The following is a 70,040-nucleotide window of genomic DNA, read 5'->3' on the forward strand; positions in this document are numbered from 1 at the left end:
CGCCAGCATCCCTTTCAACAGGCAGGAGCTGGCATGGGGACACCTTGGCACAGCCTCGGCGGCAGGAGGACCACAATGCTTTAGCAGCTGACGGGGACAGGGGAATAGGATTAATCCGGCCTCCCCAGGAGGGGACCAGGTGGACCGAGAACAGACGCAGAGACGGAGGGAGGGAAGCGACCTTCCCAAGCTGTTCATGATACATACGCTGGGTCTCCACTCGGGGCTCGCGCGAGCTCTGGCCGAAGGGGAGGCCGCTGGGAAACGTGAAAACGCGGCAGCCACTGTGGCTCTGGACTCATTTCCCTACCCCCCCCCCCCCCCCCCCGACTTCAAGAGAGGTTTCTTGAGGAAAGAAGAGATCTGGAGTTCTTAAAGAAAGATTTGCCCAGCAGAGCTTGAACAGAGGAAGTGATTTTCATAATCTCTGGCTCTAACAGCCAGCCCCCCCGTCCTGGCGTGTTTGGACCGTCACCTGTGGGAGCAGAGACCACAATCACAACTGCAAACCTATTAAAGTTCCTCCCGGCAAGGCTTGGGCGCTTGGGGGAATTAGCCACCCAACCAGGGCACCTACAGCCGGCAGGAAGCCTGGGCAAAGAGCGTCAGCTCTCGTCTCTGCCCTGGGCTGTGCTCCCGGTCAGCCGGAACAGAAACTGCCAACTCTGTCCTGTTAAAATCCAAGGGCTTCTTTCAGAATATGTGATTTTTGCTTCCTTTTCTTAAAAAAAAAAACAACAAAAAAACAAGACAAAACCAAAAAACCCCAAACAGACCGGAACCCAGTCCCAGTCTTTTTGCCCTATTGTGTCCATTTGCCCAAGAGATGTCCGTATTTGAGATAATAACTTAAATATGCCTGAAGTGAAGGTAGTCTCTCTGTTCCTAGTGGGACGTCTTCTTGGCTCCTTTCCCAAACTTGGCATCGAGACCGAGACCTAAGGAAAGGGAAAAGATGGGCTTAGCTTTCTGAGGAGAAATGCAACCTACCAATGATTTCGAGAGTAGGGGGAGGGGAGGGGACGGTCAGCTTTAGTCTCCCCAACACTGGGAGCTTTAAATCAAACTAACGTGCAAACACCGGTTTTAGTGGACTCCCTCGGAGGAAAAAAAAAAAAAAAATCACCAAGATACAGGTAATTACATATATAGAATAAAATACGGTACAACGAAAAGAAAAACACGTCAAGACTTCTTAGCTAGTTCTCTCAGCGCATCCATGGCAGCACCAATCAGTAGGGAGTAAGTATAATGATTTTATCCTGTTCGGTGCGTGGGGAAACTTAAGTCGCCGGAGGAACATCACTAAAATGAAACGTACGTTAGGAAGGGTGGATTAGGCGCGATGCTTCCTTTCTTCTTTTAAAAACGTCTTCTCTAGGGGCGCCTGGGTGGCTCAGTCGGTTGGGCGGCCGACTTCGGCTCAGGTCATGATCTCACGGTCCGTGAGTTTGAGCCCCGCGTCGGGCTCTGTGCTGACAGCTCAGAGCCTGGAGCCTGTTTCGGATTCTGTGTCTCCCTCTCTCTGACCCTCCCCCATTCATGCCCTGTCTCTCTATCTCAAAAATAAATAAATGTTAAAAAATAAATAAATAAAAATAAATAAAAAATAAAAACGTCTTCTCTAAAATAACGACATAAATTTCATGAGTATACGTTTCAGGGGGGAAGAAAGTATCCCAAGCGCTGCCACTCTCTGTGTGCCCAGAGAGGGCAGCTCTGCCGGCAACTTACCCAAGAACACGAGCACGGTGCCCACCCACTGCAGGGGGCTGATGGGGTTGGCAAAGAGGATCACAGAGGCCAAAATGGTGAAGAACTTGCGAGTTGTCGTGATGATGGAACAGGTCAGGGGGCCAAAATACACCACCGTCATGAAGATGAAACTCTAGAGAGACGGAGAGTGTGGGGGTCGGCCTGGCTCTCGGGGATCCGCCACCAGGTCTAAGGTCTGCGAGGGGCCATCGGGGCTCTCTCGGCCCACCCTCTTCCCCCCAGCCGGGTCAGTCTCTCTCAGGGAAGCCACGCCACCCCGTCGTCATGCGCTCACCTGCCCCAGGGCGCTGGTCAGACCAAAGAGCAGGATGTTGTAGATGATGGTAGGGTATCTTTCGGCAAAGCTCAAGAACTCCCAGAGCTCGCCAGTGAACAGGATGCCTAGGGAAAGATGTCTGGGGGTGAGTGGCGCACGTCCCATGCCTATAACGGTGCGTGTGCCTGCGGACGACCCACTGGAGTACCCCACAGGAGAAAGCGCGGAAGGAGTCTGTACTGTCCCGTCAGGCAGCCTCCTAGTCTTCCGATTAGAGAAACTAACTAAAGACTCTTCCGAGAGAGGCTTGGGAATCGATTCGTCACTTCTGCCAAAGCCACTGGAATCAGGGATCCTCACGTGCTGGGGAGATACTGCCCCACGCATCGCCGGCTCAGTGGAGCCCCGAGCGCTGGTCACCTCCAGCCATCGGCAGCCTCCTCCGTGAAGCCCACCGGGCTGTACAAAAAATACTCCCCGTGTGCGCCCGGATTTGAAAATCAGGTTAGGAAGCGCTGATTTAAAGGCAAATGCGTCCACATTCGAACTATACTCGGTACACGCCAAATACTATCTCATCTCTCTCCCTGGGTTCCCAAGGCACCCCCGTGACCCAGCCTTGCCTGTGCAATGAGTAGCAAGCACAGCCTGCTGGGAAGCTTTCTCCAGGAAGGTTTCTCGGGGGGCTGGACAGAAGGGCCCCTTTGAGCCAAGAAAGGCCCTTGGCCTGGGCAAAGTTAGCAACTGGCCTCTGCGCTGGGGGTCAACTGGCGGAGGGTGGTCTGGCCTCTGGTGACACAACAGAAAGAAGAGCAAAACTGCTCCTTACCAGCTCCCAGCAGCAATGTCGACCAAAGGTTGATGTTCAACATCATGTGGTTGGAGCCCGTTTGGTAGTGAGCCCGCATGTGGTCCTGGGAAACGCCTGTCAGTCCGTCCAGGGTCAGAGACAGCAACTGGAAAAGAGAGGGAGGGTGCAGCCGGCAGTGAGGCCACCAGGCCGCACCGCCACCCCCTGTCCCAGGACACGGTACTCTCAGTTTTCTGAGACCTCCTCACAAAGCCGCTGCCTTAGGACAGAGTCCCTCAGAACAAAATGCTGCCGAGCGGTCACGGGTGGGCGGTCAGGAGAGCTCACGCTAGCTCACTCCCCCCCCCCCCCCCCCCCCAGGCACTAGAACGGCAGCCTATCTGAGCCCCAACGGTCATAATGTAATCAGAGTAGGACGGGACGCCTCCCACTTCCCAACACAACGCCATGAAACTTCGTGTGCAGGGGCCAGAGGAACACATTGTGAGGACGCGTGTATTTTGTTATAGCAAGGACAGGGAATCTAGTCCTGGCGTGTTGGCCTCCCGGCTTGGAGCAGTGCTCTGGACTGGCTTCTGCAGTCACACCGCCCAGATTGGAACCCCGGGCAAAGTCAGCCACGAACTCTGGCCACTTAATAGCTGTGTGACCACGGCAAGTGACTTAACCTCTCTGTGTCTCACTTCCTTCGTATGGAAAACGAAGAGAACACCACGTACGTTGTAAGGTCATCGTCGTAAAAAGTAACCAACGAATAGGTAAGCCACTGGGGGCAATGCCTAATACACAGCAAGCAACGGTTACTGTGTTTTTCTTTTAAACTCTGGCTTCCAGGTTTCTCAGAAAAGCTACAGCGAGAGACACACTATTCCTTCCCTGTTCGCTCTGGCCTCACACCAGTGTTTAAATGCAGGCCTCGGAGTCGTCCCCTCCCCGGGAGGGCTGAGCTGTAGTTAAATATTTCAGGCCTCCCACTACGGCCTTCGCAGAGCCAGGGGCCACACAGCAAGAGGCAAAGACCAGAAGTGGGGGGCATATGGAGCACCACGATCTCTCTCAAGACACATAACCCCAGGTGGGGATGCTCCTTGGTTGTGATTACTGGAAAAGGCTGCCTTTCCACGAGGATCACGTACCAGAAGCAGCTCTCCGTAGCCAACTGTGTGGTCTTCTATCCCAACTACTTTCTTGGGCTTGTACATGAAAAGGGCCACTCCAGCCACAATTAGCAACACACACAGGTACTTGGCCATTGGGTACTTCTTCTTCAAGAGGGTAACTCCAAGGAGCATGACTACAGGGAAGAAACAGTGGAAAATTCCGGTACCCACAGGCACTGATGAGCCCGCCCCTCTTCTCTGGAGGGCCAAGAAAAGACTCATGGGAGAAAACAACGTCTGAGAAGGAAGGCCTATAGACGGTAAGAGGAAGGTGTGCAAGGCTGGCTCCCAGATAGAGATGATTGGGCAACAGGGTGAACAAAGGGTATAAGGCAGGGAAAAGGGAGAGAACAAAGGTGAAAGGTCCAAGAAGGAACAAGGCAAGGGTGGGGATAAGGGAAAAGAGTGAGAGATTCAGAGAAAGAAATTGACGATCGAAATGGGATTGAGCGGGGGGCGCGTGGGTGGCTCAGTCGGTTGAGCATCCAACTCTTGCTTTTGGCTTGGGTCATGACCAGGGTTGTGGGATCGAGCCCCGAGTCAGGCTCCACCCTGAGCGTGAAGCCTGCTTAAGATTCTCTCCCTCTCTCTCCCCCTCTGCCCCTCCCCCCGCTCATGCTTTCTCTCTCTCAAAAAAATAAACAAAAAAACCCCACAACAAAATAGGATTAAAATTTTTTTTTAACTTTTTTTATTTTTTTAAATTTTGAGACAGAGAGAGACAGAGCATGAATGGGGGAGGGGCAGAGAGAGAGGGAGACGCAGAATCGGAAACAGGCTCCAGGCTCTGAGCTGTCAGCACAGAGCCCGACGCGGGGCTCGAACTCACGGACCGCGAGATCATGACCCGAGCTGAAGTCGGACGTTTAACCGACTGAGCCACCCAGGCGCCCCCAAAATAGGATTTAGAGTGTCTAATGACCACGTAAACACACGGGACGCCAAAATGACCGGCACGAGAAGCAGACTAGGTCAGCCTCTAGCTCATGCACCCCCAACGCCACAGGAAGTGATACGGATGACAGGATGGCAACAGGAAGGGACGGAGGGGCGACTCTCAAGATAGCTGAGATGGGATGACGAATCCAAAGGAATACACAGCTCTAGCAGAGGAGTAGAGGGCTTCCTACAGGAAGAGTGAGGACGGTAGATGGGGACCATCTTCTTCTGCTTACCTGGGATTGGCTTGCAGGATTTACCAAGGACCTGAAATTAAATTCAGCAAATAATATCTGAGCCATCGGTGACGTGCCAGGCCCGTGCTATGTCAGGATGAGTAACTGTGGGGCCTACGGCAGAAACCGCAGCCTGTCATGGCCAAACCTCCGCTAAACCTCAGCTCTCTAGTTCTTTGCCCTCTGAATTTCTCCAACCCATTCTCCTTTTATTTAAGCGAAGGAACCTTCGTTCTTTTCCAACTACTGCTGAGCCGACCCTCCTCCCACCCTGAGGTTTCACCTGAGTCGGATAGTTGACAAACTGTAGTGCTGAGTTGCTGGAGACCATGGCACCCAGATAGGAGACAGAGCAGGCAGCATAGAGCCAGCTCCGAGTGCGATCCACCCTCGCAGTGTCAAAAAACTGGATCACTGGGAGAAGACAAAAAAACATGTTAAGAGAAACCTGGTGGGCCCAGGATGGACTACTGAGCAAAAGTTGGAAGCCACATGAAAGGAACTTGTCCAATAAGACGAGCAGCACAAGGTATTTCTGTCCTCTTAGACTGGGAAATCTCTGAAGATTACGCTCCCCAGTCTCACCTACGCCTAACACAAGACCACATGCAGAGCAGGGATGGGGGCTCATTCAGTTCAAGGGACTAGTTAGCCCTGATGCAGCCCCCAGGGAACAAAGAGAGAAGCTCAAAACATGTTTGAAGCTGACGCATAAAGGAAAATCAAAGGGAAAAAGAAAAGAAAAAAAAGTAAAGGATTCTCCGTGGGGATCTGGAACACAGAAGACCCATTCTCTGCACATTTCTGACTCAGAAGTTGGTCTGATTTGAGGAAACAGGGTTGTACCCCGTTCCAAAGCCATTCCTTTTGTACACTGAACAGAGAGGCTGCGAAAGTGCTAAAGAGGGTGGAGGTCTTGGGAGCCGGGTGGGTAGGGAGAGAGCACGCAACGCATTACTATACAGGTACTCACAGATCTTGGCAAACACAGCATTGATCACACATTGGATGAAGACCAGAGTTAAGGCAAAAGTGAATGTCTCCGGTTTGGCTCCCTCCCCATACTTTCCTCTTGTTCTAAGAACGAAAAGGGGGGGGGGGGCGGGGAGGAGAGGAATTAGTGTGTTTCCCTCAGGGTCATCTAGTATGTCCGGAACCACGGAAAGCTTTAAAACGATCTTGCTTCTCTGAACGAAGGGGCAGTTTGGTAAGGATCACAGGCCTCATTCGCAAGAGGGTTTGATGTTATTGGATCTAGAAACCAGACATCCCGGCCTGCGAATCCCGTAGACTAGGGGATGGAGCTAGAGGAAACGTGGCACATCAGACGGTGAAACGAGGTACCCCACGCAGCAGATGAAGGGGTACGGGCTACAGCAGCAGAGCCCAGGGCAAAAGAACCCGCGGTCTGCAAACATCTGTAAGGACCAAAGAGGAGCCGGCGGCACAGGCACGCAAACCTGTGTGGGGGTAGAATTCTCAGCCTGTAAAACGCAGGCCTTTCAGATCCAAAAGGAAGAAAAACAAGGGAAGAAAACGAACCAGGTCCCGAAAATTCGGAGACCAACTTTCGCGTTTTGGAAACCTGAGCAGGTACAGAGGCGGCCGCCAAGGGGTCGGGGTGCTGGGAGGGCGGGAGGGAGGGCACGAGGGGACACTCCGATCAGGGGCGGGAGGCCCCGCGAACGCGGCCACAGGGGCGAGACAGGGGGTCAAGCGTGCGCTCCGGTCCCGGGGATCTGATGCTCACATCTTCTCCTGCAGGATCCCATAGTAGAAATAGCAGACAAAGACGCCGAGGAAGCAGAGCGGCAGGCGCAGCCGGTCGGGCACCAGGGAGCTGCTAGCGGCCATGAGACGCCCGGACGACCCGACCGGAGACCCGCTCACAGCCGGCAGCGGCGGCGACGGGGACAGCTCCAGCCGGACATCGCCGACCGGCGGCAGGGGCCTCATAGGAGCTGCATGCGACCGCTGCTCAGCAGGCCCCAGCAGCCACCGCCAGAGCTGCCAGTTCAGGGCCTCCGAGGGGGAAACGCCTCGGGACCCGGAAACCGCTCCCAAGGAAAGGAGATCTACCCTGAAACCTTGGCTGCGACCCTGGTGGCCAAGAGAGCCAGCCGCCCCGAAGTTAATTCCTCGCCCTCGAGCTCTTCCGATCAGGCAACTCCGAGGACAGCTGCGACCCGGAGCTCCACGGGATGGCCTACGAGCTAGGCGGGCGGGGAGTGATGACGTATAAGGATGTGGAGGTCAGCAATTGGCTGCGCTGTGCGAAGACAGACAGGTGAGTGGGAAGGAGGTTGCGGCCAGCTGGGCAAATCCCCCCGTCTCTTTCCCAGTCAGCGGTCAGGCTTCCGCTGGGTCCTAACGCCAGGAAAGTCTCAGTGGAACCTCAGCGCCCCCTAGCTGCTGCCCCGCGTCAGCGCCTCGCCCTCTGCCCGAAGACCAGGCGTTTGAGAGCGGTCCTCCTTCCAGAGCACATCCGTAGCCTTCCAAGGGTTAGGCTAACCTAACGCGTGCTGTCTCCGTGCCAAGCGGCAGTTTTCCCGGCCTCAATTAGTATTAGCCACCTTGTCGCCTCTTGGCTGTTCTGAGGATCAAATGGGCTGAGGTTTGTGAAAAGCGTCTCGTAAACCGTGAAGTGCGCTGTGCGAGTTTAAGGCATTATTCGTCCTGACACTTTTCTCGACTCTGATCGGATTTCCTCACCTCCTGGAGGTGGAAATGGAAGCTCACCGAAGTGACTTTTCTCCAGGGTCTTATGCATCCCCAGCAATGGGCCTGCCACCCTCCAGATTCTTTCCCATTAAAGGACCGCCTTTTTGGACCCCTCCCTCACCCAAGTGTTGGGCCTGCATCAAGACCCCAGGGCTTTCCACTACAACCCCCAAGTGCCACTTAATCAATGGACTCTGGGCTGCTATCTGGGTAGAGCCTCCTTCTCTGCTTCTAACAGCTCACTCCTTTGGCACAGCCTCAGGCAAAGGAAGGAAACTCAGGGCAGCACCACACCCATCACTCCGGGCCTGACTCACTAAGGCTTTGGGGGTAGGCCAAACATCTTTTGGGGGGGGGGGGGAGGAGTAAGAGAAAGAAGACAGGGTCTGTCTTCAAACCCCTGTCTCCTTTCTATTAATGAGCCCCCCCACACACACACACACACAATTTGCTCTCTCGCCCTGTGGCTTATTCCACTGAATCAGCCTGTGATTCCAGGGCACCAAACAGTAGCTGGGGTGAGAGACCTAGGTTCCAGTCCCCGCCCTGCCTCTTCACCAGCTGGGACTTCAAACAATTCTCTTGACCTCTGAGTCAAGTTTCCTCATCTGAAATTAATGGGAAAATACTAACAAGCAGGAGAGCGCTGTGGTCAGAAGCATGGGCACCGGATTCAAATGATCTGCTTCCCAATCTTAGCTCCCCCACTTTGTGTCTTTGGGGTGAGGCTATACAATTTTTCTTTCTCTCATTAGTACAGTGGGATTTATCCAGTTCTCTCACTCTTTGTGTTGTTGCGATATTTCGGTAAGATTTCAGGTCAAGCACTTAACAGGGTTTCTGATGCTCACCGAGCCAATGCCTACAGGGATAGCCTTTAGGAGCTTGTCTTGCGGTCTTACAAGATAGGTGCGATTGTAGTTATTACAACTGCTCTTGGGGTAGTCAACTTTCCGCCCCTCCAGTAGGGATCGGATGCCAGGTGATAATGTTTGTAAATCGCAAAGCGCCATCGGAATGTTGGGGTGGCTGTTTCCGTTTCCCCTCAAAGCTGCTGAGCTCTTACAGGTGCAGCGCGATAGAGCTGAGAGGCTGCAAACCCCTCTGTGTTGTGGGTACTCAGGAGGTGGAAAGAATGCTCCAGAAAAGCCAAAGCTTCCCTAAAACCGCGCCCGGAGTTTCAGCCTGCTTGCCATTCTCTCGTCTTGTTCCCCTGGCTGGTGCAAGGAGCACCCACGACGTCAAACTTGGTCCCCCTCGCGTCCTCTCTGAAACCCACTCTCTCTAGGGAGCTTTTCCGGACTCATCCCCACTGACTTCTGGCTTCCCCACTGACTCCTTCACCCCACCTCCACCACACCCTTCATCTGGACAGCCTTTCTACGGACCTGCTGCTTAGACGTCCGTGTAAAGAATCCAAGCCTAGTGACCTGAGGACAGGAACACTGTCCATCCACACAACGCCCACATCCATGTAACATCCCCATTCTTACATGTTCAGTAAAGACCCCTCTTGAAGATAAGCAGGAAATGATCAATATAATACCTCATATCTCATTCCCTCCCCCCCCCCCCCCCCCCCAAATCATGTCTAACAGAACCTCAGGCTGCTGGGAATACTTATTTATTTGGTCTATTAACACCAAGATCTGCAAAAAAACAACTTCTAAACACAGGATAAGAAAACTTGAACATTAACATTCTTCGATTTCGCGTAAGCTCTGCAGTACGGAAAATATACAAACTTCAAACAGCTGCAAAAATAGTGTCTTTGGGAGAAAATAGAGTTTCTACATCGATACAAGAAAAATAGGCATTTTTCTAATCCAACCCAGTCCTGGGGCAGGTGGAGGGTCGCCACTTGCCACCTGGAGGAATGCCAGCTGTCCCTCTCCCCACTGCCCACCTGGGGCTGGGCAAGCCGGGCCGCTGCTTAAGACAATCTTAGGGTGAAAGCGAGATGAAAATGCCACTTGGGAAAACGCTTGGTTCCCATCTCTGCCAGCAGCTGCATTGGTCAAGTGTTCTGGCCCTTGAGGGCTGCTTTGGTCGGCTCCTCCAATGAGAGGGAGGCATGGGGAGGGGGGGTATATATCTTCACGTCTCCTCCTCCGTGTCCGGGGGGGGGGGGGAGAGGGAAGGACATCTGTGGGGTCCCCTCTCCTTCGATCATGGGCAGCTTGCTCCATGACAAGGTCAAGGGCGCCATATACAGCCCTTTGGACTCACACCCAGGGGTGGGGGACCCAAGACCTTCGGGGGTGAGTTTTCCACCAAGTGAGAGAGGCGGCAAGAACACAGGTGTGACTTGTGAGCTGCCCAGCTGCTAGTGGAGAAGGCAGGTCCCCTCACATTCGGAGGGGCCGGTGTCCGCCAGAAAGAGGACCCGGGGCTTTGACACGATAAATGAAAGTGCTCGAAGGCCGGAAGGGAAGGGCTCCTTCATCCCCCACCTCAGGGGAGCTAGGGAGGGGCCTGCCACCAAGGCACTGGTCTCCATGGCGAAGTGATGGGGTCAGGGCCCTCAGACCACCAGGGAACTCTGGAAAAGCACAGGCTCTTCTGATGGCGGGGTGCGCTGCCACGGCTCGAATGGCAGCGAGGAGGCTTTGGTGGCCTCTGGATCCTTCCGAGGCGGTGGCCTGGGGCTGGCAGGGGGAAGGGGGGACCCCGGGCTCGAGGGGCAGTTGCGGAAAATGAAGCCCATGCTGGGGAAGAGGGGCTTCATCAAGCTGACGGGGCAGAAGGCCGAGCCGGTCGGGTTGAAATGAACTTTGTTCTTGTCAGGACAGGAAGTCAGGAAGGCCAGGTCAGGGCCTGGGGACCTGGAGGACGGAGAGAGAAACACACACACACACGGAGAGAAACAGCTAGTGAGAAGGGATGGGGGCATCAGGGGAGCTGGGTCTCTGTTCAAACGGGAGAAAACTACAGGCTACTAAGCCAGTCTTTAGGCCCTCCGCTCTCCATTTATTAGGAATAGGGTTAAACCACAGGAAATCTAGAAACAGGAGGGATTAAAGCTAGACCGGAAGGAGAACTTCCTCACGATGTGATTTCTGAAGAGGAAACCAAGGGATCTTTTCTAAAAAAATTTTTTCTAATATTTATTTTTCGAGAGAGACAGAGACAGAATGCGGGTGGGTTAGGGGCAGAGAGAGAGGGAGACACGGAATCCAAAGCAGGCTCCAAGCTGTCAGCACAGAGCCTGACGCGGGGCTCGAACTCACGAGCCGTGAGATCATGACCTGAGCCGAAGTCGGACGCTCAACTGACTGAGCCACCCAGGCGCCCCCCAAGGGATCTTTTAATTTGAGAGATTTTATCAGTAAGCAGTGTTTTGGGGGCAGGCCACTTGCCCAAAAGCAGAGGCCCAGGCAAAGTGATTTTCTAAGACTTTTTGTAGCCTAACGCAGGGTTTCTCAGCAACAGCGCTATGGACGTGTGGGGCTGGGTAACTCTTGGTGGCAGGGAGCTGTCCTGAGCCTTGTGGGATGCTTACCCGCATCCCTGGGCCCTACCCACCAGGTGCCAGGAGCACCTGTGCCCCCCTTAGGCTGTGACAACCAAAAATGTTTCCTGACATTGCCAAATGTCCCCTGGCGGGGGGGGGGGGGGGATGTCCCCCACTGAAATCTACTGACCTAAAGAATCTCATTTTTTACACATTTGAAAGGTGTGATTTTTTTCAAAGCCCTTGCTGAGAGGCAAGGGTAACAACCGTCTGGAGAAGGCAGCCCGACCTTAATAGGAGGTCTGGGCTCTAACTCACCACGCGGTCCTGACCCGCCTATCTCACCTTTAATGTGGAAACAACCGCCCCCACCCTTTTGGTCATGTGGAGGAAACGGAAGGATAAAAGGAGTGAGGTCAGGGAGTTCTAGAGTAAGGAATCCTTATGATAAAGAAGATCCGAGGATGGGGGTGCCCGGGTGGCTCAGTTGGTTGGGCGTCCAACTTCAGCTCAGGTCATGATCTCGTGGGTCGTGAGCTCGAGCCCCACGTCAGGCTTTCTGCCGTCAGTGCACAGCCTGCTTTGGATCCTCTGTCCCCTCTCTCTCTGCCCCTCTCCCTCTCCTTCTCCCTCTCTCTCTCTCTCTCTCTCAAAGACCCATGGGAAGGCCTGCGGTCCCTGGGGAGTCCACAGCGGCAAGGTATCCCCCCGACCAAGAAGGGTTGAAAAGAATCGGTGTGTGCACGCACACTTAGGGATGGCGACCCAGGAGACCGAGCACCCCTCAAAGGACATGAGGGCATGACCCTGAAGGGCTTGATTCCCCCTCTTCCCTGGGAAATCCGGGCCATCTTATAGGATCAGCAGCTAGGAAAAGGAGAACGTGGCAAAAGAATTGCTAAACACAGGGACTTCCCAATAGGAAAGTTGGTAACAATGAAAAGGCCGCAAGGAGCTGGGAATTTCTATCCCAGGGCATCCCGGAAAGCATTCAGTGGGTCACCGCCTCTCTGAAAGGATTAACGCAGGGGCAGGACGCCGCAGGACATGACTTTAAGACCTCTGCTGGCATCATGAGTCCATGGAAGGATCAGGACAGGCACCAGCCTTATTTCCACAAGCAACCCCAGCTCGGAGTTACTCAAGTATACTCAGCAGGCTGAAGCACCTGCTTCAGCCGCAAGGTGTGGCCCTCTTCCTCCACACCACCCCTGGGGACCCAGGGTTCTTGGAGAGGTACCGAGGCAACAGTGATGCTGGGAGAAAAACCCTGGGGGGGAGGGGGCTGTGATTTTCTCCATAATTCCCACTCCGGCTTATAGATGGGCCCCTGCCGCTACCATGGACTCTCCTCTCCCTTATCTGAAACGTGAACGGAACTCTCAAGTCTCAAACCCTGTCCTAGCTACATCTTGGCTCACACGCCATGACTTAAATCTTCCTGAGAATCTGTCCCGCTGACAATGAAACTGGCAGGGGGAATGAAATGAGCTCTTAGGGCACCTGCTAAGGGGCATATGGAAAGGTTTGGCCGTCTCTGCTAATGGGAGGGAGCAGAAGTCAATCAACATCAGAATGGGAAGGGGGGTGAAGAGGAGACAGGGAAACAGACCACAAGAGACTCTTAAGGATCGAGAACAAACTGAGGGAGGTGGGTGGGGGGTGGGGGGTGGGCTAGAAGGGGGATGGGAATTAAGGAGGGCACGTGTTGTGATGAGCACTGGGCGTTGTATGTAAGCGATGAATCGCTGAATTCTACTCCTGAAACCAATACTGCACCGTGTGTTAACTAACTAGAATTTAAATTAAAAAAAAAAAAAAACCAACACCAGAATGGCTTCTGAGTTGTCCAACCTGGGTCGGGACAATTCCATAGTCCATCCTTGCAAGGACTGGACATTTCTGTCTGGGAGTTCATGACACTCGAACCACTGCAGCCACAGGGTGAAGACTTGACTCAGAAGCCGTTAGGAGGCCGTTTGGGGGACTGTCACTGCGGTGGGGACGAGACACCTCGCCTCTCTGCCTGAGAGAACTGGTATGTTCTCTCTCTCTCTCTCTCTCTCTCTCTCTCTCCGATTACTGTCTAGCAAGCTCACGCCTTCCACAGGGATGGAAAAAAAATAGAAGAAACAAAGGGTTTAGGTTTCAGATCTGTTTCCTTTCCACCTCCTGCAGCACTTGTGGCTGGCATGTGGGCAGAGAGCAGGTTTCCATGGAGATAACGATAAGCAAAGATTGAAGGGCTCAGAGTAGGTAATGTCAACAAGTTTGATGGTGGAAAAAGTGCAATACCAATCATCTGAAGTTGACAACGTCCCCGGGACAGAGAGTCCAAGACCGAAGAAGAGCCAGTCGGGTGGGACGGTGCAGGGGCTCCCCGCCTTCCCCAGCCCGCCCCAGCCCGCCCCTGCCTGCCCCTGCCCGCCCCTGCCCGCCCTGTCCACAGCAGGTACTCACGTGGCCTCTTCAAACACACGTACTCTCTCGCAGCCTTCCGGGGGCTCCCGCTTAAAGACGTAGCTGTGATTGGGCCGAGGGGAGGCGGCAAAGGCAAGGACTGGAGATGGGCTGCTGTCTTCAAGGCAGGCTGGGTGGCCCGGAGAGGAGGCTGCAAACAGAGCAAGGCTGAGCCCAGTGGAGCTGAAGGAAAGGAAGGTCTCCGCTTCCCTGGGCTCAGGCCTCGGTGGAAAGAGGCGACACTGGCAGACGCGGTGAGGGGGCCGGTGGCCGTTACGCTAATCCTGGCTGCCCGTCCGTCCTCTCCCTTAGAACATCTTTGAGGTGGCCTACCAAAGTCCGTATCTCTTTGTTTTTGTTTTTGTTTTTTTTAACGTTTATTTTTATTTTTGGGACAGAGAGAGACAGAGCATGAACGGGGGAGGGGCAGAGTGAGAGGGAGACACAGAATCGGAAACAGGCTCCAGGCTCCGAGCCATCAGCCCAGAGCCTGACGTGGGGCTCGAACTCACGGACCGCGAGATCGTGACCTGGCTGAAGTCGGACGCTTAACCGACTGCGCCACCCAGGCGCCCCTAGTCCGTATCTCTTTGTACGGGATTAAAAAAAGTACAGCTGAGTGGATGGAAAAACCAGGTCTGTTATCAATTCTGGATTCCCAGGAGGTAGCCTGCAACTGGGGCTCCAAGTCTGACTTTAAAGAATCCTAACTTCCATCTCCCCATGTTCCTCCAAGACTACCCTGCCCTGCTGCGAACGTGCCACAGCTGCTTCCTCACCATGGTCTGGAAAAGCTACCCCCTCTTCCAGGAAGAGCTCCTGTGCCGACTCAGAGAAGCCATCGTCACTCAACCCCGCTGGTGGGATAAGATTCCTCTCCCTTTCCACGCGGCGAATGTACTTTGCCTAGGCTGCAAATATTGACCTTATCTGTATTTATCTCACGTTTATTCCTTATTACCCTCTGCTCTGTTTACCTCTGTGTACTGTTAGGTCATGCCCTTGACCAGCCTCCCTCACGGGGTGCTGCGAGGACCCAACCCGGTGAGGCAGTTCCTCGGGGCTCTAGGACAGGACGATCATTATCGCAGGGAGGAAGGGCTTGGGTCTCGCCCTCCCGGAAAGGTTCCGGGACACAGGACCAAGTGGAGATCTGGAGTCAGAAAGCTTGGGTTTCAATCTGGGTCCGTGTGACCCTGGGGGCAAGAGACCACCTAAGCTTATTTTAGATCTTTTGCAACCACCTTGAGACCTGTTGCTGGTGATGTGCACGGTGGACCCCCGAACGGGCTCAGCATCCTGAGCCTTCGCCAAAAAATGAGGATGGGAGACACTGCTTGCCCGGGTCACAGTCAGAAGGAAATACAAGTGCAGGTGCGGAGACTTGATATAAATTATAAATCAGAATCTGGGGGCGCGTGGCTGGCTCAGTCGGTTAAGCATCCCACTTCGGTTTCGGTTGTGATCTCACGGTTCGCGGGTTCGAGCCCCGCGTCGGGCTCTGGGCTGACAGCTCAGAGCCTGGGGCCTGCTTCGGATTCTGTGTCTTCCTCTCTCTCTGCCCCTCCCCTGCTCATGCTCTGTGTGTCTCTCTCTCTCTCTCTCTCTCTCTCTCTCTCTCAAAAATAAATAAACGTTAAAAAAAAAATTTAAAAAACAATCAGAATCTGTGCGGGAGGACCGTTATTACTACCGGTGTCACATATAGGATAAAAATGGTTCACGAAGATATTCTGGTCGGTTAGGAAGGAGAACTCCCAGGCGTGAAATTGATTAGAGGTAGAAAGGGCGTGGAGCCTCCCCCACCCCCCGTACCTCACGTGGGCCCTTCTGCCCCAGCCTCCTCAGCTTACCTTTGTCGTTGGGGATGGACGCCAGCTCCTCGCCTGCACCCCGGTGTTCCTCACGGCTGGCCTGGCCCGAAGGCTGGGGGGATGCCAGGGGCACGGAGGGAGAGCTGGCAAGGTTGCCAGGCTCCAGGAGGAGGAGGGGGTGGTCACAGCTGCCGCTCTGGGGGGGAGCTGGGGCGCGGTGCCCATCAGGGATATCAAGGATCTGCGGGGGAAGAGGGTGGGAAAGGACCCTCAGGCCCCTGTCTTCAGGCCAACAGAGCTGCGGTGACCCTTCAGGCCCTCCCCTCGGTTGGTCTGTCCTCTATTCGTTACACACAGCGACAGCAGGACATGGTTTTCTTAAGTCACTAATTTAAGGGAAAGCCCTTGCTAGGTCTGAAAACAGCACTTGTGGCCCAATTTAGAATTACGCGTTTATTTGTATGGTTTCCTCAAGGTGAGGCCCCCACCAGGCTCTAAGCCTCGAGGGCAGGGGCCTCCTCCGGATACACGAAGATGATGAACGTTCGGGAAGCGCGACGGGGGGCAGGCCACCGGGCCACTGACCACACGAGCCAGGGCAGGACAAGCACGCACGTTATGATCACGTAGAATATACCCCCGCCTCGCTTTTTAACCATCAGCGGTACTTGGACCCGCAGCTCACCAAACTGTGTGTGTGTGTGTGTGTGTGTGTGTGTGTGTGTGTGTGTGTGTCTGGGTGGGTGGGTCTAAAATCCCACATACGCGTAAATTAAAAATCAACTAGCAAGTAACTCATAAACTGAGGTGTGTGCCCGTTAGAATTATATTAATACTGCCCAACTGGCATTCTCCGATTGCACTGTGTCAGTATAAAAATGTGCCTGAGACTGCAGAAAAGGTAGCAAATAATTCTGCCCGGGAGTGGGGGGGGGGGGGGGGGGAGGATGGGGAGGCTGCACAGGGGCAACTAGGCATATGAAGGATGAATGTGGGTCACCAGGTGGACGTGGGGGGAGAGGTGATGACACTCCTGAGGCACGGGTGGGGACAGTGATGGGATGGTGACGAGGGAGCAGGGAGCTGGTGCCATGGCTGAAGAGCGATGCCCAGCCCCTTCCCCCTGGCTGGGGAGCCCCCTCTCTCCACCCAGCCCGGCCCCTTCCCTTTCCACTCAGCCCCCCAAAGCCTGCCCCAGCCGCACCGCCCAGCTCCGCCGTCCCGAAGGCCAAGCCCATTTGAGCGTAACAGACTCCATTTGTGTTCCTCGCTCAGGCTGGTGTTCGCACTGCTCTGTTGAGGTCTCCGTGGTCTGGAGCCCCTGGAGAGCAAAAGTCCGCCCCCCAACCCCGGGCCACTGGCTGTCCCGCGTCAAGGGCGTGCCCCACTCACCCGCAACAGCTCCTCTTCTCCCTGTTCCTTCACAAACACCTCCTCCAGCTCTTGGTTGAGCCCTTCCAGGCTCCGGTGCAGGCAGGGGCTGAGTCGCAGGACAGGTGACCCTGAGGGGAAGCTGGGAGGGGACGCCTGAGGAGGAGGCAGATGAAGGAATCACGGACCCCCCTCTCCCCCCACCCCCCACTCCCAAGCCCTGTACAGTTACTAGTTCTGATGGGGGTGTGGGGGTGGGGCAGGGGGTGAGGTCATGTCTACACAGCAGGACCAAGGGAATAAAGGAGGATCTGGGGACAGTCGCCAATTGCTACAGGAAAACTTGGTGGCCTTTTCCCCAGAAGTTTAGCGCTTCGAGAGGTCTAGAGTGAGCTTTTAGATAAGTCTGCAGGCTCACCACTGCCTCCCTCGGAGACGGGCACAGGGGTTGAGGGGAGAACCATTCCCAAGGGCAAGAAGCCCATCCGGCCTCACTCAGAGTTCAAGTTTTGGCTAAAACCACCTGGACAGCCACACGGCCACGGCACATGCAGGGTGGCAGTCTTTTGTCAACAGCTGTAAGACCCGAGAGGACGGGCACTGGGGGACGACAAGGGGCACGGGGCCCTGGGAGGGGGCGGAAACATACCCTCAGTGCTCCCCGCACGGCATGGTCCCCTTGGAGTGGGGAGCCCCGCTCCTTCTCCTTTCCACTGCGGCTCAGCTTTGTCCTCTGCAGTTGCTGCTTCAACTTGGTAATCTGGCAGCCCAGAGAGAGGGTGGGGGTGGGGCCGAGGCAGGTGAAGCAACGCTAAAGGGCACCGGGTCCCCCCTCCCACGCGTGGCTCCTGCCCGAGCCCGTGAAAATACATAAAAGGAGGCTGGAAAACCTCTCGTGGTGGTGTTCACAACTGTGATAATACATTCGTTGGGCAAGTTGGAGACCTTATTCACTAGATATTTGTTTGTTTGTTTGTTTGTTTGTTTAAATTACCACGTACTGCATGGATCAGTTGGAAAGATGAATCAGATAGGTCGGTTTCCAAAAAATTAAAAATACGCAATGCCGAAAGCATTTTTGTCTCTCCCAGATTCCAAAGGCGTGGAAATACTACTCTATTAATAGAAATGGGAAATGAGGTTTTTGAATTCAGTCTTCCAAGTACATTCGCGGCCATCTCACAGGCCCCGGGACCAGGAAGGGTGGAAGGATTTCCCCCCAGGTTGAAAGCAGACGGCACTGAGCAAGGAGCAGGCTCTCAAGAAGGAATATCAGATTTTGTCCTGGCTTCCAGATCTTGTACCAAAAACGCGTTATCATCAACGGTTTTGACTATTATCCCCGTCACGTCTCTAACCCTCCACCTCCTTGCCCTCAGCTGGTGAATGCTCTGGAAATGCAGATCTAGTTAAATACGGGCCCAAAGTAAAGAGCATTCAGAGAGTAGACCTGCCGCCCAGAGCCATACAAATTGTGACCCCTGCCAAGAAGAAAGTGGTTTTAGAGTTGCTGTCAGACTCGGTTCACGCCGTGACTCCACGTTTAGGGCAAATAACTTGCTGACTCTGACAATTACAAACTCTACATACTTTGTATTTCCCACTAGTCTTTTTTTAATGTTTATTTTTTATTTATTTTTGAGAGAGAGAGAGGTAGAACATGAGCAGGAGAGGGGCAGAGAGAGAGAGAGGGAGAGAGAGAGAATCCCAAGCAGGCTCTGTGCCATCAGGGCAGAGCATGATGCAGGACTTGAATCCACGAACCGTGAGATCATGACCTGAGCCGAAATCAAGAGTCAGACATTTAAGTCGACTGAGCCACCCAGGCGTCTCTTTTCTCTTCTTTTAAAAACAAGGCTAGGGGCGCCTGGCTCAGTCGGTTAAGCCTCTGACCTCACTCAGCTCAGGTCATGATCTCACAGTTCGTGGGTTTGAGCCCCGCATCGGGCTCTGTGCTGACATCTCAGAGCCTGGAGCCTGCTTCAGATTCTGGGTCTCCCTCTCTCTCTGCCCCTCCCCCACTTGTGCTCTGTTTCTCTCTCTCTCAAAAATAAACAAACACTAAAGAGAAAAAAAAAAAAAAAAAGCTAGGGTCGCCTGGGCGGCTCAGTCAGTTAAGCGTCTGACTTTGGCTCAGATCATAAGCTCATGGTTCTTGAGTTCGAGCCCTGCGTCGGGCTCTGTGCTGACAACTCAGAGCCTGAAGCCTGCTTCCGATTCTGTGACTCCCTCTCTCTCTGCTCCTGCCCCACTTGCCCTGTCTCTCTCTCCAAAATAAACAAACATTTAAAAAAATTTAAGAAAAAAAAAAATGAAACAAGGCTAGATGACTAGTTAAGTAAGAAGTGAGGTTGGGGGCTTCCAGTCCCCAGAAACTCACTCTCTTTCTCCAGCCTCTGACTGGCTTATCTGGACACAACCTCAAAGTAAAGCGAGAACAACGGCGGCTCCCATCTCGCGCTTGGCTGCTGGAGGGCACCAGCAGTCGCTGGCAAAGCCCCAGCCGGCAGAAGGGTCTGGACTCCTAAGCCGGGCCCCCCAGGCCACTGACAACTTCGAAGGAGCCATCTCATTAGTAAAAGTCTAGACCAAGGCAGGGGGGACTGAAGATGTGAGGCCACGTTGGAGCAGATGCGTCGCCGTGCTGGGTGTGGACAGGACGTAGCTACCGTGGCCAGGGAGGCGGAGGGAGCAGTTACCTCTTTTCGGTGGTCTGTGCTGCCCCAGGACGCCGAGCGCTTGTGCGTACAGGAGCTGGCCCGCTCACCTTCAAGCTCTTGCCAGGACAGGGGGGTCTGCAGGGAGAGAAACCCCCGTGAAACAGAACAGCTTCTCAGGCAGGCTCCGGGGAAGCAGCCACACCATTGCCTGGATGGAGGCGGCGGCTCTTGGAAGGCTTCTCTCTCGTCTGTTCGTCAGCCTCCACCTGCCCTGCCTCTCCCCCAATCCACGTTCTCCGGGAAGCCTTCCCTGATGCGCCAGGAAGGCCAACCGTCTCTTTATTCCCTTATGAAGTTTACACATGGATGTGTTCCGGGGGCTCCCCATGGCTGAGGACGAGTGCTGCCCCTCCCCATCCCAACCAGCTTCGAAAGAACAGGGGCTTGGGGAACCACTGGCATCCTCGAGCCCTGGATCCTTTATGGGTCCGGCACGGAGAAAATGTCAGCAGCGGTCCCCCGTCCTCCAACTCTGACCAAAGCAGAGACTTCTGGGTAGCCCGGTTTCTCAAGCTCGTTGTGTGATTTTCCCCTGTACACAGAATAAGTGTCGGGGGCCCCGAAGTCCTCCTGAATACACATGGGAGGGGACATTCTCAGCGAGGAGGAAGCCAGAATTTGGAACTCAGCCCCGACTCCTGACCCCTCTTGGCTTTATCACAACTCCTTCTCTTGGGCTCTGTTCTGCCTTTCGTGAGAACAGAGCTCTCAGCCGGCCCTATCCCTCTCCCCAACCCCCGGCCCTGGCTGCATAGAAGGCCAGGGGCCCAAGATCAAGACAGAGGGAGTTGGAGACCCACTTCCTGGGCCCCAACCTGAGGGAGGAAGCCGTTGGCTGAAGCATGAGGCCCAGGAGGACAAGATCACTTCCCACCACCAACACCCCTACTTCCATTCCAAGGGAGAGGCCCAAGGGGGAATGTTCCAGGGGAACCGGCTCTAAATTCTCTGCACAAGCTGCCAAACCATGAGGGCCTGGGAACCATCTCCTCCAACAGATCTGCTGACCTCCCCCGAGAGGCTGTTGCAAACAGAAAAGGGGGAGGATTGGGGGGGGGAGAAAAAAAAACCCCGCCACCACTCACCATCCAACAGTTTTGAAGAACTGGGGGGTGAGAGGCAGACTGCCCTGCGTGACAGCTGTACGGAGGGGCCACAGGGGGCTGAGTCTCCCTGGCTCTTCCCTGTCCCAGCTGCTGACCAGGACCTTTCCTGGGCCAGGCGACACAGCGGGGAGGGGGGGATGGGGGGGAGGGGGAGACAGCGGCCCCACCCTCCCTCCCTGATGCTAGCGCCACAAGGAAGACCGTCCAGGGCTCCAGTCTCCACACCCCCCTCGTTCAGGGAGAGGGCACCCAGCACGTCCTGCGGGCCCGCGGCCCAAGCCCTTGAGGTAAACCTGGCCGTGACAGCAATATGGCCGCCAAGCGGCTGGTCTACTTCCAAATGCCCGTGTCTCTCTAAACTAGGGTGTCGGCAGACAGAGCCTCAGGAGAGCTGCCGCTCCTACTACAAAGTAAGGAGAAGGCGCCCCTCTCCAGGAGCCCCCTTGGCCCAGCGGACGCACGGACGCGCCTCCCCTCCCGATCGCTGGCTCCGCTCCTCAGAGGGACGGCAAAGGGGAGGGTGGAAATGCCCATCGCCCCTCGGCCGCCGGGAAGATCCCGTGCTCACAAGCGGGGATGGGGGAGACCGGCCTAAAAGCAGCCCCATCCAGGCTGCCGGCGGTTCTCCTAACATCTCTCGTAGACTCTTCGACTGCCTCCTTCCTTCTGAGGCGCGTGAGGGGGTGGAGGGAGACAGGTGGGCAGGCACCGGAGTTGAGAAAGGGTGTGAAAATTCACGCCCGACGGGGGTCATCTCCCTCGGTCACTGTACCCCAGCTCTCCCTGCTCGGCCACATCTTCCAGCAACTGCAGCCGCCTCTGTGTAGACCATGCTACCAGGGCCACTGCTTTGCCCCAGTGCCTGCCAATATCACTGTCTTACCGTCCATCTGTCCCACGGGCCCTCCGTACCTGGCACTCGTCCCACTCAGGCAAGCCTAGCTCTGCCTCCTTTCTCCCCCTTTACCCTGGATCTCCACGCCTGGCCTCACCCTGGACCTCTATGCCCGGGCTCTCCATCTAAGATGACCTGTCCTACCAACTCTTCCCAGCCTTTCCCTCGGGGAACTCTCTTAACTCGTCCACGTCGTGCTGGCTGCTCCTTTGTTCCGCGTCTGCTCTGGACAGATGGGCCCAGAGTATACACATCATCCATACCCTCAACAGATAGTTACAGAACGCATACTGCGTGTCAGGTGCCGTTCCAGGCGCCGGGGACACCACAAGGCACAAGACAACAAAAATCCGTGTCCCCTCTGAGTTGATGTTCTGCTTGGGGACATAAGAGAAAATCACAGCAAAAAAAGGGGAGAGGAATGCTGGGCAGGGGAACGTCATTTAAAAAAAGAATTTTTTTTTTAATGTTTATTTATTTTTGAGAGAGAGAGAGAGAGAGAGAGAGAGCAGGGGAGGGGCAGAGAGAGTGGGAGACACAGAATCCGAAGCAGGCTCCAGGCTCTGAGCTGTCAGCCCAGAGCCCGACGCGGGGCTTGAACCCACGAACCATGAGATCATGATCTGAGCCGAAGTCGGACACTTGACTGACTGAGCCACCAGGGGAACGTCATTGTAAAGGTCAGGGATGTCCTCGCTGAAAAAGGAATGTCTGAAGGAAGCTGTGAGGGAGCTGAGGGAGTGAGCCATGTGACTATCTGCGGTAAGAGTGGGCAAGATGGAGGGAACAGCAAGTGCAAAGGCCCTGAGGCAGGAGCAAGCCTGGTGTGTTTGGGAATGATAAGGAGGCCAGCATGGCTGGAGCAGAGTGAGTGAGAGGCAAGGTAGTAGCAGATGAGGTCAGTAGGTGTGACGGCCTGAAAAATGACCCTGCAAAGATACCAGGTCCCAATCCCTGGAACCTGTAAATGTTACCTTCTACGATAAAGTTTTTGCAGATGTGATTAAATGGTGGATCTCAAGGTGGGAAGCTTATCCTGGGTTATCCAGACAAATAGGGCCATTACGAGTGTCCTTACAAGAGAGACAGAGGGCAATTGGACACCCAGGGAAGAAGATAAGGTGATGTGACCCCAGAGGCAGCTGCTGGAGTGATGTGGCCACAAGCCAAGGCTCGCAGGGAGCCTCCTCAGAGCGCGTGGCCCTGCCAGCACCTTGGAAGGTGAAACAGAATTCGACTTCTGGCCTCCAGATCTGCGAGAGAACCAAGTGATGTTGTTTTAAGCCACTGAGTTTGAGGTAATTTGTTATAGCAGCCCCAGGAACTGAATTCAATAGGCCATCCCCTGTCTGAAGGTGTTTACGCGCTGGCTTGGGGTATCTGTCGGGCAAGCCCGTGCACGAGTAGGGGTCTGGGCCCCTCCGACTGAACTCAGACTGTCAAGAGTGGGGACCACACCCTGCTCCTTGTTTCTAGCGCATGTGGATAGACAGGCCACTTCTCTGGGTCTCACCACGGAGGTCTGGGCCAAAGTCTCCACGGGGTATAGACAAGTCACAGCGAAGGAAGGCTACCCTTCAAAGAGCAACCGTTTACGGCACAACCGGGGTCAAGCCATGCCACATGACGGCAATGGCAGCAGTCACTCCAGACGATCCTTTGGAAGCGGGATAGGGCTTGAGGTCAGCAGACCAAGATGTCGTGCTTGTCAAGGGGATTCATGCATCGGAACAGATTTATTTTAGCACCCTGGCCCAAGGGGAGCAGCTGAGGGAGAAGCAGGGCTACTCGCTCGCCGTGAGTGACATCAGCCAACTGTGCAGATGATGCCTGGATTGGGCAACGCTGGATGTGGGTCAAACCAAGGAAGCCTTGCCTGGGCTTCTGGGCTCCCGGGCTCCCGGGCTCCCAGAGCTACATGTGGAAGGATGGCTGGGGGTGGGGGTGGGGGACAGCTTTCCAAAGAACGGCCTGGTAGAACAAGAAGGCAGGGGTCCCGCGGAGCTGAAAAGCCTCCAAGCTGGAACTTCTTCCACTGCCCCCAACCCAACTCAGTTTCTACCTGGACTCCAAGGCAAGAGTCCTGGCCATGCTGGCTCCAGTCACCACCGGAGCCCTGGGAACACGGCTCAGTACGCCTACGTGGGCACGAAGAACGGCGTGGTGCCTGATCTGGTATAGACGGTCAGCAACCACATGTCGAACTGAAGTTCAGCAGGGAATCAGCTCCTTGGGGACCCTGGCGAAATACAGGCAGGGAAAGGCTCTGAGGGTGGTCTGCCGGCCCACGCCAAGAGCTCGGGCTGCAGGTGGCCAAGGCCGCGGTCTCTGGCCCTCCAGTTGACGACGGAACTCTCAGGCTTTCCGTCACGGACCCATTTGCAAATGCGCCGTGCTGTCGTCAAGCCATATGCTCGCCACTTTGGAAAACAGGTGCCGTGCCCAGGCCCCCCACACCCACAAGGAAGGCCTGTGACGGGCACGCTGAATTGTGTGTCATCACTAAGTGCTAAGGTGCTGGCTTGGGAAGAAGAGCAGGGAACAGAAAGAGAACACAGTAGGGAAAAGTCACAGAAGGGGAAGGCTTCCCAGACGAAGTATGCCACTCTGCCTCTGGCCTACAAGACACTCCAATGAGGTTCGTCAGGGACTTAAGCCGGGTTTTTTTCCCCCAAAAGGTAAATCAAGCCTGAAGACAAAAAAGTCTACCATAGAGGCTTCCGCGCCTCACCCGGAGCATATGGAGGAAGCAGGGCTGGGATGCATAGAACAGGGGGCCAGGCAGAGCAGGTGCCCAGGGTCCCGTCTGTCTGCAGGATGAGACCAACGAGATCACTTCCTCCCTCCAGAACAGTGCCTGGGGACACTCGTGCTTTGCACAGCAAGAAGGGAGGGGTGACCACAACCACCGGCATGTGCGGCCATCACCTGTCCCCAGCCCCGCCACTAGGAGGGCCAGCCCAGAGCACTCGGTGGCCAACACCGGTTTACCAGCTGACCTGGGAAGAAGGTGGTCCAGAGAGGGGAGGACATTCCTATTGACCTGGAGAATCCTCACAAAGCCCTCTAGGACACCAAAGAACCTCCTCCAGATGACGGTGACCCCACACAGGAGCCTTGCCCGTCCTCCCCGGGCTGGCCACTCTGTGCCCCACTCCCGCCGCACCCAAGCTCTCCCTTGGGCCTCACCAAGCTGGTCTCTGGGAGAGCTGGTCAGCTCTCTCCCATCGCTCTTCCTGGCTCCGAACGTGCAGAACTTCACAGAACAACCCACGCCCCCAAACAAGACCTATATCCCCCTCTCTTCCTCCCCTGCCCCAAAGGCTTGGGTAACCGTCTTCTGCCTCGCGACGAAGACTCGAGAATGCAGCGTGCCTGGCTACCTAAGTGGCGGGTGCTCTGTGCCCGCTGCCCAGGTCAGAAACTTGCTTGGAACAGGCAGGGTTCTTGCTCGCTCTAGGAGGTTCAGAGGGGGGCGCCGCTCAGCCTAACTCTGGCTGCCGCCCTCACTACAAAGCGTGTCCCGGGAACGCCAGGGCTGATGCGGTCTCCAAACCCACACACACACTCTAGCTGCTGGCTCTGGGGCGGGGGGGCAAACGAGGAGGCAAAAGTGAGGGCCTGCCTGCCAGGTACCGTAGACGTGCTATGCCGGTGTGGCTGGAAGAGAAGGGGCAGAAGGCAGGGGTGGGGTCAAAGAAATTAGGAAAAGGTTCTGGCATCCATCTGTTTTGTAACAGCACAAAAGCTTGCAAGGACTTCCGTAAATCCCGCCTCCCCACCCTCCCTCTACCCTGGTCCATGCTCCCTTGTCTCTCCCCGGTAAAGGCCCTCCCTCATCTCTAGTCCTTTCTGGGGACGTGCCCGTGCTCTGCAGACAAGGAACACCAATTACTTTGGGAGACGTCAGGAGAGCCTCAGAGCTTCCCAGTGTAACACCAGTGTTGAAGGAGGTGGCTTGTGCCAGGCCAGGGGGCTCAAGCAGGAATGTGAATGGAGCCCAAAACCTGGAAGCAGAAAATTCCCAGAAGGCCCAGGAATCAAAGACCGGCAGAGTGCATATTTTGGTTCGGATGCCTACGTTGATCAGAATTCTCCCACCTCTTGCCCGCAGCCACAATATTGACAGGTTGCTAAGAGTTCCTCGAGGGCTGGAGCCCATCCCGGGAAAAGAGGAAAGCTGCACAGCTTGGCTTTGCCAGACCCACGGAGGCGCATCGCTGACCTCTGTCTTGCTGTGGCAAGAAGCCCAGACTTGTTATATAAAAGATCTGGCCTGCAGCTGGGGCCCGAGTGAAAACACACAGCCTAGAGCCCAGGCCTCTAAATCCGGCCAGGGAACATCTGAGGGCGGCCCGGCCTTGAGTTGACAAAGAGAACGCTCTCCGAGGAGTGGGGTGGAGGCTTCCTAGAAGGTTGGTGGCCGGAAGTGACAGAGACGGGGAGAGGTGGGCTACCCGGAAGCCTGCACCTGTCAGAGGGGGATGCGCTCACAAGTTTGCACCCTCGAAGTCCTACCTGACCAGATACGTTATTTGGATTAAACACTCCTCTGAGACGAGAAAGGGAGTGGGTGCTCCAGGCCCCGGAGGGCAAAGCGTAAAGCTATCTTACTCGGCCTTTCTAAAGAATGCCGGGGTTGGGGCGCCTGGGTGGCTCAGTCGGTTAAGCGGCCGACTTCGGCTCAGGTCATGATCTCATGGTCCATGAGTTCAAGCCCCGCGTCGGGCTCTGTGCTGACAGCTCAGAGCCTGGAGCCCGCTTCGGATTCTGTGTCTCCCTCTCTCTCTGCCCCTCCCCCGTTCATGCTCTGTCTCTCTCTGTCTCAAAAATAAATAAACGTTAAAAAAAAAAATTTTTTTTTAAGAATGCCGGGAACAGCAGTGCCCGGGGCTCCAAAGAAGCGGGCCCCCGCTGTCCGGTCCGCCGCTGGAGCGTGTCCTCCCTTCGTACTCTGTTTGTGGATCTAAAGAGGCCTGCTGATCTGGGCTGCGGCAAACTGTTGTTGGTTCAAGGTGGGGCATTCCCACGAGAATTCCTCTCGTCTAAACTGTGCCAAACATTTGGTCTCATCTCATCCCTTGGCTGTCTGCTCACTGGCCTTCATGGAATGGGCACCCAGACTCACAGAGGCCAAATCTTGTTCTCATTTCCTCATTCTTCATCCCACAGGCCGAGAACAGTACTGGGCCTTCAAACGTTCGCCGGCAACATTTGAAAATGAATCTCATTAAAAAAAAAATAAATAAACGAAAGAAAGGGACCGACGTGATGCGCACAACAGAGGAGGTAGGGGGACGGGAGGACACAAGACGCTTGCGTGCGTGGCGGTCACCCCGCCTGTGAGCGAGCAGAAGAGGCGCACACTCCCAGCTAGCAAAGGGACAGCTGACTTGCCCGGGACCCCCCAGGATGCAGGCCTGCCTCTGAGCCCGTGTTCTTCCCACCCCGTTTCCTCTTTCCTGAGGAACTGCATCAAAATGGAAACGATTTGACTCCTGACGACTGCTAAGCATGGTGAAGTCCCGAATCAGGTTAAGAAGTATCTTTGTACACGGGCGCCTGGGTGGCTCAGTCGGTTAAGTGTCCGACTTCAGCTCACGTCATGATCTTGACGTTCCTGAGTTCGAGCCCCGCTTCGGGCGCGCTGCTGTCCGCACAGAGCCGGCTTTGGACCCTCTGTCCCCGTCGCTCTCTGCCCCTCATGCGCATGAGCTCTCTCTTTCTCTCTCTCTCAAAAATCAATAAACATTTTTAAAAATGCAGAAAACAAAACTTAAAAAAAAAAAAGAAATATCTTTGTATAACTTCACATAGGAGATGATTCCTTGCTCGGGTGAACACTATCTTATTCAAAAGCTGACAAGTAGACTGGGTGATCTGCACAGATTCGTTCCAAGTTAAGGATTCCTACTGAAAAGACTGTCAGGAAGACAATGACTGACAGAGGGGACCTGGGCTTCAAAGGACCTGAATGGGCCCACTGAAATCCCACCGGGCTGCTGGCAAGGGGTCAAGTCTTCATGATCTGAGAACTTTCCCCTCCTACTGCTCCAGGGGGATCTCTCCTAGCTCACCACACTTATTGGACACCTCTTCCAGTTGTCTGGGGAATGCAAACTCGGCTGAATGTTGGCCTGCTTAAGTTTAGAAAGGTAAATCTCATTTTTTAGAACGCAGAATAGAGTCCAAAGTCAACTCTTGCTTACCCACACATGAAGACTCACAGCCAAACTGGAAAACCCAGATTGACTTCTCTCTTCCACCAGCCAGGTGGAATGCAAACTTGTTCTCACGTTAAGTTCACGGAGAAAACCAACCTGGTAAATACCAGATGATGAACAGCTACGTGATGCATATTCACAGCCAAACCCCAGGACAGATCATTCCAGTGACAGAGCTGGTGAGCAGACAAAAAGCCTCCTCAGCCAGCCCCCTCCCCCCATCCTTATCCCAGTAGGAGAGCGCGTCATTACCTGGGTGGCCTTGTCATTGGTACAGCAGGTGAAAGCCCCATCAGCATCTCGTGGCCACTGGCCCAGAAGGTAGGAGCTGAGGATGGTGTCCAGGGAGAATGTACGTCGGACCTGGGGTGGCTGAGGCCTACACACTGACTTTTCTGGGGCCACGGAGCACGGGACGCTGGCTGGAAGAGAGCACAGCCCGCACACCTTGACATGAGCACGGAGGAGGGAGACGTGGTAACCAAGCTTCTCTCTCCTAGGAAGCCTCACGTGACTGCCACGTCTTCACCTGTATCCACCTCCCTCCTACAAGAATATGGAGTGGCCCATAAAAGCAAATACAGTCTTGGGACGCCTGGGTGGCTCAGTCGGTTAAGCATCCGACTTCAGCTCAGGTCATGATCTCACGCTTCGAGGGTTCGAGCCCCGCGTCGGGCTCTGTGCTGACAGCTTGGAGCCTGGAGCCTGCTTGGGATTCTGTGTCTCCCTCTCTCCCTGCCCCTCCCCGACTCGCACTCTGTCTCTCTCACTCTCAAAAATGAATAAATGTTTAAAAAAAAACTTAAAAAAAAAAAAAAAAAGCAAATACAGTCTGACCGGAACTTTCCTGACTTAACCAGCTGGACTTTATCACTGGAAACAATTTACATCCTTTTACTTTGGATGAGGGGTTACTTTATACATGTCTTCTATCTTTTTCCTGTTCCTCATGGACTATGAACGTGAACTCTGAAGTCTCCATAGGGGAGCAGGGCTGTTTCCCATCATTAACGAGGGAACTCTAAGTGGCCAAAAAGCAATCTTTTATCCACTGCCCTGCCTCTCTCTGGCACCCACGGCAGAGCTCCTAAGCACTGAACAAAATCAACCCAATTAACTGAAGGACTCTTTATAATTCCTTCAAGACTGGTTAGCTCAGCGAACCTAGGTGACAGAACAACAGAACTCCTTTCAACCACCCAGGATGGAGGAATCCAGCTAAGGAATCCAGCTTAGGAAAATCAGTCTCCGGGGCACCTGGGTGGCTCAGTCGGTTGAGTGTCCAACTTAGGCTCGGTTCATGATCTCGTGATTTGTGAGTTCGAGCCCCACATCAGTCTCTGTGCTGACAACTCAGAGCCTGGAGCCTGCTTCGGATTCTGTGTCTCCCTCTCTCTCTCTGTCCCTCCCCCACTCACACTCTGTCTCTCTCTCAAAAATAAATAAACATTAAAAAAAAAAACTGAAAAAAGGAAAATCAGTCTTTGGGATCCCTCCACTGTCTCCAACTTCAGGTGAAATGGGACAAGCATAATAAAGCAATTATAAATCCATTCATTTAATTTTTACCTCCGTTAAGTTTGGGGAGAAGGTGAAAGTTGAAACCGTCATAAGATGTTAAGAGTTCTGGAATCATGTGTAAGTTTCAATCATCTGGGTTGACCCTGTTTTCCATGGCCACATTCAAAACATTCTACTATCTCGAGATCTGTAAAGGTTCTTTCCTTTAAACAGAGCAAAACGCTTTCACATCTGCAGTATTCCCTTGACAATTCATGTGTGCATTAAGCAGAGCAAAAGGAACCGGGGACTGTAGGTATAAATAAACTTGAAGAGCTTTATATTAAAAAGACACCAACTGGCTGGCAGTTCCTAAAAAGTTAAACATAAAATCACCATACAACCCAGCGATTCCGCTTCTAGGTAAATATACAAGAGAATCTATAGCAGGGTCTTGAGAAGATATATATGCACTCATGGTCACAGCAGTCCTATTCAACCACCAAAAAGTTGGAAGCCACCAAATGCCCATCAACAGATGAACTGGATAAAGAAAACGTGGTGTGTGCACGCAATGGATTATTAGTCCCAAAAAGAAACGAAATTGCGATACATGCTACGACACACGATGAAACTTTGAAACATTATGCTAAGTGAGGGGCGCCTGGGTGGCTCGTAAACGTTAAAAAAGAAAAAAAAAAAAAAAGAGAAACTAACACCATGTATGTTATCCAGATCCATTTACACATTTACACACATTTTGACAGAGCTGTAATCAATATGAAACGCACATTGTGTTCTGCTTTGCTCTACCCATTTTACATACGCATCTCCAAGTATCGACAATCTACATATTTATCGCTTTCAATGACTACATAATGTTCCACCAGGTTGGTATACGGGAGTTTGCTTAGCCACTCCCGTATTATTGGACATTTGAGGGGTCTCCCTGCTCGCGATTCACGTATCACAAATGTTACAACGCGGATAACTTTCAGTCTGTTTTTACTTAATCCCTGGCATATTTCTGAGTCCTCTCCCTCAGCTCTCATATGCGCTCACTTAAAACCCAAGAGAAATGGGGCGCCTGGGTGGCTCAGTCGGTTAAGCGTCTGACTTCGGCTCAGGTCATGATCTCACGGTCCGTGGGTTCGAGTCCCACGTCGGGCTCTGGGCTGACAGCTCAGAGCCTGGAGCCCGCTTCGGATTCTGTGTCTCCCTCTCTCTCTGCCCCTCCCCTGTTCATGCTCTGTCTCTCTCTGTCTCAAAAATAAATAAACATTAAAAAAAAATAAAAAAAAACACACGAGAAATGACATGTTGCAAACGTAGTAAGTGAATTGTGGGAAAGTCGGGAAATAGACAAACAAAAAGAAAAACCTCGAACCTCAGCATCCAAAGAGAATCACAGGTAATACCATGATAGATATAACCATGTCAGCCTTATTGCTCTGTGTGTGTGTGTGTGTGTGTGTGTGTGTGTGTGTGTGCTTTAAAATAAAAAATGGGCTGGGGGGAGGGGCGGGGAGTGCGCCTGGGTGGCTCCGTCGGTAAAGCACCTGACTCTTGATTTCAGCTCAGGTTATGATCTCACAGTCTCTAAGTTTGACCCCCCACACTGGGTCCTGTGCTGACAGTGGGGAGCCTGCTTGGGATTCTCTCTCTCTCCCTCTCTATTCCTCCCCCACTTGTGCTCTTTCTCTCTCAAAATAAATGAATAAAACCAATTTAAATACATAAATAAAATACAAATACAAAATAGGGGGCACCTGGCTGGCCCAGATCAGTGGAACATGTGACTCTTGATCTCAGAGTAGTGAGGTTAAGCCCCATGTTGGGTGTAGAGATTACTTAAAAAGTGAAAAAATCTTGGGGCGCCTGGGTGGCTTAGTAGGTTGAGCGTCTGGCTCTTGATTTCAGCTCAGGTCATAATCTCCCAGTTCGTGTGTCCAAGCCCTGCCTCGGGCTCTGTGCTGACAGGGCAGAGTGTGCTTGGGATTCTCTCTCTCCCTCTCGCTACCTGTCCCTCCCCACCGCCCTCTCTCAAAATAAATAAACTATAAAAAAAAAAAATAAATAAAAAAATGTCAAAACACATAAAATTTAAAAATGGGATCATTTTTTACATGTTGTTTTCCAATACGTTTTCACCTGATACCATAAACACTTCTCCAAATAATACATATTGACCTACAAGCTATCCTTTTAAATGATCTTAACATTTCTGTCAAAACTCTTCAAAGGTTTTCTTTCAATGGATACTACGCACCATTTCCCACCCATGTCCGGAGCCTTCCCTCCTCTGAGGTTTTGCCCACGTGCCCAGGGTGGAAATCGGCCCCATGAATCAGGGCCGGCCTAACCACTCCACCTCCACGAAGCCTTCTGGATTTCCTGGAAGGAATATCTCGGGATTTTCTGATTTTCCCCAGCACTCTGTGCCTTTCTAGTACTTAGCATCCTCTCTCTTGGGTTACGAGTATTTTAACTCCTAGATAATAAACAACCTGCAGCCAAGGACTGTCCCTAACTTATCTTTGTACCCCACACAGCGCCTAGGACATAGGGCTGGTGGTTGGGCAGTACCTAAGTCTTCGTGTAAAATCAAAACAGGTTACTACAAGGGGCCGCCTCCTCTAATTATACCACGGATTCAAAGTCTGTGCATCCATGCTCAACCCGCTCCCCGTGAATAAAGCCCCCAGGCCTGCCTGTCTCTTCCTCTCCCCGGCTCAGGAAGGCCCGCCCTCTCTCTTTCTGCTCCCTGAGCCTTGTTATACCCAGTGAGGCAGCGACGGGCATGCTGGGTTCCAGCCCCAGCTTCATCTTCCACACAAGCCCGTCCACCACTCTTTTTCCTATCCTGGATTTAAGACCAAACGGTGGCAGTCCAGATATTTTGTGGAGGCTTTGACACAGGCTGGCAGGCAGGTCAGACATCACATTGCTGCCCTGTGGTCCGCTGAAAGTGCCCATGAGACCCCGGGGATGAGAAAGCAAGTTTACAGGATGACGTGACCGAGTAACAGAGAGGCAGGTGGGAAGCAGATGAGCAAGAGGTTGGCATAAAGGCCAGAAGGCCGTGATCCTGACAGCTCCTTCATCGCTGTGCCAAAGAGGGCTAGGGCTCCTGGGCAGGGGCAGGGGGTTGGAGGGTGAAGCAGCCAGGGGGAGATATCCCTGGGAACTGCCTGACCCAGCCCCTCGGCAGAAGCTGCAGCAAAAGCATCTTTGGGATTTTTCCTTTACGGGGACCATGAGGACTCGCTGGTATTTATATAGAACTTTTGAGTTTCACCCCATCTGCGCGGTGTTTTAATGCAGGTCTTTACTCCCCTGTCAGCCCTGAAAGGGGCTGGGGGGATTGTAAAGGGAACTAAGGGCCAGAGGGGGCCAGGCTCGGGCTAGACTCGGTCACCCACAAGGTCCGAGGTGGTCCTAACACCTAAACCCAAGACTCTTTCCTCCCCAATCACCCCACACAGGCTCCTGGCCCTTTGGCATCAGGAACATCCTGAGAGGTTGCACCTGCAGGAAGGACTGTCCTTTTAGCCCCTTTTTGGGGAAGAAAACCTTTCGAGGGCAGGCACTGCCCAGGTGTCTGGGCTGATTTTGTTTCCTGGGTTGGTTGGGTTATTTTTTAAAGTCTTTGAGACCTTGGGATTCTATGATCTCCTAGGGACCATTTAAACCACATCCATTTGGGGGTGCCTGGGTGGCTCAGTCGCCTGAGCGTCTGACTTCGGCTCAGGTCATGATCTCGCGGTTCGTGAGTTCGAGCCCCATGTAGGGCTCTGTGCTGACAGCTCAGAGCCCGGAGCCTGCCTCGGATTCTGTGTCTCCCTCTCTCTCTGCCCCTCCCCTGCTCACACTCTGTCTCTCCCTCTCTCTCAAAAATAAATAAACATAAAAAAACTTTTTTAAACCACACCCATTTGGTATCCGTATGCATTACCCCTCATATCCCACCCCACTCAAGAGCTCTGGTAGGAGTCTAACCTCAGGGACAACTATGAGGGATGGGACTGTCCTCCCAGGACTCCCAGGGCGAGGGGGGACCCAGAATCCTGGAGTTTGCTATGAGAATCCAACCACCCACTGTGGTCAACTCTACATGCTTTTTGGCACCAAAGTTATTCATAAAGACTCTGAGGGCATCATGGGTCCTGACTGACTCCTCCAAGTACATAAAAATAACAATACCAAAAAGAAAGGAAGAAAGAAAGAAAGAAAGAAAGAAAGAAAGAAAGAAAGAAAGGAAGCACCCGATCCAGAACCAGCAGCCTCTGATGCCTGCCTCTCTGCCAGACTTGCAAGGATCTCATTGCATCAAAGTCAAACTGGAGGCCTTGCCTCAGTTTCTCTTCCTCCAAAGACAACAGGGCCTCAGCCATATTTCGACAGTGACCACATCCTAGTGCCGGCACAGCTCCTACCAGCCACAAGGTGACAGACTCCCCTTCTGTCTCGGAGACCTCAGCAAGGCCCCACTTCCCCTCCCTGACCCCCAAACTCTTGGCATGTCCCAATACCTCTGGAGAGAAGAAAATGCCACGTTCCCTTCAAGCTCGGAAAGAAGGGGAGGAGGGCACTTTGTGGAAAATTAGATTTTGATAGAAAAAGAAAATTTACCACTTACTTCAAAACCCTAAATGGTTTGGGGAGCACCTGCTAATCTGGGGCACCAAAACCAATAAAGGGCAAAACCAAGGTGTCAAGTCCCCCCCGCCACTAAATGGAACACCATCCAAAGCTAGAATCAGACAGTGACATGTATTGTGTCACCCTCAAGGGGGCGACAGTCTGGAGCAACGTGGGCCCCGCAGATCCAGAAGCAGCTCTGACGTGAGGGAGCCAGTTAGTTGGGACCAAGGCTCTACCCACCTCGTGATGTGACTGCAGCCACTGCCGCCCGATCTCACTGCGCCTGCTCTCCCATCTGGCAAACAGGAGCCCGGGCCCAGCCTACGTTCCCTCCTAGGGATGCTCCAAAGAGCAGAAGATGAGAGGCAAAACTGCTTTAAAGCCTTCACCAGACAGATCAGGTTGAACCAGTTAACGTCACTTAATCCCTTCCTCTTCCGTGATTCTTCAGGACAGAAGGTGGCGGGGGGGGGGGGGGGGGTGGAGGGGAAGGAGCCTAGGAAGAGAACGAGCTCTAGCCACGTTATCCCTTGGGAACGTGCACTACTCCGGCGTCAAAGCCTCTGCTTTATTAATGCCAGTCGAAGCCAGTATAGGCAGCACCCTGAATAAATGGAGAGGGACACACAGCCGCTTGGAGAAGCTGTGCTGCCCACGGAGACCTAGCTCAGGTGGGGACCGTCCCCTGAGAAGTCCCCCGAGCGAGAGCGTCGTCGAAACGGGGCTGAGCCCTCCCGGACATACCGGAAAGATCGGGGGACTGGGGTCTGCGCGGCCACTGTGGGAGTACAGCTAAAGCGGCAGCACTGAGAGGTCGCGACGGTTGCTTGCGGTTGGAAGATGAGCTGGTTTCATTTCTGGAAAGTACCCCTCTCAGATTTGGGAAGCTGGGGCGGGGCGGGGGGGGGGGGAGGGAAACAGGACAATCGGCTCCCCTAGCTGAGAAGCAACGCCCGTATCACGACGGGCCCGTGACAAAGCAGCAGGCCTTGGTGGGGGGGGGTGACGGAGGGGGGACGGGCACCAGCTGGGTGCCTGCGGGAGGGTGGAGTGTCCTGTTTACAGCGCTGTGGGGTATTATCAGCCCATCGCATGTAGCAGCCTCCACAGCCCAACCACCTGGCGAAGCACCCTGGCACGGGGCCAGGCCATTTCACCATGCAGCTGAGCAGCGGCGGAGGCTTGGGTTCTTGGGCAATGGCAAATGGAAAAAACAAAACACAACAGCGCACGCCGGAGATAAGAAGCCTCAGGTGCTATCTTCCAGCGCCACTTGGTTCGGTTTCCCAACTGCTGCATTTGTATGGCTTCGGGGACAGGGGCTCCGAGTGGACAGGGCCAGCGGTCAGGTGTCTGTGCGTTGGGGGGAGGGTCCAGGGGGCGGAAAGCAAAGAGCAGACAGGACACGGGACCGAGAGTGGCCAAGAGGGGCCTGGCGCACCACCACAGACCGGCGGACTCCTCCAGAGTGCCCACGACACGCCAGTCTATAAGCACCAGTGATATGGGAAGCGGGCACGGGGACAAGGATGAAGGGGGACACTGTCTCTGCTGTTCCCTTCTATCCCCTGGCTGGAGATCAGCTCAGGCCTGACCACACCAGCAACCCCCCCACCCCCACCCCGGGAACCCAAAGAAGGATGACAGCGCTTAGAAGGGCAAGAGGGGGTCAGGGGAAGGAGGAAGGCAGCAGATGATGCAGGAAGTGAGGCTTTTGTGGCTGTCTTTCTCAACGTGGCCAGAGACAGAGCGTGGGGTGGAGGTTTGGCAGCTTGCACGGAGAAACGAGCCGCTGACCAGAGGGTCCCGGCCGGGCATCTGAGCGGGGGGTGACTTCACTCATGTTGCTACCTTTGAAGCAACGCAGGAGAAGCTTGGGAAGTAAGACAAGGCTCCTCTCCCTCATCCTCTGTTAATGTGAGACCTAGTGGTCCCAAAATACCCCAGAAGGACTACAAAAGGGAGAAAGATAGCCAGCGAGGTCGCACACATGGCCAAAACTCAACAACCAGCTGGTCTCACAAGTGAGCTGGGAGTCACTTTCTCACGTCGCTGGGCTTTGGAGCATTACCAGCACTAGCCTTCTCGCCTCCTCTCTTAAAGAGAGATCACATACTGTAACAGAAGCTGTACCTGCATTGGAGGAAATACGAAAATGCAGGTGAGCAGGAACTGAAAAATAACAACTATGCGTGTCCCCACTCGGGAGATCGCCACCTGTACACAACCCTTCCTGAGCTCTCTCCACGCACGCGTGTATCCATCTGTCTTTTTAATAAAAATGAGATCAGAGCATACGTGTTTTTCTACAATCTGCTTCTTGCCGGCAGGCATCTTCCTTCAGAAAGAGGAGCTGGCAGGGCGGGGCAGTCTGGGAAGCTGAGGCCGGGGGCATAAAGCTGGCCATCAAGGGAGCAGGCCCTGCCGCGTCCCGCCCCCCCCTCCAGGCTGTGATGCGGCCCTTTTGTTGGGGGAGGAGGTGGGGGGGGGGGGGATGTGAATCTGGAGAGGAGCAAAGTGAAACAGGGAATCAGAATTTCTAAACACTTCCCCAGGAACAGATTGGCAGTCGGTAGGGGAAGTTCCTTCCAGAAGCTTTATAAGGATTCTTGTTCCATTTCAGTACGTGTGTTGGGATTAAACACTGCAGACAGATCTTCGGAGCAACCTGTATAGTCCAGTGCTGCCGAACTGCTTGCTTAACTCAGGGACATGTGGGTTTTGGAGGGAAGTTGTGGTCAAACTGAAATCCCCAACATGACTGTACAAGACTTAGAAGCCCTCCTTGGAAAGCCCAAGGAGACCCCGACCATCCCAGCTGGGAAAATCAAACCTGGGGCTTTAAACAAAGCTTCTTTCGGCGCCGAGCAAAGAGCTCATTTTCAACCACGACATGGAGAGGCTACAGAAACCAGATTCTAAAAAGAAAGAAGGAAACAAGAGTAACATCACATTTCCCTTACCGCGAAGGCTTACCTAAACAGAAAAGAGCGATGATATTTGTATATGCATGAGAAACCACTCAGCCAGACCCTCAGTGAATTCCTAAGTCCATGGTTAAGTGTGCAGCACAAGTGAGAGCATTTCTGGCCGTGTCTGACTTCCTAGCACACAGACCACATCTATGGGAAGCGGGAGAGAAGGGCCAGGAGCAACCCATCTAGAGATGTCACTGTGGGGGGAAAAAATAAGGAAGAGGCTGACTCTTTGTAGCAGCAAGGAGGAAAAGGGTGATCTCAAGTGTGCGTGTATGCGTGTGTGTGTGTGTGTGTGTGCGCGCGCGCGCGTACAAAAAGAGTAGACAGCAGTTACTCAGTTATTCGATTCTCAAGAACCTGCAGTTAAAAGAAAAGGAAGTGGTGTGAACTTTTCACCTTTTATCTGAATTCTCTGAAGAGTTCTGCAGGATTTCAACATCCTTAAAACAAAATACTAGCAGTTAGTGATTGGATCACGCTTTCCTTTGGGATCTACTTGGACTCTGCACGCGTAGCATAAATAGCACATAGCCTAGCCCTCTCTTACAAACAAAAAAAATCCCCACCCACGGTTATTTGGGAGTGAGGAATCTCTGGGCGGCCTATAAACTCGGAGGACGGGCACAAACCCCTCCGTATTTTCACTTCTCGCAACAATCTGATTCCTATCAAGTCAAGAAGGGATCACAACATCCAGTCAGCTCCCAGGTAGCCTTGTAAGATAAACTGAGGGAAAGGCAGCATCAGAGACTGAGAAGGTTCGTCCACAACAAATCCTACGAGGGGACACCTGTGACTGAAGCTCAGCGATTCCCGCTCTGAATGTGTGCACCCCATACTCTCGTGAACTCACCTACAGAACAGGAGGCAGAGTTTCTGGTGTGTTACAGGTGGGGGGCCTGTGACACACCCTCGTGTAAAGAGGCGAACTGATTTCTCCGGGGCCCCACAGACAATGCAGATGCGGATCTTTTTAATCCAGGAGAAGACTTTTGAGGGTATAATTCCCACCCCCCCGTCCTCCACTGTCCGGCTCCAGTCTCTGACTGGCTGGCTGCCTTGATTGAGGAACGGCTTCCACGGGTTAGAAGAGCTCTAGTCCTTTCCCTCGCTAGGAACCAGGGTGATCATACCTGGGTCTCAGGAACACTGTTTTACCCGCTGGGCATCTTGGGCGGGGCCCAGGGGAAGAAAAAGACAATTTAAAAAATGAAGAGATTCCTTTTCTGGTGAGGAGAATGCAAAGTGGGTGAAAGAAAGAAAAGAACTAAGAACTCCAAATCGTCAAAATGATGTCTGCTTTGTGAACAAACTAGGACTTAGTTTTAGTTCCATCCAGCCTGCCTTCTCCCTGATCTCAAGCAAACTGCCGGACAGCAATATCTGTGTAAGCAACTATTATTCACTTTAATATCAGCCCAACTCCACGCAAAATACCTAGTCTTCGACGGAATTTGATTGACCCTGTTTTGTTGCCTCCCCCCGCTCCCCGCTGACGATTCCAAAACCCAAAAGAATTTTAAAAATTTTTATTTTGGGGGTAGCTGAATGGCTCAGTTGGTTAAGCACCTGACTTTTGATTTTGGCTTAGGTCATGATCCCAGGGTCGTGAGATTGAGCCCCGCATTGGGCTCAATGCTCGATGCTCAGCATGGAGCCTGCTTGGGATGCTTGGGATATTCTCATTCTCTCTTTCTCTCTCTCTCAGGAGCCGCCACTGACGTTAAGGGTGAAGTGTCACGATATTTGTAATTTCCAAACAGTTCACAAAAAACAAACAAAACACACATACGGATGCACACGTAAGTCTAGACACACACATACCTAATACACAGAAGGAGAGAAGAGAGATTTGACAATGGCAGCAAAAAGTTATCGGTGCCTCTAGGTGAAAGATAAACGGGTGTGCGTGGTGCTTACAATTTTTCTGTAGGTTTGAAATTCTCCGAAATAAAAGTTGTGGGGGGAAAAAAAAGAACGGGCTTGATTTGGGAAGACGGAAATTCCGTCCCCTCCTCGGCAAGGATCTAAACCCTTTAACATTTCAATCTTGGCAGGTGGTAGTCAAATTCAATTGGGTCACTGCTCTGGACTTCTAATTTGGGGAAAGGGAAGGTGGGCGAGAAGAAACGAAACAGCGAATGAGGCTTCATCTGAGGCAAGGAATTGAAAGATGTAAATCAGTACGAGGTAGAATAAAGATACCCAATGAAGGAGGTAACGTTAAATTAAGAAAGGTCACGTCATCCCGGGAGCAAGACCATGGGCAGACTGAAGGGGCTCCTCCAGGTCCAGAGACACAATCGGAAGTGGATATAGCCTCAGCGATGCCCAGCTAAGTTACCCCTGGGCATCCATTTGCCACAATTAGCTCTGTCACAGGAATGGAGAAACCAGTGAGAGCTTGGAAACATAGGTAAAAGTGGCTAAAGGAAAGGTAGCTTCTAAGGCCTTAGAATTCATCAGTCCTCGGCATGGGTGCAAAAGCCAAGGAAAGCGAACAGACTTTAGTTAGAATAGGAGAGAGTCTAGCTGGATACAAGGAAGAACCTCCTGGCTCATCATAATTAGATGAGGAGGACCGCCCCCAAGCAGCTCTGGGGAGAGATAACTGTATGCCCCTGGATGTCTCAGGAGTCACCCCCAGAAGGCAGGGAGTGACAGCAGAGGAGTCTGAGCCTCCTCTAGTTCTAGAATTCCCCAACTATTAAAGGGTAAATAAAAGATGGCCGGTGACCAATTCAGCTACATGGAAAGTTCAGAGCCCACGCTATCATCTGGGGCAAGGTAAGGTAAGTTAAGGGGCAGGGGCAGGGCACAAGTTCACCGATTCAAAGGGAGATTTGGCTGATCAAGACAGCTGTGCTGTGGGCTCCCAGACTAAGCTGGAGCGTATAAACAGTGCTCAGTTTACCTGCAGCTAGCCACAGGCAGAAGGTCTGGTCACATGACCGGGCGAGCAGCCATCAGAGCTCAGAGGGCACATTTGCTTGCTGGCTACACCTCACTAGGTTGGAACCTGTCAGGCTCTCTGCTCTTAACACTGACTCAGGTTCATTTTGCTCGGGGTTGAGGGGTGGTGGGGAGGGGGGGCTTTAAGAAGCAATTGCTCAATTATTCAGGACCAGGAAGTTACGGTCACAGGGTCACAGGATTTGCTTTGCCTTCAGGGTCTAAAACCCTGTTAGGGTCCCTCTGCTCAGCCCTCGCAGCCTTGCAAAGCTGCATGGACCATGCTGTCCCACTTGTGCAAAATCTTCTCTGGTTACAACCATCTCCTTCCGCCAGTTCTACTGCGTCCCCCGGCCGCAAAGAGGAGATACCCAAGAGACTGCTACATCCCACCGAGCAGTTCTCCACCCGGCCTCGGACATTCTGGAACTGACCTAGCCTAACCTCAAATCCCAGGCAAACTCCCAGGCTGTTGCCCTACCGGTGGAAAAACCCCAAAGTGTGCTGGGCAACATTCCAGGACAGCCCCTGCAATGCTGCCCTGATCTCTCCGGTTGTTCAGATGGGAGGCTCAAAGGTTAGGCAGTGCCTCCCGGGTAAACCTAGTCTGAAAAGCAAGATTAGATGGACCCTCCAGAAACAGCCTCGAAAGGTATGATGATTTTTTCCTACCATCAGTGTATGCCCAAGACCACTGATGACTTCAGAAGCAGAAGGACGCTTGCCAGGTCACCTCTCTACACGTGCTTGCACAGGCAGAGGTGGACGGGGCAATACATGTCACTGGGGGGTAAGTTACGCCACCTTCCCCGTACGCGACGGGCTTTGTGCCTGCTCTTAAATCAAGGGCTGTTAAATAGTATTGGTAGCTTCTTTTATAAGTCAGGCGAAGAAAAGGTTTAGCCGCCTGAAGCAAAGGAAAATTTGATCCAGAGAAACCGTTTGGGAGGTCAATTACCAAGATGTCCTATCTGTACCTCTGAGAACTGGAACTGAGAGGTGCCCGGGGGGCTCAGTCCATTAAGTGACTGACCTCGGCTCAGGTCATGATCTCCAGGTTCGTGAGTTCGAGCCCCGCATCGGGCTCTATGCTGTCAGCGCGGAACCCACTTCAGATTCTCTGTTCCCCTCTGCCCCTCCCCCACCCTGTTCTCGCTAAATACACAAATAAATAAATACTTAAAAAAAAAACAACAACTGGAACAACAAGGCTCCTTTGCCGCTGTCCCGTCTAAGTAGACAGCTTTTGGTCCCCTTTACACGGCTAAGCTGCACACGACCCAACAGGAATTAGGGGGCGGTCTTCCCCCATCCTCCTGCATCTTGTTCTGACCCTGGGTGTCATCCACCTGGCACTTTTTTAGGGGTAGGACAGAGCCGAGAAGAATCGGAGAATAGCGGGGATAGCCCTTGTAACTTGATGACCGCCTTAAGGCAAGCAATCTGAGTCCACAGGAGCTGGGGTAATAATACAGCAAATGTTCATGGGTTTATTTCACATAACTGGCTGGAGCCCACGGGGAAAAAAAATCCTTTGGTGTCCCACTTAACCAGTCTCATGGCTCTAGGGTGGCCACAGGAAGGCCCTGCAGATAAAGGACACGTGCTAAAACTAAATTTTTGCCAAAACTGTACTCTCTGTGTTAAGAAGTAGAAGAAGACTCACTCGCTTACCCCAATTCTGGAAGCTGGGGGGGGCGGGGGAATATCGGTTAAGCAACACTGTCAGGAATAATTCAAGGGGTTCAAGGAGCGCAGAGAGCTGTAAACCATGTGGTTTGGGGTTCGAGCAAAGGGGCCAGGAAACAAATGACAGTGTCTGAACTTCTCCCTCTGCTGGCTCAGCGGGATGGTCAGATGCACCCTCTGCGGGTCCTGTGGTTAAGTAGGTTTTTGATGACTGAGAGCAAGCCCTCCCTTTGTGTACGAAGTTGTAACTCCTGGGCACTTGGGAAGACACGCCGCACCCAACTGCATAAATGCCCCCCCCCCCCCCGGCTCCTGAGGGTCCACCGGCCACCTGGTGCTCAGTCGAGAAAGCGCTCTGGCCCAGGCCCGTACTCTGGCGTTGCTCTCACCCGACTGCTCTCACCCTCCGATCGCGGACGTAAAAACTCAAAATAGAATCACTCCACGGCTCTGGCGCAAGACAGGCCTCCGATCTCCTGCACTTTAAGAAACGTAGAGAGGGGCGCCTGGGTGGCGCAGTCGGTTAAGCGTCCGACTTCAGCCAGGTCACGATCTCGCGGCCCGTGAGTTCGAGCCCCGCGTCGGGCTCTGGGCTGATGGCTCAGAGCCTGGAGCCTGTTTCAGATTCTGTGTCTCCCTCTCTCTCTGCCCCTCCCCCGTTCATGCTCTGTCTCTCTCTGTCCCAAAAATAAATAAATGTTGAAAAAAAAAAAAAAAAAAGAAACGTAGAGAGCTGACTGAAGAGCAGAGTTAAGAGTGTTTCTTAGAAGAAGGAAGCAGTTCTCCCCAAGGAGGTACCTGGACATCATGAGCGGACTCAGTGCACTTCGGCAGACAGCTACAGTGCTGCTGACCCCCGGGCTGGGTCAGCGTGGGGCACGGACGGGGCTCAGGCACGCCACGGCAGGCACCCGATCGTTCTTGGACTCTGATGGCCCCCTTATCCCGCTCAGGGAGTAAGGACAAGCCGCGGTCTAGTCTCCTGAGGGGTGGCCTACTACAGTGGTCAATACGTGGACCCCCATCCTGCCTCGTCCCCGTGCGCTACGTGGTCACTTTACTCCTCTGGGCTTCAGTTTTGCTGTTAAATGGGGAGAATAAGAGATGTTATAAGATGGAGGGAAGAGAGCATATATTCTACAGAACTCCTGGTCCAGTCACACCAGTCAAGCATGTACTCATGTTTTAAACTTTTTATTTGGAAATAATCTCAAGCTCACAGATGCCAGCACACGAACAGCAATATGGGACCCCCACATAACCTTTACCCAGATTCACCTTCTGTCAGACCCTGGCCCCACCTGCTTTTGCCATTCGCTTTCTGTCACGTGCCCTTTTTCACATGCACACACTTACTCGACACCTACGTGGTCACTCACGCTCCAGACACACTCACATTCAGATAAACACACATACCGTCCTTTGTTGGGTCTTTGGGTGGTGTTCTGTTTGAAAACAAGGACGTATCGGAGGGTGGAAGGTTCGAGATGAAATGGAAGCCAGGGGGCCCTGGCTACTTGGTGGTGGGTCCACTGCTCCTCTCCCTTCTCCCTGCCTCCAATGCAAACAGCTAGGGCTCAAGTGCCCTGGCTTAGGGATGAACTCATATATGGACAGGGACAAGAAAGAGTACCTGATACAGAAAATAGTCGGTTACTCGTTTCTTTAAACAACAAAACCCACAAAAAAACAACAACAAAGCAGTTATATGAACCATGGAAATAGTTTTATTATACAGAATTGTTTTCGATAATATTTGTCATAATGGGATTCTCCCTTACGAAGTTGAGAAGCACTGCAGGTCGGCATACGGCTATCGGAACATTCAAGAATTTTACACAAAGTCTAGTTTCGTGAGAGAGGTCAGGAGGGAAGAGCTGCCCGTCACCCTCTCGGGAGAGGCCAGGTGACCTCTGTGAAGCAGGCCAGGCAGTTCTCCGTGACACCAAGCCCCTAGATGATGGAGCTTTCTCCTGAGTTCCAGTCCCCGATATTCCCCTTTACTGCGCGCACGCTGGTCTCATCAAGGCACTACCACATGTCACAGTGACTCTACTCCCATGTAACCTGAAGCTAGGAAGAGGAGACGCACTCAAATAGAGTGTGGCGGGGAGGGGGGTGGTTTGCACCAGGGATCCCCTCCCTGTAAGGAAGACTAAGCTGTCATCATGGTACCATGCCACCCGCCCCTGCCCCCCGCCGAAGGAATGCACCACCTGCACTTATTCCCAGGTGCTCTGTGGGGTTCCAAGCAGTCACATATAAGAAAGACGCCCTTTCCCATAGGCTCTATCTTGGGGGTCTCTCCCTGACATGGCCCCAAGCTCTCCAGGACTGTGACCCCACAAAGGCAGGAAAACCCTGCCTGCCTCCTGGGTCTATCTGTCCCTGGTTAGCTTCGCGTTCCGCGCGGAAATGGTGCCACTATCCTATCACGCGTTTACTACACTGACCACCACCTCCCAACGGGCCACACCAAACGGACAGGCGCTTATGGGGTGCCCAAGGAACGAACAAGCCTCTTTGCCGTCCCTTTTCCTTTCCAATTCTCTTTGGGTCGACCGAACGAGCGGATTTCCACTCCTGGGCTCCAGGCATACACGCAGAAGGGAAACAAAGGCTGGGCGTGTGCGGGGGAGGCAGCAGAGGGTGCCAACCTGGGAGGAAATTCACAACGGGTTCTCCACACAGATGTGGGAAGAGCCCTGAGATCAGGAGCAACAGGGCTTTATTAGTCACGTGGTCTGGGGCAAGTCACTTCCTTTCTGGGCCTCGGTGACTTATCTGCGAAAACAAGTAAATGCCACCTGCACCTACGGGGCTGGGAAAAAAAAAAAAAAAAAAAAAAAAAAAAGGCTAGCGCTACTTATACGCTCAAACTTCCCTGAACAAGACAAAAACTTGTTGGGATTCACCGACTTTGCTTTCCGTGTGAAGTAGCTGCTTTCGTCTTCTCCTGTGAACACAGAACCACCCAGGCCCGAGGTTCCAGTGAGAAAGAGCCCAGATGCTGCTCTCGGCAGTGAGAGGTGCACACGCCACACGGGTGCGCGGCTCATACCGCCTTCTTCACAATCTCTAAATCCGGACTGGGTAATCCCGTGAGAAAGCTCTCTGGTTGCATCCCCTCCATCTCGCCAAAGGGCATCGAGCTCCACCCTCAACCCCAGTTGGTCTGTCATATCTGATGGGTATGAGTTACAAAGACAATCCCCAGACAGAGGCCGTGTGGCAGGTTTACGGCCAGCTCGCAGGTGTGGGGCAGGGAGCACACGTGTTATGGGCGCCCGTTCTCTCCAAGCCGTGTGGGCGATCAAACACGTACCGAGCACAGAAAACTCTTCAAGGGAAGGCAGTAGTGTGTGGGGCAGGGAGGAGGAGAAGGGAGGTCGAGGTAACAGAAGCTGTCTCTCCTTCCTCTCAATCACAATCTTACTCTGTCCAAAGTTACCCGCCCCCCACCCCCCAGCAGGGCAGGTGCATAAAACCATTTTCACTAAGCCGCCAGGCCCATGGTTGGCAACTTGAAAGGCAGAGGAACACAGTCTCCATGGATGACGGTGCATGTGTCCAGGGCTCGGAGAAGGATGACGGGCATCTCTTTCGAGCATTTCCCCGCTTGCTGGGGGCCTGGGGGGCACAGGAGAAGCGGGATGGTGTCTGGCTTGGGAGAGGGGGACTCCCAGCCTGATCACACCTCTAGGGGAAGCCTGAACCCCGCCCCACCCCCACCCCGGGCCCACAGCCAGTTCTGCTCCCTAGCCTAGAAAGGCCAGCGATTCACACTTTGTTTTTCCGCTTCCCTTTGCTATACATTATAACACTACTAGGAATGTGGTGTAAATCCACCTGGAATGAAAGGGTACCCAGTATTCATCTTGGTTTCCTTGGCCTGTCACCCATAGCCACTTCTAAGCCTAAATAAAGCCAGGTAGTCTGGCTTTTTTTTTTTTTTTTTTCACGGAATCATAACAAAATCCTAAACGTTGGCTGTTTTCATGGATCGACCTGGTAACTAACTGCCCAAGCTCACCCTCTGGCTTTAAGTACGAAGGGAAGGGAACCTACAGGCCTAGCAATGACATCCATGGAAATGCCACGTCTTTGCCACCAGCTGGGCTTCAAGCCCAATGACCAGGATGAATAGGAGACCAGTGATTTAAAGAGAGAGAGAACACTAACACTTCGGGGAGGTGGGGGGGGGGGGGGGGGTTGCCTTGGAAGTAGCTGCAGAGAGGTATTATAAAGGGGGCACAGTGTGTGGGGACCAGAAGTGGGAAAAACCATTTCAAATGAGCCTGGGGGAAGTGTGGCTCACTCTCCCCACCCCTGCTGCCTTTCCAGCAACTCAATCCAACAAGTATTTATTGAACACGACACTCCCCATCTGCCCTGGCCCTCCCTCTGCAAAAACACTCAAATCTGTTCAAGCTGCAGGGTGAGTTCCATTGCACTTGAACTTGAAACATGAGGTGCCTACCTTTTAAAAAGGCAGGCACACAATTTGCAGCACGGGCTGAAGGGCCTAAAGAGATCTGAGAAAGTGAAGAGACACAGCTGACCAGACAGGGCCACACCAATGCCACTTTTGAAAGGGAAGGGAAGAGAGGAGAGTAAACGCTTAATTCAACCTTAGGGAGAATAACACATTGGCCAATTAAAAAAAAAAAAAACTTACTAGAAATATCCCAGTAATTCTCTAATTAACCCTACCTAACACTAAATATTCCTTTATTCTATGCCTCCTCCTGCCTGGCTTTGTACTTTATTCACTTGTGGACGTGTTAGTAATTTGCTCTTGGAGTCTTATGGTTAATCGTACCTTTGCCTCTTAAGGAGGTGAGACCACAAGGCTCTCGTGCATGTTTTCATTTAGGATCAGATGACGGGGGATTCAGGTAACAGAGCTGGGGGTAGACTGGGCCTGCGCTGATTAACATAGTCCCCTCCACCTCCAAAAGCCACCCTCCATTTGCAAGATAGGGAGTTCAGGGCCCGAGAAGAGGCACCCCAAACTTATAACTCTGCCCTGCCAAATATTGCCCGTTCTCTAAGAAGCCACATTCGGGCAGCCACACAGAAGATTCCACTGCCCCTGATCACAGGCCTGCTGCTTCAGATCAACCAAAGCCCCCAGAGGAATCTTCCCAGGCCTCCCCCAGCCTCCCACCCTTTTTATTAGGGAGCCGGAAGTAACAATTGTTCATGCGCACGCAATGCTGAGCTCAAGGCACTCCATCTAGGGCTCGTGAGCAGGGCAGGGTAAGTATCCGTCTGCACAGAGCCCAGACTTCAGTTCCAGGGTCCTCAAGGGCTGGAGCTAAAAGATTCCCTATCATGAAACACTTTGATAGCATTCTTCTCAGTTCGTTAAATGCACCCTTGATTGGCTGTAGCCTTCTGACACAGTGAAAGTGAACCGAGGCTCATTCGGGCCTGAGGACAAACATTTAAGACTCCCGAGTTGAGCACGCAGCTTTGTAGTGACCCTGAGGAAGAGGTGTGGAGGAGCGAAGCAAAGCGCCTGGGAAGAGTTTTCAAAACCAGGAGGTTTGGTGGGGACCATGAGCTGGAGGCCTGAGCGCGGGCAGCCGGCGGTAGAGAAACTCCCTCCATACAGCTGTTCCCAAGAACAACGAGCCCTTCACAAGCTCCTCACCGCTGGAGAGGAATTGGAGCACGGATAATTTATAACTTCAAATATAATCCAAAACTCTTTTCTCTCAGAGATCAGGATTTGGTTTTGACCTAACAATGTGAATAGATGCGGCTCGTGTTTGGTTAATTCATAACCCTGCAAACCAAATAATGGAGCCCTCTGTGAAGATTCAACTCAGGCAGGGGGAAAAGTGGCCCAAGTCTCCCACTCATCTTTTGGCGGCTTCCACTCCTCCCGGCTCCTGTTCTATCCACCTCAAAGTGGGGTAAAACTTACTAACAACCCAAGAAGGGACTGTCCACTCTCACTCAACCAACGTGCTGGTAGGTACCCACCTTCTCTCTAGATTGGGAAGGAGACACAGGTTTTCCCCTTGCAGCCCCTTGAGAGGGCTCCAAACTGCCTGTAGAATAAGGGTAAGCCCAGGTACGACTAGGAAAGCATTTGGGCAGGTGTCAAACAGCACTTGATAAATGGGATTGTGTCAGCCAGATTGAAACAGCAGACCTGCCCCTACAACATATCACACTTTGAAGTGTGAATCCTTATGGCACAAAGGCTCTATGTGAGAAGCGTAAAAACCCAGAGGAGGATGCTCGCTTTGTTTTCCTTTTTTAAAAAGTAATCTCGACACCCAACGTGGGGCTCGATTTCACAACCCAGAGATCAAGAGTCACGCGCTCCACCAACTGAGCCAGCCAGGAGCCCCGAGGACGCCTGATTTCTAACACTTCCATTAAGACCAGGGAATACACTGAGTGATGTATATAGAATGGTTGAACCATCTTGTACAGCTGAAACTAATATAACGCTGTATGTTAATTACACTTTCACGAGAAAAGGAGTAAGATCAAGGAAGAGCGTGGCCGTGGTGCCCATGACACCGTTCGATATAAGGTAGCCAAAAATACAGGTAAAGTGTTCTCCGCTATTAAAGCCCCCCCCAACCACTTTGGCAAAACTCATGTGGCCACCGCAACTGGAAGGTTTCCGATCCCACCCCAAATTTTCTGGAGATCTGGCTGCACTTGGAACCAGAGAGAAGCATGTCCTCTTACCACCACACCCCACTTTTGTTCTCACCCCTCCTCCACTGACCTCAGATGGTTTAAAGTATCCTAGCTCTGCGTTACGTGAGCGGGGAACTTCCCATATGCAGAATCCTTCGCGATCCAAAACACCAAAGAGCACTTTGACCCACACTCCTTTGCGTACCAGAGGGATAAAGCAGTGAGGCAACCGTGGCCCCCAAATTTCAAGGATGCCGTCACCGGTGATATCATTTAAGAGAGACTTCCAGCAGTGCGTTTTGCTGACCGTGTGCCTGGTGTGGGCAAAGCTGTCAAAAGCAAGTACGCAGCATCAGGCTAAGCGGTGTTTAACGCTTCCCAGACAGAAGCTGCCTCCATCCCAGAGTTTTCAAGAACAGCTGGAGCTCTTGAAGGATTTCAAGTGCACCCCCAGGCTTCATTATAGCAAGGTGGCTCCTTGGCATAGAAGAATTGGGATTGCTTCTGGTACCAGGGTCCAGAAGGACCAGGAATTGATGAGGGCTGTCTCTCAAGGTCCCTAATAAGGGACCTCCTTTATGTGATTCCAGACCTATCTAAACACCCATCCCCCAAGGACTAAGTTTCCAAAGCACTGCAAGGAAAAGAGTTTAATAATTACCGATAGCATTTCTAATAACAATGCGGCCTTATATTCACTGATACGGCCATCCAGGAGAACCAAGTGGACATTTGAAGTAAACCCATCCTACGTCCCCGTGGGGAAGCCAGCATTTTAGGGCAGCCATGACTACCGCCGGCTGTTCAGAAAGAGAAAAGGGGTGGAGAAAAATCCCCAACAGGAGATAAACCTAAAGTAATTTCCAATGGAGTTGAAACGCGTTCACTGCAGTTGTTTCCGAGGGGGATACGAAGGGAGGGGGTACACATTTGCCTAACAGTCAAGCTTTTATGTAAATCCAAATTAGTTTATGTCCACTGAACACATGCCACCTGAAGACGGCGGCGGGGCGGGCGGGCAGTGGAGGGTAGAGAGCCTCGATTCACACGTGCTGATCTCCCACAAAGACTGAGAACTGACTAGAGGCAGATGACCCCCGCCCCCCGCCTTTTCTTTTCGCGTAAAATGAGTGGGAATATAGGCTTGTTACCTTTCTTTACCCTCTTAGAATTTTCTGACAACAGTATACGCTACATGTATTGAAACTGATCTTTATATAGGAATAATGGTAAGGAACATTGTCTAAGACAAAGGTATCCCAATTTTTCCTACAAAGTGCTATGGTAGTAAATATTTTAAGCTTTGTGAGCCTTATGGTCTCGATCACAACTAGTCAACTCTGTCACCATGGTGCAAAAGCAGCCACAGACAACACTAAAGAAAGGAGCACGGCTGTGTTCCAATAAAACTTTATTTACAAAAACAGGCAGAGGCCTGGATTTGGCTGCAGGCCATACTTGCCAACCCTTGGTTGAAGAAGGTTCTGATGGGCACAGGAGGTACACAGGCGACACTTGGCTCCCCCAGCACCTAGCTGGCCCCAGTAATTCTTCTCCGCTAGAGAAGAATTTGCAAAGCTGGATTAAACATTATCTTCATTCTAGAGATATGAAGACAGAGACACTAAGCAGGATAGGGAAGACTGAAACCCAGAACGGTTCACCTCCTAGTCCCGTTTGGTCCATCAGGGGTCGTGGAAGAACATAAAAGTCAGCAGCCTCCAGCTGACATGAGAAGCAAACGAGAATTTAATTAGAGGGGGAACTGCCATAAGAAATGTATCTTGGGTTGCTATTCCCCACTGGTTGATCTTAGCTTTCTTAGAGTTGACCTTCATTTTCCTCTGGGCTTTCTTTTGCCTTCCGCGCTGCTAGCCCAGGCTCAGAAAAGAAGGAAGCCGTTCCTCACTTTATGAAGACATTCCTTATGGATGAATGGCCACAGAAGGTAAATCCTGTTCTTTACATCGTCACCCTGTGTTACAAGGTCTAACATATCTCGTCAGGAACACAACAGGGTGTGTGGGAGAGAGATAACTGCACAGCCCTGAACGCTACGTCACCTCGAGGTGGGAAACAAACAGTGATGACACCTGATTATCCCGGAAACCCAGGCCCAGCTCACGTGCCCGTTTTCCACAGTTGGGTCCCAGAGCCCTGTTTAGAAAGCTCATTTTAAAAGATGAGGGAACACAAGCGCAGGAGGAGGCCCTGAAATTCTGAAACCTGCAGTACTGGTTTCAGACCAATATAGGTTTGCTCTTTGAAGCCTGAAAGACAATGGGTTTTGGCCAACACTGCTCTCACCTTGGCTAGGTGGAGGGAAGGGTGACGATCAGCAGCGGCAAACACTGATGGCACCTTCTGCTAGTAAATGGCAGAGCCCGGATCGTAAATGCAGGAATTCTGGCACCCAAAGCCAGGAGGATTCTCTTAAGGGTTTATGAATGCAAGGCGTTTCCTCCTATCACACATACCCTACTGGCCTAGAGGAAACCATTTCTGCCACCTCTCAAGTGCAAGATATGGAAACAATCTGAACGCACATAGACGGTAAAGTTAACACGCAGAAGACCTAATGTGCTCCTAAACCAAAGGCCATACACGTTTCCCTTAACGTCTACTCACAAAGAAGTCCACAGGCTCAGACCACTCCTTCCTTCTACCTTTCCTCTGTCCTGCCTCGCTGAAAATCTATACATAATGCCACTAGATACCAGATAATTGCCTCATGAATGCCTCTGGGGTACGAACAGGTGCAGAATTTACCCATCAGCCCAAATCCATACACAAGAAGCCACTCAACGCGCCCTAAACCGCGCAAAAAGTTACGCAGAACTCTAGCTTCCTATGGTTTTTACCAGGATCTTAGGGCCCGTGGCCTTATAAAAAGAGGCCATGCAAAGAACCCGGGTATCCAAACCTACACTCTTCTTTCCACAGCATCCACCAGTGCTTCTGCCTTCAGTGTTAAGTTCTGTGGTAGACACAAAATAACCGCTCTTAAAATACGATCGCTACCAGATTTCCAGCTCCTGCATAGGCAGGCTTTCTGTGGATGTCTACTAAAAGTGACTAAGGCTCTGGTGCTTGCTGTTCTACTAACTTCCCTGGACTCCAGGGAAGTCCAAACAAAACCAACAGGTTTGTAATCTTGTGGTTTGCTTTGTGGCTCAAGATAGGCATGAGTTTGGGCATTGCCCTGCTCTACGCTACCAGATTCTAGGCATACTTTTTACTAGTTGGTCACCATCTTGCTGCCAGATTTGCCCAAGTTTTCTGTGTTCCAAGATGCAGTGTTAACATTCACGCTGCCCATCCAAAGAGACTTGGACTTTCAACTTCAGAGACCCTCTTAATCCCGTTCCTATCTAGAAAGGCACTGTAGAAAAGCAACTATGGTTTCAGGAGGGGGGAGTGTGGCAATGAGGCTTAGTAATCACAAAAAGCTCAAGAAACTCTGGTGTAGAGAATGTCATTAACCATTAGACGGCAGAGACCATGACTTCTGTACGTTCGGTAGACTCTGAGGCTTTGGAAGTGTGCAGTGATCTTTTTCACATCTGGTGTGAATCAAGTGCAAGCCTCACTTTCCACTTATTGCCAACCTCCTCATGTAAGTGGGTTCCTTTCCCCATTCCTAACTGCCTGCCTTTGTGGGGGATCCATCACAGCTTTGAGTGTGAAAGCAAGGTTAATCTTGCTCCTCCCTAGCTTCCCCACACCCACCACACCAAGCTGCTCTTAAGGCACCGTCTCAGTGCTGTTCAGAAAATGGGGGTATTTGCCACACTGTACTTGACTGTAGCCCTCACCCCACTGCCACGTTGGCTGGCAATGCCTGGGACAAAAACAGCCTTGGTGGGGGTAGGAGGGAATGGCAGGGGGCAAACTGCCCAGGCTCTACACACACACACACACACACACACACACACACACACACACACACACGATGCTTGGAATGAGACAGCCATATTAAGCAGGTCAATGATCTGGGAGCATACAACTTGTGGGCCACACCAAGAGGAATGTAGGGAAATCGGAGCGGAGCGTTTGTACGGTAGTGAACGCCGTTAAACTAACTTATTCCAACGGCTCGGATGAAACCAGCTCCGGGAGGTGGCATAAAGGGAAGTGCACGTGAAGGGCTGGGGAAAGGAACTCCAGAGCTGTGGAGCGGGATGCCGGGGCCAAACTCAAGTTGGAGAAGTAACACATGGCTCCACGGGGCTCTCCTCCATGCCCTTCCCCCTCCCGGTGCAGACGTCCAGCGCCCACCGGCTCCTCGCTCCAGCGCCAGCCTGCACAGGGCGCCCCCTTCACGCGCCACTCATTCCTTCCTCACACCTCGCTGCCACCCCTGCGTCTTCCACTCACCCCCACACGACACCTCTGCCCACTTTTCGGTTACGCCCCCAAAGCCAGCCTCCGTCTGCCATGTCCCTCCCCTCACCTCCCGGCCCCGACTCCCCGCACACTCTGTCCCAGCGGTGGACCCCAGCGTTCACCGCTCCTCGCTCTCGCCGCCCTCGCAGACTTTGCGCGACCCCCTTTCTCTCCCCTCGCCCCCGTCCACTTCCCCCTCACGCTTCTCCCCACACCCCTCCCCCCCGTCACGCGCCCCCCCTCCCCCAACGACTCCTCCCCCCGGTACCCGCTCCAGGCCCGGCTCACCTGCGCGGCCACCCCCGTCCCGGCGCTGGTGCGGCTGCTGCAGCTGGAAGGGGACCGTGGCCCTGAGCGGCTGCAGCCCAGCCCGGGGGGAGCCGACGGGGGCTGGGGGAGAGCAACCCCGCCGGAGCCCCCCGGCCCCTCCGCGCCCCGGCCCCCAGGGACCTCCGCCTCTGCCGCCCGCTGCGGCCCCCGCCATCGCCCGCCCGACAGCCTGCCTGCCTCGGCCCCACAGCGAGCCCCACACAGCCCCCCAACCCCCGCTGCGGCTGCTTATCTGCCCTGCGGGGCGGAGACCGGCCCCCTCAGCCCAGAGCTCTCATTGGCCCGCATATCCCCAGACCCCTCCTCCCAACCAATTCGCGGCTTGTTCTTCCCTTTCTAGAGGATGATTGGTCGATATGCCTAGCGATCCAACCCTAGACCCCACCCTCATCCCACCCCCTCCCGCTTTCCTCTGCCCGAGGGGCCGCTGATTGGTCCGTCCGGAAGAGGGCTGGTTCTCCAGTGCCACCAATGAGAAGACGCAGAAAAGGGGAGCGTCACACCCAGTCCCAGGTAGTATGCAAATACTCTGTCACGTGACGTCAGGCTAAGCGGGGGCGGGGCCGGGTGTAAGATGGAATCAAATACTAGTGAAATCATTATGGGGGGTAGGGAGGAGTGTCAAACTTCCAGCAATTGAGCCCGGCAAGCACCAAGAAAGCGATAAGTTCAAAAAGCATTACTTTTGATTTAACCTAAAAATACGAGTTTTGAGTCCTCATAGGATCGCAGTGCTGCTTCCAAGCTCCAGAGTAAGAGTCTACACATTAATACAAAGTTTGCATATATTTGCATGCGATTTGCATTATATTCGTGCACTTAATGGCTACCGTGCCTCATGTGACACCCACATTTGTCTTTCTCCACGTTTCCAAGTCCCTAGCTGGTGTGGGTCCAACCCCCTCCCCCCCCCCCCCCGCAAAAAAAAGCAGCTGCTAGCCTGTAAATTATATTGAGACTGAAAAGGAGCCGGGAATTTCCCTTCAGAGCCGTCCATTCCAAGTCTAACTCAGCAGAGTGGAAGGAACAAAGTGAGAAACTTGCCCAAATTTGCACAGTGACTCCATTAGCAAATCCTGGTCTTCCCAGTTCTGTGCTCTCTGACCTACAAGCCAAAATGAGATGAGACGGTCCCCGAAGAGGATGCATGCTTTTGTAAAAATCAATGCTATAATATATATGAGGATATTTGGGAAGGAAACAGCATTTCAGTTACTATTAAAAACTATTACTCGTCAAAAGAAAAAAATATTACACTTGGTATTTATTAACTTTTTTGTTCTATATATGGAAAAAGCAAAAGGCAATGAACCCTGGATTGTCTGCGATAAGGGACCACACAAATAATTGGATAATTCCCTCCAGATTTATATTTAGCTATGAATTCTATTTTTGATCTTGCTACAGATTTATCTTTCTATTTCTGTTTTTGCCCACTTTAATGTTAAAATGAAGGTATTCCCTGAAGCCATACTAGCTAATCAGAGAAAAGGAGGTAATCTGGGAGCATCCTGCAAGGCAAGGAGAGGTCATTCTGTGATTATGCGTTGAAAACAGATAATACCCAAAGTGGAAATTCAAGAGTTGGTTGAATACTAAAATCAGTTTACATACACAGAACAAACTGAGGCAATGGAACATCCGGAAGCATGGTTTTCTTTGCAAAAAGTATACTCTAGCAGAGTTGAAGGGTGTACTTCAAGATCTGGCATTTGAAATCTTTTTTATTGGCTGGGAAACGCTGTAATCCTTTTCCATGAGGAAGACAACTTTAACACAGGCAGATAGAAATGAACAAAAATTGATGAACTGATAAAAAAAAATCAGAGTCTTTATAAACTTAACTCAGTGTTTTAAAAAGTGTCTTGCAACCTATAATATTCCTCAATTGCAATTAGTTCCAAGTCTTCATATTCTTTTTATCTTTTTTTTTTTTTTTTTTTTTTTTTTTACATTCTCATGACAATCTGGAAGAAGAAAACCATAGATTTTTATTAGGGAGCGAGTAAGGAAACTGAGGGCCAAAAAGGTGAGTCCTTTTGATTTCTAGCTCAGATTTGTATCAGATCTTATGGAACCGCCCTGTCCCACATCTCCATTAACAAAATCAGTAATGGTAGCAGCTAACATTCACTGAGTTTCCTTCTCTATGTCAGGTACATGGTAAGTACTGTGTGTCCATTCTCTCGTTTAATGCTTGTTATCACCCCTGTGAGATGGGTATCATCTCTGATTCAGTGAAGTTTCAGAAAGAAATAGCATGCCCAAGGTTACTCAGGCAGCCTGACTCTGCAGTTGAACTATTCTTGTAAAACTTTCTCATGAACACAGATGGATTACTGCTTATCTTTTACATAAAGAGTCTCCAAAGATGCAAATTTGGGTGAGATGTTCAAATCAACATTTTCCTACTACTTTATAGCTTTCACATACATCATCTCATTTAATTTTCACCACACCCCTGTAAAGCGGGAAAAAAAATGCAGACATTCTGTCCCTATTTTACAGGGACGAACCTGAACCTGATTCTCAGTAGCAGTTGTTCAGAGAATAGAGCGCTCTTGATATTCCTTGGTACCTGGGGGACTAACTCTGAGTTTCCAGGTAAATGTCTAAGTCACAGGTATTAGATGACTTGTTCAAGATCATTCACTCGGTAAATGGCGGACCTGGGACTTACATCACAGGTCGTTTGACTCCAAATTCAAGTACTTTCCCAACCAACTCAACTTCTAGACCACTGGCTGACCTAACAGCCAAAGGATGGTGAGAACCAAAGGGTGGCCAGTTGGTCTCTTGAAATCTGTTCTCGCCTGACAACATATCCCATTTCTGGACCCCTCAACAAGTAAATTCTCAGACAGTTTTAGGAGATGATGAGTGATTTTTATTGGTTGAGCCACACAGGATGTGTTAGAGGTTAAAGCCCTGGGATGAGGAAGCTTGAAATACTTTGGGCAGGTGGCTTCCTTTCTCTATGCAAGCATCACCTCTGCTCTATTAACCTCGAAGAGTTGTTCTAAAGATAAAATGGCACAGTATTGGAAGATGCATTCTTCCCTTGGAGAGAAGGGTAATGTGGGCAGTCTCAAGGACGTGGTGTTTAACTTTTGTTCTAAAGCCGAGGTACCAGAAAATGAGGGCCCGGACAGTGGAAGAAGAGCCAGCGGAGATGGTGTAGCTGGAGAATTGGATCTTCTGAGGCCAGAGAGTCATGGTGCTTCTTGATAAGTTGTTGGCAGACGACATTCAAGCTGACCTAGCTGAAGGAGTGAGAAGGCAGGCATAGGAGATCCCCGTCCACTCCTTACTCAGGTATCACACCCAAGCAGCTGTCTCTTATTCCCTTTTCTATCACAGATAGCTTCTCCTGGCACGGGCTTGATGGTGAGGATAAAGACCTCATCTGAAGATAAACTCTTGTCTCTTTCCTCCACTGAGAGAAACTATGGCTTTGGGGAGGCTGGGTGATGCTACACATATCTTGCCGATGCCTTACAAAGCGTCTTCCAGCTTGCAAAAACAAAACAAAACCTTTGTGACTGTCCCCCCCCCCATCGTCCTTGTCCACGTGATTGTCATTCATTAATTTACTCATCACAAATGTATTCAGACAACGACTCCGTGCCAGACACAGAGCTTGGCACTAAGGAATGACCGTGATATTCAGAGACACGCTCCCTACCCTGGAACTCACAACCCAGCAGGCCTTGAAGCCTGTATGCCGAAATGGTCCTGGGCTAGACGCTATTCCGATTGAGACACGATGTGGCTCCTGCTTTCAGGGCCTTTCGGTCAGAGGCAGGCACTCAAAAACAGCAAGAGTGGAGGATTACTTACGCAAAGCAGATCAATAAATCGTTTCTCCTCTATAGGAGACTTAGTTGCCTCAGAGGGCTCCAACAGCAAACGCTCGGTTCCTTGATCCCAACCTACTTTGGGGATGTCCACAGTTGTCACAAACAAACGAGGACTCAAAGAATTGGAGTCACTTTTCCTACAGGAGTGAGTCAGAGGTACAGCCACTCTCCGAGCAGTCCCCCTAGGGCCTGCAGTCTTAAAAGTTGCAGGAGTCTGAGGGAGTACCGTGGGCAAAAGGCTGTGGGGAATTCTGGCCGATCGGAGGATCAGCAGGGAGGTGTTGTCCTGCTGATTACTGAATTAGGAGAAGGCTGGCGTCCTCAGAGCCAAGAGAAGCGTTCCAGTTTTGAAGGTGCTGTCCAGCCCTAATTCCGGGACACCTTGACCCTCACCCTGAGCGTTTTTGCCACGGTTACCAACAAGAATGGGAACTCCAGATTGCCGTTTTTACCCTCCCGAACCTGTAGCAGTTCAGGTTCAAGTCGTTCAAGCAGTTCAAGCAGGTTCAAGCAGTTCAAGTAGCAGTTGTTCAGAGAACAGACGGCTCTTCGTATTCCTTGGTATCTGGGGGACTGTCTCTGAATTTCCAGGTAAATGTCTAAGTGCTTCCGTCTCTGGCCTTCGGGTTCCAAAATAATAAAACAGAAAATCAGATGACGCAGATACACAGTGTCTCTTTCCGACCTACCTCCTTTCCTCAGCCTCTGTCTGAAATGTCAGGCCCGGCTCCTCAGGGAACGAGATCCTGAGGAAATGGGGTCAGAACTGAAGGAGCAGATCGGCTGGAAAGGGGTTGGGAAGGAGGGTTGAGGGAATGAATGAGGTTATGGGAACAAGAGCAGGGAGGGGGTCCCAGCCCTCCACACCTCTCCCACTCTGGTGGCCTCTCTCTCTCTCTCTATCCCTTCCCTCTTACTCCCAAGGTAACTAGATGGCCTGGATTTTGACCTTCGGTACCGTGTCTGACACATTTCATCCTTTGCTGCGGCCCACCGCTTCCTGTCTTCCGGCTTACCTCTCTCGCTTGCTCACTCGCCTTCTTTCGGACCGGATGACATTGACTCCTCCGTTCTTCGTTCCCCAATCTGGGAATCAGATTTGCCTCCGAAACGGCAGGCTTTTTTTTTTTTTTTTAATTTTTTTTTTCAACGTTTATTTATTTTTGGGACAGAGAGAGACAGAGAATGAACGGGGGAGGGGCAGAGAGAGAGGGAGACACAGAATCAGAAGCAGGCTCCAGGCTCCGAGCCATCAGCCCAGAGCCCGACGCGGGGCTCGAACTCCCGGACCGTGAGATCGTGACCTGGCTGAAGTCGGACGCTTCACCGACTGCGCCACCCAGGCGCCCCCGGCAGGCTTTTTAAAAATGAAGATTCCTTATCCTTAACAACATAGGATGTGGTGGAAGTCTTCAAACAGGGAGAGGGTAAATAAATGTGGGATCAGAGACATCGACATTTTGGAATGCTGGTCCTAGGGGCACTCCATGGAAAATACAGAGTAAATTTTTTTTTTCATTCTACGGATGGAGAAACGGATGCCCAAAACAAGTGGTCAGAGGCCACTCAGAAAATCAGACACAGGGTAGGAGACCAGGGCTCCTGCATCCCGTTTAGTGTTGTCGGAAAACATAAATGGCTTTTGAGGGAATTTAGATAGAATACTATTCAGCAATAAAAATGAACGACCTAGTGATATGTGCCGCAGCATGCATGGACCTCAAACGCATCGTGCTAAGTGAAAGCAGCCAGATGCAAAAGACTACATAGTATGCGATTCCATTTATAAGAAATGCCCAGAAAAGGCAAATTTATAGAGACAGAAAGCAGATCAGTGGTTGCCTGGGACTGACTGGGAAGGGAGCAAGGGTTGCCTGAAAACGAGCATGGTAAAACTTTTTGGTGTGATAAAATGATCTAAAACTGGAATGTGGTAGGGCGCCTGGGTGGCGCAGTCGGTTAAGCGTCCGACTTCAGCTCAGGTCACGATCTCGCGGTCCGTGAGTTCGAGCCCCGCGTCGGGCTCTGGGCTGATGGCTCGGAGCCTGGAGCCTGTTTCCGATTCTGTGTCTCCCTCTCTCTCTGCCCCTCCCCCGTTCATGCTCTGTCTCTCTCTGTCCCCCCAAAAATAAATAAATGTTGAAAAAAAATTTATAAAACTGGAATGTGGTGACGGTTGCATGAGTCTATAAATTTGCTAAAAATCACATGATGATACATATATAAGTGAATTTGATGGTATGTAATTTATGCCTCAATCAAGCTGTCTCCAAAGAAAGGAGTTAGATATGTTTAAGAGTGAGGGATCTCTGATATGTGCCAACTCTGCTAAACCTTAAAAAAAAATTTTTTTTTAATGTTTATTCATTTTTGAGAGAGAGAGAGCGAGAGAGCGTGAGGGGGGAAAGGGCAGAGAGAGAGGGAGACATAGAACCCCAAGCAGGCTCCGGGCTCTGAGCTGTCAGCACAGAGCGTGACGTGGGGCTCGAACTCATGAGCTGTGAGATCATGACCTGGGCTGAAGTTGGCCACTTACCTGCCTGAGCCACCCAGGTGCCCCAAACCCTGCTAATCTTTTAACGGAATGTCTCGGGAACCAGCGCTACCCCCACGATCTCCCTAAAAGGTCACTATGAGAGACATAAGATTTGGCTCTTTGGCCTATGGAACACCCAGGCTGGCATTTTTCATTTTTTTACAAATGTCCTCCTCTCTAAAATAGAGAAGTTTCCTAAAGAGAACAGGTGCGTCTCACTCATCACTCTTATGGCCTCACCAGCACTGTGACCGGCATGCAGGTCGTGCCTCTCAAAAAATGCAATGAATTCATTCATCCAGAGGCACCTGGATGGCTCAGTTAGTGGGGCGCCCAGCTTTGGCCCAGGCCACGGTCTCCCAGTTCATGAGTTTGAGCCCCACATCAGGCTGTCTGTTGTCAGCGCAGAGGCCGCTTCGGATCCTCTGTCCTCTGCCCCTCCCCAACTTGCACTCGCTCGAAAATAAATAAACATTTAAAAAAATGAATTCACATGAACTCTACTTCTGCCGCGTGCTGCTGTGTCACATGACCATGGGCGCCTTGGGTTACGTACACTCCCGGGTGACTGTGGAGTCTCAGCTCTATTTTTTTTAAAGATTTTTATTTTTTTAAAGTAATTGCTATACCTAACTTGGGGCTCGAACTCACAACCCTGAGATCAAGCATCACGTGCTCTACTGACTGAGCCAGCCAGGCGCCCCTTAGCCCCCTTTAGATTTCCCTCTTCTCTTCCCATGTACCTTCTTCAAGTTGGCCTCAAAAATATAATCACCCCAGGGCAAATAAGCTACAAAACCCTAAACATTCTCCATCTGATTGATTGCACATCCAATCCCTCTCCCTGCCCCTCACACCATGCTCCAAATCAGGCATCAAGTGTCATGAAATCCAAGTGAAAGATGTGCTAAATATAACGGAAGGAAGGAGTGATTGGAAAGTCGTTCTGTAGTCTGATTTCCTTCTCCCCAGTTCTGAGCAAAGGGAAACGTTTGCTCTGGTATTTCTTGCCGGCAACTACTGTGAGCCACTGCAGCCAGCAGTGGTGAGACAGCCTTGGCTGTTTTAAGCGATGGATTATTTCTCCACACGATCCCTCTTGAGTGTTTCTGATCACTCTTGAAAGTTGGGGCTCAACGTCCTGTAGACCGAAAGGAGTGAAGCCTCCAGGTTTTGTGAGGCCGTAATGCTTGTCATTGGGGCGTTCCTCTTTAAGTTACAGAGTAAAGCCATTAGAGAACCAGGCACAAGGCCCTGGAAGGTTCTGTACACATGAGGGGCTCTGACTCTTAAAGTTTCATTAGCTTTATGGTAAACCCGCGTCTGACTCAGAGAGTGAAGTCCGGTTATATCCCGTCCAATTCTTCAAGCCCTGACTGAATGAGGTATCTATTCCTGGTTTTTCCTGTGGATATCCTGTACCCAACACATGTACTCCACAAGATGGCTCTGGCTCAACAAAATGGCTTTGGCAGCTGAGTGTATCTAATGAAAAAGTTCCAACGGGCTGGATGGACACTCCTTCCATTTAGTGACTCACGGCACTTAGAATCGCCCTCTGTTCAGAGTAGATGGTTTCTCCTGCTGTGCATCATGGAGGGTGAGGAACTTGTGCTCAATTCTGGAAGCCCCTGATGGCTCCAAGCCTCGAGGATTTGTGTTGTTGTGCAGCGGAAGGGCCTGGAATGTTCCAGTACATTCCACCAGTGGCCTTTGTGACCCCTGCTTCCAATCAACTTGGGCAAAGGCCTGGTAGTCTACAAAGTATCCTGTATTCTGCTGGGGTAGGAAGCAGCTCGGCCTTGCTTCTTCCATGCCACTCTGATAATATCGCACACGTTGGCACCTTCCTTGGAAGTCCCACCCAGAAGCTCTTTCCAATTCTTTGATCTCCTGGGTGTTGGCCTAGAATGTCAAGCCAGGGTTTAGAACCCAACCCTGCCGATTTCTCGGCCCCTGTACACTCAACTCTGAATTCTTCCGAGGACAGATTGAAAATCCTGGGATTCCCTGAACCAGTGGTGGGCCTGCATTCCTCAAAATGCCCAAGAAGCCTGTACCACCTGTGGAGACAGTAACATCAGGACCCCCGGAAGGAAGGGATATAATCAGGATGCTAAAGGCCATGTGACCCTGCTACACAGCATAGAAGAAAACATCCACCTACTGGGTGCTTACTATAGGCTAGGTAATCTGTACACATAATCTCATTTAATTCTCAGCATTATTGTACCCTATACAGTAGGTATAATTACCCCCATTTCACAGGAAGGAAAACTGAGGCTCCGAGAGGTTAGGAAATGGGTTGAAAGTTATATAGATAAAAGTGACGGGCCCACCTGCTTTTAAGGACTGTGTGTATAACCTGCTACTGGGCGCTGGGAGGGTGGGGGTCAGAGGGATACAGACCTATAGGTCCATCCCTTCCCCAGAGGCTGAAGGTCAGAGTTAGGAAAACAGGCCGGACCAGCCATGCCACCCATCAGACCACCTACTACCCTGCCTCCCTGTCACTTCCCCAGCCCTAAACTCTTTCAAATTCTGCCTTTGTTTATATCACAGGAAGCTGTGCTCAGAAATGATGGAGGTGAATCTGGCAGGTTCCAGCTGTTCCCGGTGTGGGAGTCGAACATTTTTTGGAACTTCTCCTTGGCAAAAGCGTGCCTTTCCTTCAGCGGACTAGCCTAGGATCAAATCCATTTGCTTCCTCCGAGCTTCCCAGCTTGGAGGAGGGGAGAGAGATGGGGAAGCTGGGGGGTTTCCACTTGGAGAAGTGGGAGAAAATGAAAGGGGGTAGAAAGGCATCATTGCTCTCTGATCAAGGCCTCCAGAGCTCCAGAGCCAAGACTCTTAAGAAATTTCTGTAGTGTGGCCGGTAAAGTGAGAAAGCTCTTTGTGGGGTCAAAGGAGAGGCGACAAGAGGAGGCCCTGTGGAAGCCTCACCAGAGGAGGGTGGGAAGGAGGTCCTGGTAATTGATCCGGGCCCCGGATGCCTGGGTGGCTCTGATGGTTAAGAGTGGACTCTTGGTTTCGGCTCAGGTCATGATCTCACTGTGCGTGAGTTTGAGCCCCACGTTGGGCTCCATGCTGACAGTGCAGAGCCTGCTTGGGATTCTCTCTCCCTCCTTCTCTCTCTGCCCCTTCCCCACTCCCGTGCTCTGTCCCTGTCTCTCTCTCTTCAAAATAAATAAAGCAAAAGAAAGAAAGAAAGAAAAAAAAAAAAAAAAGAATTGATCCAGGACCAAAAAAGTGTGCTTGAATTCTGAAACCACCGTAATCAAAAACGAAAGGGACTCGCCCCTGGGACTCTGTCTCCCCATCTCTGGGGTGGGGGAACAAAATAAATTGCACCCTTGCTGGATTGTGCTCTCCACGGCCACAACACACCGGCTACACCGCTTGCCCGGCCTGTCCGACAGCTCGGCGGGGAAGCGTGTGTTTGGCTGATAAATGATGAGCCCCGTTGCCTGTTGCCCATTTTCTTTTCTCCCTGCTTAGTTTGCTGTAAACTTCTGCCTGGCAGGGAGCCCCCGAGAGAGGTGGGATAAAAAGGGTCCTCCGGACAGTATTTAATACTCAGTGATTTATGGGCTGCTGGAAGGTGGGCAGGAGGTGGGGTGCAGAGAGGGGAAGCCCCCGGGACTAGCTGCCACCGTGACGCGTCAGCACACCATTGACAAGAGTCAAAGGTATTTACCTGATACATGTGCCTTCGGTTTCAAGATACCCCTCCTGGGCCCTAAGACTCGGGTACCATCTGGGATGAGACGCGTGCAACTGGCTGCAATGAGTCTAATGGACATACATCCAACTCTTTAGCCTTTCCTGTAAGCCTCCCACTGCTGGGCGAGGGAAGAAATAAGTGAGGTGGAGAAGCTCAATGGCTGTTTGGGGAGGACTTATTTTTTTTAATGCATAAGAATTCTTTTGAACCCTCCACGGCTCCAAGAAAAACTATTTGAAATGTCCCTGCTTAAGGGGCCAGGGGGTTAAGTGCCAGGGATGGAAGGCTAAATGCCAGAGATGCTGGTCGCAGGGATTCTTGGGACAGGGGCTAATGGCCTCCCTGCTGTGGGCTCAGGAATACCAGGCCCAGGCTTTGGTTGCCCTGAGAGATGCAGCCATTTTTACTTCTGACTGAAGGGCACCACCTTCTGGGATTTTCCCTTCTCTGGTGAAACACCAGAGTAGAATATGCCCAGGGGACCAACAAGGCATGTGCCCAAGAGTCTGGAGGGCACTGAAGGAGATAACAACGTGAGGTAGGGTGAGGTCTGTGCTTTGTAGAGTTTAGAGTTTGGCCCTTGCTGGTGGAAAGAAGATGCATTTTGTGAGAGCGCCTGGTAAATTACCCTTCATAAGTATGATCTCAAAAGGTCAAGGGATGGGCCTTGAATAGCCCTAATGTCCCTGAAACAGTCTATTGTATAGCTATTGTCTATACATGTAAAGGAACCCTTCTTGGCCCTATTCATGCTTCTCTTTCTTTCTTTCATTCTTTCACTCGGCCTTTGGGGTTTCCCAAGTGAATGACTGCCTACTACCTTATCCCCTGACCCAAGACTACCCGCCTTTCAGCTCTAACAACAAAATAGCTCAACAGGCGTTTCTTGAGCTCCTACTATGTGCCAGGCATCCCGCTAGGTGCTAGGGATCTAGAGATGAACAACACACACGGTTCATTTCTCTGGGGGAGTCCACAGTCCAGTTTTCAAGAGATTTTCCTCTGTGCTGACCTTTGGGGATTTGGTAATCAAACCGGCATCTGACCCCTCTCTGTTTTCATACGCCTGGCTCGGCCCCTCAGCCTCCGTCTTTCCAGTCTTTTAAAGTTTGTTTCATACTTAAAGTTTGTCTCCACTTTTCCGCTGCTAATTTGCATGACTTTCTCTGGACTCTGACAGGTCTTCCTTGGGAGCCGAGTGACCAGAATCAGGCACTGTCCTTTGTAGACAAATGCTATGTGAATGTGTGCGCGCGAGCAACACTACGTTTTCTGACTTCCTTCGTTGGTCTGTTTGCCATTCTTTCAAACATCCAGGAGTCACTGAGTGCCCACTAAGCACCACGGTAGGTACTGTGCTGGGAACTGAGGTTGCAATGGTAGGTGAAACGGACACTCCCCTCACAGAGCCTTAAGTCTGGGGTGTGTGTTATGGGGATAGAAGATAAAGAATCCAAAAGGCACCGAAATAAACAGACAATTACAAACTTGAGACTCGAGGGCCGCGAAGAAATGTACAGGGTGCCTCAGAATGTCGAAATGGGGGCCTGGAAATCCAGTCTGGAAAGGGTTTCCTGAGGAAACGACATTTGACCCGAGATCTGAAGGAGTATGGAGGTAGGTAGAAGGGTATGAGGGAGAACATTGCGAGTAAAGTGCAAAGGTCCTGAGGTCGAAGGGACCAGCGTGCTCCAGTGGAACTGCAGGCAGGCCAGTGAGGCTACATACAGCACAGAGAATGAGGTTGTGTGGGATAAATGGAAGAAAGACCATGCAGGACACTACGGGCTAGGTAAGGATGCCAGTCATTATTCTAGAGCAGCACATGAGGCAAAAATCTCCGGAAGAGTGGCTCTTTTCCCCAGCTTACTAATGCTGCTTCTACTTATCTTGAAGGAGAACAGTAACGATGGTCTGAACTCCTAAGAACATTCCCGGTGTCCTGGCATGGTGTGGCTATGTTTGCCTGGCACTGGGGAGGCCCAGGACTGATAAGCCAGCCCCAGCCTGGCAGCCCTCAGGCCAGGGATGGCCCCTGCTCCTGTGGACAGAGGAGCAGGGGTGGAGGGTGGGTGGAGTGCTTTGCCTGAGCTATCAGCTCCACAGTGACGCTTGGAACAGCCCCAAGACTATGGCTCTTGTTCCTAGATAACTCTATCAGGTATACATACCCCCATTTATTTTTATTTTTTTTCTTTTTCAACGTTTTATTTATTTTTGAGACAGAGAGAGACAGAGCATGAACGGGGGAGGGGCAGAGAGAGAGGGAGACACAGAATCGGAAACAGGCTCCAGGCTCTGAGCCATCAGCCCAGAGCCCGACGTGGGGCTCGAACTCACGGACCGCGAGATCGTGACCTGGCTGAAGTCGGACGCTTAACCGACTGCGCCACCCAGACGCCCCTACATACCCCCATTTAAATGGCCTGCTGGCCCTGCCACCCTTCCTGTACAGCTGTTCTCCCCACCTGATCTGGGGAAGGCCCCTGGATAAGAACTCCGACTGCCTAGAACCTGGGGTCTTGACCTGCTGAGTTCAGGCATCTGTACTGTCTGGAACTGTGTATATTTACACATCCTTCATAGTTTTCCACGGGAAGTTTTCCTCCTGGAAGTCATGGGAGAAGAGGGTCATGGTGATTGGACTTAGCCTTTCTGAAGGCCTCTCCTTCCTTCCTTCTTGTCCTTTATTTGGAGAATGTGGTTTGGTGTAGTGACATCTACTGGCAAAGCTAGGCAGGTAAGCAAATGACCAGATGCCCACTCATCCTCAAGCGATTTCTAGTCTAGTAAGACAAATCATCCTAAGCCTCTGATATTGGTTAGAGCAAGACACGTTGGACCACGTACGTGCTGGTTTGCCTTAAATACAGAAATGTTCTTTCTAGTTGCGGTTTCCATCCCTCGCTTTGGCCAGCTGATTCACATTTGGGTACAGTTAGTCACAAGGGAGGCTGGGTAAGCATGTGTAAATGACTCAGAGGGACCCATTCCGAGCCCCCATTCCTGGGAAAGCATCTCCGAACAAAATAAAATGACCCACAGTTTACGCATGGCAAAATTCAGGGTCAGTTTTCATCCTCCTGAAGTTTGACTGGTTTGGGAAATGTTTTTCCCTGGGACTCAGTTTCTCCTAAGTCACTGGGAAAATGTCATCTACAGAACCATCTTCAAGGTTCCTGTAGTTGGCTAAGAGGGACTGTAGTTTTAAAGTGGCTCCTTGACCCTTGCTGAGATAAAACAGTCTTCCTCCTCACTGCTTTAACTCCTGTCACCTGCATACTCTGTTCACCGTGTCATTCTCTCTCAACAGCACACATACTTGACTAAGAGTTGGCCCCTAGAGGTAACTGGGAAGCCAGAGCAGAGCAGGAGAAAGTACTGGACCAAGGATTACGAAGCGAACGGTCTGCGTTCTTGACACAACTGACTCTGTAACCGGATGTGGCTCGCACGAGGCATCTGTCTGTCTACCTGTCTATACCTCGTTCGGACTTAAAAAGAAAGTCATCAAGGGGCGCCTGGGTGGCTCAGTCGGTTAAGCGCCCGACTCTTGATTTCGGCTCAGGTCGTGATCTCGTGGTTTGTGGGACCGAGCCCTGCCCTGGGCTCTGCTCTGACAGTGTGGAGCCTGCTTGGGATTCTCTCTCTCCCTCCTCTGCCCCTCCCCGCCTTGTGCTCTTGCTCACTGCCTCTCTCCCTGTCTCAAAAGTAAATAAAATAAACATTCAAAAAAGAAAGAAAAGAAAATCATCAAGGCCTCAGTAGGGAAATGAGTAATGAGTGGGATTTCATGGAAGAGGAAACAGAACTAATAAAGGGACACATGGAAGACTGAAGTATATCCTACCCAGAAATAAAAATCAAAAGCACATTGGAAGGGCGCCTGGGTGGCTCAGCCAGTCTGGCTCTTGATTTCCGCTCAGGGTTGTGGGATTGAGCCCTGTGTCAGGCTTCACGCTGAACGTGGAGCCTGCTTAAGATTCTTTCTCTCCCCCCCCCCCCCCCCCGCTCTGTCCCCTCCCCTGCTAGTGCAGGTGCGCATGCTCTCTCTCTCAAAAAAAAAAAAAACAACTAAATAGGGGTGCCCAGGTGGCTCAGTCAGTTAAGCGTCTGACTTCAGCTCAGGTCATGATCTCACAGTTAATGAGTTCAAGACCCGCATGGGGCTCTGTGCTGACAGCTCAAAGCCTGGAGCCTGCTTCAGTTTCTGTGCCCCCCCCCCCCGCTCCTCCCCCACTTATTCTCTCTCTCTCTCTCTCTCTCTCTCTCTCAAAAATAAACATTTAAAAAATAAATAAACATTTAGGGGCGCCTGGGTGGCTCAGTTGGTTGAGCGTCCGACTTCAGCTCAGGTCATGATCTCATGCTCCGTGAGTTCGAGCCCCACGTCGGGCTCTGTGCTGACAGCTCAGAGCCTGGATCCTGCTTCGGATTCTGTGTCTCCCCCTCTCTCTATCCCCTCCCCTGCTCAGGCTCTGCCTCTCTCTGTCTCAAAAATAAATTAAAAAAAAATTTAAATAAATAAACATTTAAAAAATTAAAAAAAATAAATTTTAAAAAGCACATTGGAGGCACAGTTTTCGTTCTGACGAAATAACAAGATCTTTAAAAAAAATTGCAAGATCTTATTAAATGGTAACACTTAATCACTTCTGGGAACAATGTCTTAAAATTGGCACCCTCGCACAATGACGGTGACACTTTAAATTTGGGCGTTTGGGGAAGGAAATAAAGCAATATATAAAGAATAGACATAGTAACAGGACAGACCTATGGAGGCATGCAAACACTCGCTACAGCGTTATCTGACCCTCAATAATCTCGAATAGAGGAAAGAGCACATTTTTTATTTTTTAATTTGAGGTAGAGAGAGTGAGAGGGAGCGTGCGCGCAGTAGGGAGGGGCAGAAGGAGAGAGAAAATCTCAAGCAGGCTCCACACTCAGCTCAGAGCCCAACATGGGGCTCGATCCCACAAACCTGGGACCACGACCTGAGCCGAAATCAAGAATCGGACGCTCAACCAAGCCCCCCAGGCGCCCCAGAATGAGCACTTGATGTCACAGTACCAAAGCGACATCACACAGCCATTATAATTACAGTTATGAAGACCATAGAGACACATGGCGAATGTTGAGAATATGTAAGAAAATGTGAAATTTCAGGTAAACGCTGAGTGCGTCTATGAAAAAAATGTGCACAGGGGCGCCTGGGTGGCGCAGTCGGTTAAGCGTCCGACTTCAGCCAGGTCACGATCTCGCGGTCCGTGAGTTCGAGCCCCGCGTCGGGCTCTGGGCTGATGGCTCAGAGCCTGGAGCCTGTTTCCGATTCTGTGTCTCCCTCTCTCTCTGCCCCTCCCCCGTTCATGCTCTGTCTCTCTCTGTCCCAAAAATAAATAAACGTTGAAAAAAAAATAAAAAAAAATGTGCACAGTAATAAAGTGTATGCCTGTGGAGAGAAACTGAACCGCACCCTGCCAAAAGAAAAATAAATAAATAAAAGTAGCTTGGTGGCAGCAGTGAGGTTAAGATGTCTTATTCTCGAAAGTCATACTCTCCCAGCCCCCTCTATACACACTTGTCCTGCATTGTCTGCTCTGGGAGGGGAAGGACCATGTCCGTTTATCCACAGTGTGCACTCAGCTCCCAGTCCAAGCCTAGCACTTATCAGATGCTCAGTAAATATTGGTTGAATGGGTACGCGAAAATGCCTGCAGTCCAAAAAGTCTCAACCCAGGATCGCTGGGTATGTTCCATCCTGGGGAATAAACAGGAACTTGGTTTCGCTCGAATAAAAAAATGAAGGCGGGGCGCCGGGCCGGCTCAGTCCGTAGAGCATGTGACTCCTGATCTCCAGGTTGTGAGTTCAAGCCCTCAAGGTGGGCGGAGCTTACTCAAAAAAAAAAAAAAAAAAGTCCTATCCATAATGCCAATTCCCTGGTCTTCTTGATAAGTGAATTTGGGCATGGAGACCCCAGGGAGAGACAGTCTGTTAGAGCAAACCTAATTACCACCCAGGAACATATGTTGCCCTGAGGCCTCCGCTGCCATAACAACACCCTGTAACTATAACTACAGCCTTGGAGGGCTTTGGCCTTGTCAAATGCGGAAAAGGATGTCTTTATCACAGGCAGGCTTTGTGGGCAGATGGACTTCCCGAGGGAGATTGGATCAGGGAAGGGAGGCAGATAAGTAGAGGAAGGCGGGTGATGAGGGGCAAGGGTGAGAGAAGTACTATGGAATCAAGATTAGGGTGATTTTTTTTTTTTAAGCCATTTTCAAAATGTGGTGATTTGACTGTTTGGTTTTGGTGGTTATTTATAACCCCAGCTGCAGAGGCGGGGAGCTATGCCTGAGCCCGCTGGGATCTGTCCAATACCTTCCCCCAGGGTGGGGTTGGGGAGGGGTGGTGGCTAAGGGGGATACAAGAACCAAATTCCCAAGTGGCCAAGAAGGTAAGAGAAGTTCCAGGCCACCTCCAAGAAGAGTAAGAAAGACATGACCATTCGTGGCTGCGCTGACTCCATTTTTAAGGCAGCTGGACACAAAAATATTTTAATCTGAATTATGGTCACATCAGCAGCCTCTGAGCTTCTCCCAAAGGGATAGAGACTAAGCCAATACCTCTACTTGGAAGTTACGAGACTGGCCTGGCTACCCTAGCCGCTAAAATGGCCAAGGCATGCGTCTCCACCTTGCAGGTCAGCTTTCTGCACGCAGAGGAAACTGCTGTTTCTAACCCTTCCTAGACCCATCACTGGTCAAAAAGCAGGTTTAAGAGGAGAGAGGGTGGCTGGTTCCTGACTGAGCCAACACTTGGCAGTGGCCA

The 70,040-nt window shown here is 51.8% G+C and overlaps 2 protein-coding genes across 3 annotated transcripts; both read right to left on the reverse strand.

The window, feature by feature from the left end:
* Positions 1-673: 673 nt before the first annotated feature.
* Positions 674-7,272, reverse strand: SLC35B1 (solute carrier family 35 member B1). The gene is made up of 9 exons (XM_047845560.1): positions 6,929-7,272; positions 6,152-6,255; positions 5,462-5,592; positions 5,179-5,209; positions 3,980-4,137; positions 2,862-2,988; positions 2,051-2,157; positions 1,735-1,888; positions 674-938 (listed from the first exon to the last, which is right to left on the reverse strand). The coding sequence occupies exons 1-9, from the start codon at positions 7,132-7,134 to the stop codon at positions 886-888; spliced, it is 1,071 nt and encodes a 356-aa protein (XP_047701516.1). The 5' UTR covers positions 7,135-7,272; the 3' UTR covers positions 674-885.
* A 2,235-nt stretch (positions 7,273-9,507) lies between these two features.
* Positions 9,508-53,268, reverse strand: FAM117A (family with sequence similarity 117 member A). Of its 2 annotated transcripts, none has more exons than XM_047845557.1 (8): positions 53,050-53,268; positions 28,196-28,365; positions 19,698-19,793; positions 17,648-17,758; positions 17,020-17,154; positions 15,667-15,868; positions 13,814-13,964; positions 9,508-10,724 (listed from the first exon to the last, which is right to left on the reverse strand). In XM_047845557.1, exons 1-8 carry the CDS (start codon positions 53,243-53,245, stop codon positions 10,424-10,426), a joined length of 1,362 nt encoding a protein of 453 aa, XP_047701513.1. In that variant the 5' UTR covers positions 53,246-53,268; the 3' UTR covers positions 9,508-10,423. The 2 variants fall into 2 exon arrangements, with proteins under 2 accessions (XP_047701513.1, XP_047701514.1); XM_047845558.1 differs by lacking the exon at positions 53,050-53,268 and adding an exon at positions 29,513-29,600.
* Between the last annotated feature and the right edge of the window lie 16,772 nt (positions 53,269-70,040).

The sequence above is a fragment of the Prionailurus viverrinus genome, unplaced genomic scaffold, assembly GCF_022837055.1.
Source record: "Prionailurus viverrinus isolate Anna unplaced genomic scaffold, UM_Priviv_1.0 scaffold_35, whole genome shotgun sequence".
Taxonomy (NCBI): Eukaryota; Metazoa; Chordata; class Mammalia; order Carnivora; family Felidae; genus Prionailurus; species Prionailurus viverrinus.

Bases quoted from the DNA above. Each gene is read 5' to 3' on its own strand.
- SLC35B1 (XM_047845560.1), bottom strand. From the start codon at position 7,134: ATGAGGCCCCTGCCGCCGGTCGGCGATGTCCGGCTGGAGCTGTCCCCG. The intron at 4,138-5,178 runs GTAAGCAGAAGA...TCTTCCCTGTAG, and splicing joins ATCCTGCAAGCCAATCCCAG to TCATGCTCCTTGGAGTTACC. The intron at 1,889-2,050 runs GTGAGCGCATGA...CCGTCTCTCTAG, and splicing joins TGACCAGCGCCCTGGGGCAG to AGTTTCATCTTCATGACGGT.
- FAM117A (XM_047845557.1), bottom strand. From the start codon at position 53,245: ATGGCGGGGGCCGCAGCGGGCGGCAGAGGCGGAGGTCCCTGGGGGCCG. The intron at 19,794-28,195 runs GTAATGACGCGC...CTCTCCCTGCAG, and splicing joins CCAATGACAAGGCCACCCAG to ACCCCCCTGTCCTGGCAAGA. The intron at 13,965-15,666 runs GTAAGCTGAGGA...CTCTGTTTGCAG, and splicing joins GTCCATCCCCAACGACAAAG to CCTCCTCTCCGGGCCACCCA.